Source organism: Dromaius novaehollandiae, chromosome 1, assembly GCF_036370855.1.
Source record: "Dromaius novaehollandiae isolate bDroNov1 chromosome 1, bDroNov1.hap1, whole genome shotgun sequence".
In the NCBI taxonomy this organism is placed as follows: Eukaryota; Metazoa; Chordata; class Aves; order Casuariiformes; family Dromaiidae; genus Dromaius; species Dromaius novaehollandiae.
This window is the reverse complement of record NC_088098.1, coordinates 78,776,034-78,848,122: the sequence shown is the minus strand read 5'-3', so window position 1 is coordinate 78,848,122 and position 72,089 is coordinate 78,776,034.

The following is a 72,089-nucleotide window of genomic DNA, read 5'->3' as shown; positions in this document are numbered from 1 at the left end:
AGTCTTGTCTGTTTCTCACAGTCACTTTGGGTTTGACTCCTCCTTCTTTAGGAATATACTTCTGTCTTATCTCTTCAAACTTCCTTTCCATTCCCCCTGTTTCTTCTACATCTATAGTCTCCTGCTGCATATTCAGAACACTCCTGGAGCTGTTTGACTCTTCTCTCACTTAGTTACAAAAAGTATCTTGTGTATTGGAGTTCCACCAGGATCTCCTAGGGTCCTGAGAAGGATATGAAATATAAAATCACCCAGCTCTGTCTCCATATTATTGTGGTAGTCCTCTAACCCCAATACACAAAATGAGAAGCTGCTTCATGCAAGTTCTATCACTGGAGGAACGATCAAACATTACTTTCTGAAGTAATAATAATTATAATAAAAATAGTAATAAAAGACTCCAATTCAGCTTGGTATTTCTATGTGCAAACACTCGTACTTCCCTTCAATAGATATATATTTGTATTAGATCATCTCAGAGAAGGCCATCTTATGAATAATATCCCTTGCCAGAGGACATGATTTAAGATTATCTGCCTTCAAAATTCTCCAGGAAACACAAATTTAAAAGATTCCCTAGTGGACACAAGTGGGAAGGTTGGTAGGAGGCAAAAACAGAGAAATGTTTCAAATAGACCAGATTCACCTTAGGAAAATTTACCTGGAAATGAAACATTTTTCATTTGAAAGGAGAGGGCTGTGCAAATGCAAAAGTAATGTTGGCCAAGTACTAAAGAATATCAAGCTGGATTCTGTGTGTTTGTGTGTGTGTGTTTGTGTGTGTATGTTTTTAATATAAACTGTATCTGTACTGTAATTGGGAGATAAGGAGTAATGTGGTATTACAGCATTGTCCAAGGGAGATGCTTGCCAGTTACAGAGCTGTCTTCCACTGTGGTTATTTTCATAACCTTGCCTTGGTGCTACTGACCTTTCAAGGATTCTTGAATACTGAGAAAATATTGCTCTCGGTGGAACAGAAAATGCTGTCATTACATTTTTGACTTCGTCAGACACAGGCGAGATGAGATTACTGTTATTTCTTTTACATCCATTTTTGTAAAAAGAACACATATTTAACTGTTCATTTCTTCCAATAGCACAAAATATCTTAACTGAAGTTCTGCCACTGTGAATGTTTGAGAGCAAGAGTGGTTTTGCTTGCTTGTTTTGGTTTATAGTCTCAGCTGTTTGAAGGAAGAGAAACAGCCAATAAGACAATGTTTAAATCACTGGGCCAGAATGAAAATCATGAAATGGAGGAAAACCCAGAATGAAGTATAGAGAACTGTGGTGCACTGTGTGGGTGATATAGGCAAAAAATTAGCTTAAGCTGTTAGCTCCAACAGGTAGCAGATAATTGGGTATGCATGTGTGGAGGTGAATGTCTGAAACTGAAATTTTGAACTCTCAAGCAAAAGCATGCTACTTAATAACTGCAAATGGTATGAGCAGTTTGTAAATTTTGATAACACCTGGACCAAACAAAAGTGGGAATTCCTGAATCTTCCAGTTAATAGAGACATAAGACAGAGCTACCAATTTAGGATGCTGATCACAACTTGTGCTTCTGCATATAGACATAGGTTGGGAAAACTGTGGGCTTGGGGTTCCAAGAAGAAGAGGTGGTGCGGAAAAGAAGGGTTTCCCCCTGAAAAAAGGGGTCTTGGAAAGGACGAAGGGGACCCAGAAAGAAGAAAGTGAAGATCCTGCCTAGAAGAAAGATCCTGGAAGTGAGCGAAGATCTTGGAGATCAGAGAGCTGCATGGACATGAACGCTGGAGGACATAGAGGGTTCTTGGCCAGTATGCCCAGGGAACTGGTAACTCTAAGCAGCTGCAACGCAGAAACTGACACAACGTTCTTCTGACCTTTCTGGGTCTCCTTGATGGGGAGGGAACTCGAGACCTAAGGAATGCAATGCTGGCTGGTGGGGGGAGGAAGTGAACAATAGAGTGTGTGAAATAATCAAGTAGGGTAAAAGCTCTAATCTTGGGTTCTTAAATAAACACCAGTATCCAAATTTACTACAAGTTGTCATTTACTCTGTCTCACCCATGAGAGTGGGTTAACTTGTCTGATCAGGGAGTTGAACAAGGCTAAACTGCTTCATGGGCTGCTATATGCAATTCTAGGCAGCATTTTTTGCAATAGGTTAGACAAGTGTGTTGTACTTAATAGAGCCCAACAGAGACAGAAGAATATGAGAAAACTGACCATATCTATGCTTCAGGGGCTGCCAACAACATGGTCTAGATTTGTCCAGTTTAGAGCTGAATGAAATCTGGCCATGCTAGCTCAGTTTCATCACTGAACTAAAATACCCAGGTGATATTTGGGGCTTGTTAGCAGTACGGACTAACACCTAAATGGCACCCAGATCCTTGATGACAAGTCCGTGTAGCATAGCACTATTCCATTAGATTTGAAGACACATCACCACTTCTTTGGGCATTTCTGCCTATGTTTTGTTTCACAGTTTGGATGTGACACCCATAACCTTTCTGATGATCCACGCTTGTTGTACCGATATTGGTCTGTAATTCGACTTTTCTTGATCTTTAAAATGTGGTTATGTCTCAAGGATGTCATTAAAACTGCAGAATGAATAGCTTTATCTCAAATAGATTTCTCCCTTTCTGTTAGCCTATCTGCTTGATGGGCTAACAACTCTGCTGCAGTTTTAAATACCTTTGTTTGGATGGTAAGTAGTCAAAATGCTATTCTACAGAACTAATCCTGGATACCATTTCCAGACATGTGAAGGATGAGATGATCAGGAGTAGTCAGTATGGATTTATGGAGGCATATCTAATTCCTATTATTCATTTTTTTTCTTAGTCTAAGGAATATATAGTTAGGTGGACCAATCCAGCCTAATCTGATCTATCCTATCCATGTTCTTCCACTGAATCTAACATTCAAACATGTGTGGGCCTGACTCATATTTCCTGTTTGGCCCTTTTCTCTGCTGTCAAAGGAACAAGTCCTTTTAATGTAAAAAAAAAAAAAAAAAGAAGAAGAAGAAGAAAAAGAAGGTCAGAGACCTGGAAGGTATACAGCAGAACTTACTGACCCTTCTCCAGAGAAGATGGAGAAGATGTGGGCTCTGCCAGACTGACAGGTATTCTAAGCTGCTTAGATATAATCTTGCCTGATTTCTTTTTTTTTTTTTTTTTTTTTTAATTGGTTATATGCTTGTTTCAGCTGCAACAGCAGTATGGATTATTACTACTGTATTTCTGGAGAACATAGGAATTTCATGAAATATTTGCTCTGGTGTAGTATATACACATCACCTACAGAATGGGGAGGGGACTATTTCAGCTTCACAGAATCACAGGGTGGTTGAGGTTGGAAGGTCTCTCTTGTACAGCAGAGCCCGGAACAGGATCCAGTACACCAGGTGTGGCCTCACTACTGCTGAATAGAGGGAAAGGATCACCTCCCTCAACCAGCTGGCAACACTCTTCCTAATACAGCTCTGCCACAAGGGCACATTGCTGACTCATGGTCAACTTGTTGTCCATCAGGACTCCCAGGTCCTTCTCTGCAGGGGTGCTTTCCAGCAGGTCAACCCCCAACCTCTCCTGGTGCATGGGGTTATTCCTTCCTAAGTGCAGGACCCTGCACTTGCCTTTGTTGAACTTCATGAGGTTCCTGTCCGCCTAACTCTCCAGCCTGTCGAGGTCCCTCTGAATGGCAGTGCAGCCCTTGGTGTATCAGCCACTCCTCCCGATTTTGTATCATCAGCAAACTTGCCCAGGGTGCACTCTGTCCCTTCATGAAGGGCATTGATGATTAAGTTGAACATGATTGGATCCAGTATTGACCCCTGGGGGACACCACTAGCTACAGGCCACCAACTAGACTCTGTGCCACTGATCACAACCCTCTGAGCTCTGCCTTTCAGCCAGTTCTCAACCCACCTCACTGTCTGCTCATCTAGCCTGTACTTCCTGAGCTTACCTATGAGGATGTTTTGGGAGATGGTGTCAAAAGGCTTACTGAAGTCAAAGGAGACAACATCCACTGCTGTCCCCTCATCTACTCAGCCAATCATTCCACCATAGAAGGTTATCATATTGGTTAAGCACAACTGTGCCTCCATAAATCCATACTGACTGCTCCTGCTCATCTCATCCTTCACATGTCTGGAAATGGTATCCAGGATTAGCTGCTCCATTACCTTCTCACTGATCGAGGTGAGGGTGACTGGCCTAAGGTTCTTTGGGTCCTCCTTCTCGCCCTTTTTTGAAGATTTCAGTGACATTTGCTTTCTTGACATCCCTTGCCAGATTAAGCTCCAGACGGGCTTTGGCCTTCCTAGCCCCATCCCTGCATGCTCAGACCATGTCTCAGTATTCCTCCTGGGTCACCTTCCCCTGTTTCCACCTCTTGCACACTTCCAGTGTTTGAGTTTTGCCAGTAGCTCCTTGTTTCTCTATGCAGTTCTCCTGCCACGTTTTCTCAACTTCATGCTCATTGTTATGGACCTTTCTTGAGCTTGGAGGAGGTGATCCTTAAATATCAACCAGCTTGGTAACAATTTAGGCATAATGAGAAAAGATCTCTCTCACAGTCTTAGAGCCTGAAGTATGTTACCACCTGAGATAGGTGTTGTTCAAAGGCACCTTATTCCTCTTTGTCACCTGGAGGTCCTGTCCTGTGGGTGACTCAGATGGGCCCAGCAGTGATGAAGAGCAGACTGCATACAGTAAGGGTTGATGGAACTGATATCACGGATTTCTGTGGGGACATGTAATTAGCTTGTCAGTAGCAAAGAACACTGTTTTCCCAGTGACATTCAAGAAGAGCCACAGTGAGAGGCAGTGGAACAACAAAGTTGGCTCTACCATGTCAGTCTAGAGAGAGCACAGACCAGAGCTAATACACTGCCTGGTACTCACATAGCTGTATGATTCAGCAGTCCCTGAAGAAATAAATCCAACAAGCCAACCACCCCTCCCCCATCCTTGTCTTCCTTAGGATCTAAATAGATCCCTGAGTAGGACATTGGGATTTGGGGTAGGGTGAAGAGTTACAAATCTCCATAAAATGGACAAGTGATACTTGTAGTATGAAACTGAACAGAGTTCTGCTGTGCTGCTTTGCTATGCTCATGTATCTATGTGTTTGTATTCAGATTTTCATGACTTCATGCTGCTGTGAATTTGAGTGCTTCTGAGTGGAGAAGAGCCAGTGTCAGTCCTAATTAAAACAGTGTGACTCTTGTTTCCTGCAGCCTGAAATGAAAGCGTGGCTCAAGGAAGGGGCTTGTTTCAGGTTGTTTTCGGAAGACATTTAGCTGGAGCTGACAAAGACTACAGGTGAAAGAGGCTATTAAGAACCTTTTCCATATGTTCACTGCATCTGCTGATGGTTTTCTTGTTGAACCTAAGAGCACCTCTTAGTTCTGTTTGGGTAGTTCTGGCCAAAATCAGTGCTGGTCTGTGGTGACAACTCTGCAGTTCTGCAATAATTCAGAACCCCCTTATTCAAAAATAAGTAGCATCTACCCCAAACATCAGGAATATTTCAGTGTCCTTGATATTCTCCTTTGCTTTTTCTTCTGCTTTGGCTAATTTTGTTCCTTTTTTTTTTTCTGATTCTTTTTTTGCAGCTGCCAGCAGAAATCTGTGCTGCCTTGAGTCTTGGAAGTCAGATGTTGGTGTTATGAATCCTGTTTTTGCTCTTAGAACTGGCAGGACACCCACAAGCAATCAGAGATGGTTCCAGTTCATTCTGTCCCTGGTTGTCATGTCTGTGTGCTAGAGGGAATAACTCTTCCTCTTGACTAGCTTTCGTGTTTGTATTTTTTCATGTTTTTAAATGATTTTTTTTTGTAGATTTAAACCACCTGATAATAATTAACAATGCAAATGGAGTGCAGTTACAGTCAGTCATCTCTTATGCACCTTTGGTTCTAAGGAGAGCTGACAGAAGTGCTAAAAAAATATAATTACAGTGGAATCTATTTATAGACAAAGTTTCTAGTCCTTCCCTTAAAGCTCACAAAAAGAGATGTATCCAGAGGATTTCCCATAGGAACCAGGAAGGAAGAAGTCACTTTCTTCTATGCCATGAACAAGTAATAAAGTGCTAGTGAAATGAAATTTTACAATTACAGTATCAGTTCGTATTTACTTGCTGTTTTCTCCAGCTGCTTGGGGAATATCTACTGGATTTGTGGAGGCAAATCACGGTAATATTTCTAGCCTTTTTCCCCAAAACCCACTATGGCCTGAGCTCCAGCGTCTGTATCATGGGCCTATTGCATTTAACAGAGGTACACGTTTCCTTACAATGACTTCCCCCGTTCCTAATTATCCTCCAGCACTGTGGCTTTGTCATGCTCCCAGTGTGTTAAGTGTAGTACACATGTGAGTAGGTAGATCACAGTTTTCCTATAAATAAACAATTAAAAAATCATAAGCATAATTAAAATTCATAAACAACTCATAAACATAATTAAAAATTCAACTCTTGTAATGATTGAAAGGCTTTTCCCTACTGGCCTCACTGGCTCAGACCCCAGGTGATGTAACATGGATGGACAAATGTATTACTAATGCCTTTCCAGTTCTCCCGAATCTTTGCTCAGCATGAAGCTGCGTTGAGAAGGAAGGGGACGTGGGAGGGGAAGAGGCAAAGTAGCAGCTTTGCTGTAGAGGAGCTTCACTTTCTGTACGGATGGTAGCCACAAGCTGTGACTTCAGGCAGGAGATTGCTGAGGTCTTGACTTGTTCCCTAGCACTATACAGCAGTTTTTGTTACCAGTCTCCTTTTGAGGTTACATCCAGTCTTTGACACTAAGTGTTTGAAAATTTAGAGTATCCCTGCCCAGTAGATATATTGGATTGCTTTTATTGTTATTAAAATCAGAATAATCAGTTCCAACAGGAACCTGACCAGATGTCCTCCTTTAATCAGAACAAATTTTTTTTTTTCCTGCAACATCCAGATGTCTTAATTCCTTCATAGCAGACTCATTAATCTCAGTTTTCTTCATGCTATAATTCATGAAAGCTGTTAAGGAACATTCACTAACAACTGTACCTCTGATCCTTATATAAGGAGTAAAATACAAATTGAAACTCTAGGAAATGTTTGTTAGTGCTCAGAACTTTTTTAATAAGCAGAGGAAATGGTATTTTATTTGCAAGAGGATGTTTCAGTCTTATCCCTAGTGTAAAATATTTTTAAGAGAGTTCGTTATGAAACTCTTTTTGGATTATCTTTGATTTAGCTTGCACATCATTTTCTTAGACTGTTGGAAGCATTTGGGATACAGGCTGACAGCATGCATACAGGGGAAAAAATACACATTTTTAAATCATGGAGGGCTGGAGGAGCAGGCAGGGAGCTGACTTCAGCTTGGCATTTTGAGAAGGGAAACTTTATTTGGGAATGATAGCTACTGTTGAAAATGGGACTGATCCACAGACATCAAGTAGCATGGAAACTAACTCCTTGTTTCTGCTAACAAGCCAAGCAACACAGTTAAGTTAGGTTGATGCTTGAAGTCTATCATTTTTTTCCAGTCATAAGACCCTGACTCAAAAGACATTGTGTAATTATAATGATATTAAGTATTTTATAAATATGGTTTATCTCTTTTCACTGGATATGAATTAGCTACATTGAATAAACTGTGCTTTATATTTTTGATAGGTTTTAATTGCACTGGAATATTTAACATATCAGAAATTCTCAGTGCACATAAGAGATTTGACTGATCAGGGAAGAATGGGATATATACATATGGACAACTAATAATGTGAGCACTTCCTGTCCCACAGCAATCTGCCACTCTGTTCAGATATTTATTGTCCACTATTATTATGGCAAATCTTAAGTCCTGTCTAATATTATTTAGTTGCTCTGGGGGCTCATGGTTGTTTTTTTCAAAAATTGTCCCAGGGTGTCTAATTTCCATTTGGCAAGATAGTCAGATGTCCCGATCCAATATCAGGAAGGTTTCATTACGATCCTAAGGACGAGATTAAGACCCTAAAACCGGTCAAATACCGTACAACCTTTTAACTTTATTTTCAATGGAGTGGGGAGAAAAGCTGGGGAAAGGTGAAGGGTAGAGGGAAAAAGGGTAAGGGGAAAAGATAGAGAAAGTTGGGAAAGGAGAAAAGAAACTAGCTACCGCCACTCCGAGTCTGATGACGTTCTGCTGCCTCCACTCTAGATCTTCAGTCCTTGCAAACAAACCCCTGCCCCCCGCAATCACCCCATCTGCAGTTTTTATAGGTTCTTGCCCCGCCTCTGGGAGGTGCTTCCTCACTTCCCATGCAGATTAGCTGTCATGCACAGTCCGACCTCTCGGAACCTTCCAGAAACGGACTGGGGGCATCTGGGGGTCTCCTGCTCATGCGCAGATGGCAAATGTGTACATGCCGTTCGTGCCAGATGCGCTGTTCGCCTAGAAGCCGCCTTCTGCCCTTTTCGCGCCTTTTCTCCCCTGTGCAGGTGCATGAGGTTGTTTACCTCGCAGACGGCTCCTGGGGGTGCCGGTGCGGCATTGCCCAACGCACGGCGGTGGCTCTGCAGCAGCGGCAGCAATGTCGAGACAAAACTGCATTTAGTACCGGTTCTCTACCCCATAGTAGACAGAATATGGATTACATTTAAAGTCTCAGGTGACTTCCCACAGTGGCACCTTATTTACACATATTTGCTTGATCGGTAAAGTATGTTGTTGTAACTGGGAAGATATATTCTTATAACATTCATCATCTATGTTGTTTGAACGCAAAAAATTCCTTAAACGGTAAATGGAAAGAAATCAAGCCCTAACTCATTAGGGCTGCTATTGACTGGTACTTCTGATCCAGTCCAAAACAACAAAAGTCCAAGGATATTCCTGGCAGTGATGACAATTTGAGAAAGACAGCAATTTTTTTGTCCATTATGGTTTACAGAGTATATTACAAGTGGCACAGATGTCCGTGATGGTCTGCTCACATGGCCCAGTCGCTTGGGCCGAGGACAGGATAAACGCAGGAGGCTCTGATGCTCAGTTGTAGAAGGGAAGGCCACAGAAAAGCGAACTGGAACCTTTTCCTTCACAGAAGGGAATGAGTCCAGAGAACCATTCTAAACAAAGTATTTAGTGTGTGTTGGGGAAAATGAGTTTGTGCTGGACAAAACTTAGAAAAAAAGACCTTTTATTGGCAAAGTACAATAAAGGGGAAGGAGGAGTGTTGTGCAGAGGAGCTAGCTAGTCAGTCATGGTCTATTTTAAGCAGCCAGCAATAGGTCCCTTCATATCCATAAATAAAGCTCTGTGGACCTCATCTAAAACTCATGGAAGTAAATTTTTTTTTTAATGACCTTGGAATTGGCATCAATAAATAGAAGATTTGTCTCCTTTCCCCCTTCTGCTGGAGAGCATAGGACGTTCTGAGTTTCACAGCTCTTGAGCAAAGCTGCTGAAAGATCATGTCTACTAATAATTACCCACAGCCCTCTCTTCATTCCCACGCTTGGGAGAGAGAGCACTGCCAGAGGTGAGGTGAACTAAGAAGGGATGAATCTGAGGAGTGGCAGCCTCTAGCATGCCTAAACATGAGGAAAAGGAAGAATTTCTCATAGAGAAGACAGAAATTGGGATATCTCTGTGGTCTTTGGTGGGGATGAGAGAAGGCGGGAAAGGAATGAAACTTTAGAGACCTGCTCTGACTTACTTTATAACATGTGCTATGAAATCTTGCTGAGAAGTGAGTCTAGAGCTTCTGGCTGAGCAATAAAACACCATAGAAAGCTATTTTCTTGATTTCAAGGTGGTGTGTGCTTGAACAACAGAAAGTACAAAGTGTCCAGCTGAATTAATGTGGTATACACGGTTCTTCTGTTTACCCCATGGAAGGGCCTGCCTCTCAGTATACTCATACAAGGCTGTCTGTTGTGCAAGTAGTAATCTCCTATAGTGTCATTCTTGCATTGTATTAAAAGTAACTGCAATGGCGTTAGTGCCTATACACTAGCAGACAGATGTGTGCACTGGTGGCATGCACTAGCTTGAGCAAAAAAAGGACACATGCTGTGTTGGCTTCTGAACATGATATTGGTAATCTTTCTGTTTGGGTAAGCACTGGTTTATCCATGTTCCAGCAGAGTTTGTCTATGGGGATGGCTAACCCCTTGAAAAGCTTCAGAGCCACACACAGTGGTCCTTGGTTTGCTTAAAGCTTCAGTCCAGTGGGTGACTTTTGGCCCTCTAGAAATACTGAGCAAGTATTCAAAGCAAGGATCCTGGTACCCCACCCTGTGGTCCACAGATATAAAACATCTCTAGGATTCAAAGCTAGGTCTGAATTGTTATTTCACCACACTGTTGTGTCTGTCTTTAAAATCACTGATGAACTGTTCCACTGACATCTCTTCACCTTTTAAATACTCCAGGTTCTTAGATTGGCTCTAGAGTTGTGGGGGTTTTTTTGTTTTTTTTTTTTTTAGATCTTGCTGTTTCTTCTTTTAGCTGCCTTCTCCAGAAGAGGGGAAAAAAAAAAAAAAAAGAAAGAAAAAAAGGAAAAAAAAGAAAGAAAGAAAGAAAAAGGGAAAGGTGATAAAGGTGATGGAGTCAAAGCAGCCAGAACTGGCATAGTATTATGATGACTTCCTTGTTTGAGGAAGAGGAGTTTCAGTGGTTGAAAAGACAATACATTATAACTTTATATGAGAAACAGGACAACAGCAGTCCATGAAGCAACAATTAGTAGGACTGGAGTAAATAATTCAGGCAGAGTAGATGATAATTATTGCCTTATTCCATATTAAAAAAATCCTTTTATTATTTTTTTTCTTTAGCCTGATCTTTGAAATCTTCTGGGTTTAGGGGAGTAAAGAGTGATGTACCTGAAGAAAAAATTTTTCTTCAACACAGGAGGCAACAGGAAGTGCTGAACACATGGTGAAAGCCCAGATTCCCACCCCATATCAGCTTTGGCTAAGTATTGAAGGTTGGATTTACAAGGAAAAGAGGGCAGGAAAGTGTTAGACTACCACTAGAATTTAATGGGACTTGACTGTTCAAAGACTTTTTGAAAATATTTTAATTAGAAGTCATCAGGAGACTCATGACTAGACATCATTAGTCTAGATGAAAGCTTGGGTGTTAGTGTTGTGTAGAAGATAACTCTTTCCAGTCTTTGGTAATAGCTTCATATGTTGAGTATTTATTTTTTACAACCAGAAGTAAAAGTCAAATAGATATTCCCAGAATCAACCAAGGATTGCTTTAGCTAGTGTTGAATTCAGCATTCATTCCTACTTTCTCACTTTTTTCAGTTTCCGAAGACTAACTTAGTCATCTTTCAGACTATAGGTGTCTATGATAGCTTTCAATCTAGAAAAGAGTATTTCAGCTTGCAGATTTCTCCTTGTTTGGGGGAGTAGGGGTGGAAGGTGACAGGACAGGACAAGTACAACGTGTACCTGGGACAACGAGGAGCTGGAAGAGGCCTGAAAAATGTTTCAACAGCAATGATCATTCTCTCACAACCTATTGTAGCTACCATTGTCCTTTTCACAGTTACATTCTAGGTTTTAGAATACATAGGTTATAGATATGTGACTGTATAAAATGGGTAGGGTTTGTTCTCTGGCTCTCATGCAAAATGGCATGGCACAGCATACATCCATACAACTAAATTTTCTCTTCCTTACAAAAAAGGTTGAAAAGATCCCAGCCTGTCCATGTGGACCCATCCCTGAGTGACATTGTCCACCAAACCATTCTCAGGCACTGCCTGAGAGTGCTACCTAGCACAGCCCAAAACCATATCAGAGAACATGTTAACAGTTTAAAATGTAGGGACAGCCTAAATCGGTATCTGAACCCATGCCCTGGCCCTGTTTTATCTACAAGCACAGACGTAGTCATACTCAATAGTGCCAGAAATGGCCACATTGCTGAAGTGTGTACTTCAACAAACCTATGTCAGTGTAAAGCAGTGGTAAACTGTGTTACTCCCTTTATCCTCATAAAGGAAGTACAGAGACCTGGCCATCATCTCCTGCCAGGTAACTGAAATTTCTGTTGTTAAAGGATTCTCTCAAAATGGCACTAAAAACTACTTCACATGTTAACCCGAAAGCATAGTTTTCTTTATTTGCTTTGAGAGGACCTGCCTGAAAGGGCTTTTAAGTACATGCTTAACTTTAGACACACAGCTTCCCATGAACTAGGCAAAAACCATCCTCTGAGATAAACACTTGCACTGCAATTCAGCAATCTGTTAAGTAAGTTTGCCAGGCTGAATGGTCCACGACAAAAAGGATGTTTCAGACAGCAATTTCCTTTGATATAAACAAATTGGAATTGTGATCTGTCTTATACCCTGATTCTGTCCATGTTCTAGAATAATCGTGTAAGTAGGGTTTTGCTCATGAATACCAAATACGTATTGTCTGGCAGCATCTCAGTCCCCAAGCATACAGGGAGAAGCAGAAGGTCGAGAGGGAAAAAGAGCAAAAGATCTCTGTTGTTTTGCCCCATAATGAAAGCAACATTTGAAGCCTTAGTTAGTTACTTTTCATGAAATGGAGTTGCTTTCATCAGCCAATTCATTTCAAGCATTTCTTGGAGACTGCAGGATAGGTATTTGATGTGCTTGTAATTACTGTTATTCAGGAGAAGCTGAATTTCTGATGTGGCTTTTTGATAGACTGATAGTTATTAAGGCAAGAAATTGATATTGCAAAGGGATGGAGAACCAGGGCTTCCGAAGCGTATTCTCACACTGTTAAGAAGGACTGTTGAGAGACAGCTTCATATAATGACTTTCCTTTTTTCTTTTTCACGTCCGACAGCTTCATATAATGGCTTTCCTTTTTTCTTTTTCACTTCTTTTATTAGATACAGTGCCTCCTGATTGGGAAGCCTTGTTTGCTGTTGAGCCATCTGGGTCTGCAGAAACTCTTTTTACCTCTAATTTAGATAATGTTTGAATCATCCTTCTTTTCAAGTGCAACACTGAAATTAGACCTGTACCTGCTGTTAAAGCCACACAAAGAAAACATGGAAGAGGGCTCAAAAGCAGTCAATGATTTGCTGTGTTGTTGATACTGCTCAGGTCCACCTTTCTGGATGAGGTAATTTACTAGAGCTGGCTTATGAAGGTGTGAGATATGAGACAATGGTCAGGAAACTAACCAAATGAATGGTCTTCTTCTTTGAGTACAATGATGAGAGAGATCAGAGGTCGTAGTAAAGTGTACTACAGACTGGAAAGCTGTAAGATTTAGCGCCAGTTTTCAGCATCACCTTGGGCATACAGCCTCTGGTTTTCAGATCAAGCTAAGGCAACACTTCACAAGGGTGTCATGATGACTGCAAAGCTCTTCATGTACTAGGTGCTATAGAAGGGCATGGTTTTATGATTAAAGGTGAGAATTATGGAATTTTAATGTAAAAGTAACTTATGATATGGACAAAGGACCAAAGACATTTGTAACATTTGGATGTTTTTTGTGATGTGGAGCTGAACCTTTTGAACTGCAGCCAGCATTACTGGTCATGCTTCTGGCATGCCTCCTAGCTGATTCTATGGAGATTTCCTTGCATTTTGTACAGAATGTCTCCTCTCAGATGGTGTTTCATATTCTCATGACTTCAGTCTGCTTTTTCTGAAATACCAGCATGCCTGCTGGTCACTCTTGTATGCTCTAGTGACTCAGTAATGCTGTTCTCTGGCTGGTATGGGATTTTCTTCTGTTTCTCAGGGATAAAGTGTCAGCTTAGCTGTCCCAAGTTTATGTGGCCTGAAAGTCTGTCTCCTCATAACTTGTCAAGTCACATCTGCCTTTTCTCCCCTCCTACCCCAGATCTTCTGTCTCTTTTTCGTGAGGTTGGTACCCTTCCAATCCCTTGAATAGTTCACATATGGGACTCACTTGAGTATGAAGGAAAAGAAAGGTAGTTGAAGGAAAGAAGGGAAAGGATAGATCCATTAAATTACATGCAATCCATAAACAAAAAGGAAATATTTACCATTGTATTTTGTCTGCATTTTGGGGGAGGAGTCCTGTTTATAAAGTCAGAGAATGACTTTTCAGTGTTTTAACAGTAAATGAAATATGTGCTTTAGAATATATGGTTACAAATAATGTACTGGTGCTTTGCAGCTGGAGAGACTACATCTTTGCAACAGTTTTTACTCTGGTCCAACTTCATAGTCCTCAGGAAGCTATAAGAGTGCAAGGCAACCTTGGTAGAGCCTCACTGTTCACACCAGGCAGAATGTGGCCCATAGCTTTGCAATATCCTTGCTTCTGTAGTCCTTCACTTTTCATGATCATTTCTGAACACTCCAGGTGAAGAGAAAAGGAAATAAGCAGAGTAGAGAATGTGAGAGAACCCAATTCTGCATTAATGAGAGTGCTCAAGTACCCTGTTAGAGAACCAGAGTTTTCTTTTGACAAGGGAGGACATATTAGCTAAACGCCTTATTAACAAGTATCAAGCATCCTTCCTAAACCTGTGTTTTCTTAGGCGCATATATTTCCTGACTGCCCTTGTCCTTTTCTACTCCTCTTATATGGTCAAGATTTCTGCTGCAGAACTTTCTACCTAATGCTGGAATGCTCTAGTTCATGAGTAAACTTTCTTCACTTAACAAATGCCTATGTTGTGCCCCTTTAACACTTTCCTGTACCACTCAGACTTTCTTGGATGGATAAGTTGAGGCAGCAAGGGGTATATGTGGCTTAAGATCCTGCAATGAGCCAGTAACATATGAAGATGTGAAGACTCCACAAGTCTAGTCTCCAGCTCTAAGCCAATGGGAAAATACACATATGTCTTATGCCATGAAAAGATCATAATGAAACACAAAATGTACTACCAAAAAAAAAAAAAAAAAAAGGATTTTAGGGCCATATATATCCCGTGACATTTGGAGTTTTCTCTTTCTGTACATAGAACTTAGATGTAAACTAAGGAAACTCACGGGCCTCAATTCTAAGTTCCAAATTTAGGAACAAGCGGTGTGCATGGTGTTTATTTTTATGTGAGCCTTTTTTTCTTTTTCTAGGCCATAGCACTAGCTGTTGGTCTTCTGCATTTGTACAGGCTGATACCAATGGACAATTAATATACAGGCAATCTTTATTCAATGCCTTCAGTGTCCATTACACAATTGTTAATCTTGCAAAGTAGTTTAATCCATAAGCATGGCAGATATAGTTTGTCTGATATGCCAGCTCTGAAAGTTAGATGCTTTTGCCTTCAGTGCTGTGCAGCTTTAAATTCAGCAGACAAACATTTGTGATAGTGGTCATTTTGTCTTCAGAAAGCCACAGCCTTTAACAATCAAGACAGGGGCTTTGTACTTTCCCCAGCTGTTTCATTTTTCTCACTTCCTTTAATTGTTTTAGCTGGAAAATACACTTTACAGTCTGGGCAGGGACTCAGCTCTAGCATTAGGATTAAACATTTTCTACTGATGCTTCTCTGACCTATTCTACCTGCATGTCTGAATGATGCTCTTATTTTTAATTAAAATAAATAATTTTATTTTAACCAAGGAATAAAAATAATGTGATACTTCCGATAAACCTTACTGGAACAGTGAAGTAAAGAAAACGGTCTTTGTTACAGATCCTGCACTTTACCTTGCTTTTTCACTTCAAAGTTTCCACTTTTCTTATGTCCCCTATGATCTCAGTCCTGCTGCAATATGCCAATACCCTCATCTCCCTCCCAGTATATTCTGCTCACAGGCTGTGGGCAAGAAACAATGTGGGTTGTAGCTGTTCGTGAGCTACCTGTGGAAAGACTGGAATGACACACTAAACAGGAGTGCTAACAGGAGTGCTGAACAGGAGCTGAAGCTGCTGTGTTCTCTTCATTTAATAGGGCATTATTTCAGATTTTTTTTTCTCTTTCTCCTACTAAACTATTGATGTTCCTGAAACTGGTTAGAACCTCATGTCTTTGTGACTTCTACTTCTCAGCAGAGATTTTTGGATAAAAATATGCAGCAAACTGAAGAGAAAGGGAGGGGATGGTACTGACCGTTATGCTACAACTATGTTAGCTTCACTGTCTTGGAAAACCATGCTTAAAGATTCTTACAGTTCCATACATATGATTTATCATACTGTTGTAATATCTCACCTGATCTGGATAGCAAGTAAATTTTAAAAAAAAAGACTGCCTCATTCCATACACACAGATAACTCCTCACAGAAATGCAAAAGTTTGAACTATCCTGCTAGTGTTACAAAGTCAGACCCTACAGTCATCTCAGTAAATTCTTGAGTTCCAGTTTTTTAAAGATCTTAGGTAATTTGTCATCCAAAGCCCTGTTTAAAAAATAATTAACTATTCAAAAGCCTTAATTTCAATAAAGTCCATGGGATTTAGGAGTCCTAGTCTATGAGAGAGCTCTATGATGCATCTGGATAGGTACGTGAGTATCTTTAAGAAACTGGGACCAAATCTCTCTTTGGAAGATGGTTCTTGAACCAAATGGCACTGTATCCTTCCCTTCATCAGGAACGTGCTTTCTGTAAGAGGCCAGAAAATGGAGGACAGAGTCTGAACACATTTGTATGAACTTCTATGATAATGGAAAATGATTCAGGCTCAGAGGCTACAGGTATTAGAATATGCAGTAACAAATGTGATATCCTGTGGCAAGTCAGCCTGTATCAATACTGGGCCCTGTGCTTGTATTGCTATGACATCACTATAGAACTATAATCCTTCTAGGGGTGAATTCAGCCTGCTTAATTTTAATAGTATCTCCACCCTTGTTTCCCAGTGTTATCCTGTTGGTTTATCTCTCATGAATTCCTTGACTTCTTTGTCTTCTTCCTTTGATAATGTTTTCTTTCGGCTTCCAAAATGGGTTGTGCATATTTGAGCTTGAGCATGTTTATGCCATCAGCCCACCTGGACACTCTGGGATGCAGCATCACCAAACCAGCTTTCCCAAACTCTCAGCCCCTGTTCTTCTGATTTCACTGTGTTCCTATCTCTGTTTGCCAGATGCTGCTTCATTCTGGGTCTGGCTTGAGGATATTCAATCAGTTCTACTTTCTGCAGCTTGTCCCCCAGCACAGCTGCTATTTGATCTCATTTCCCTCTTTTCCCTCCTCCTCCTTTCAGTTTTGATCTAGTTCCAGAGTTTCATTATCTAATTGATTTGTTCTGGTAGCCCTTTAATTTCTTCATCTTTTAATAGGTCTTATGAAGATTGTTTTCTCACTTTGGAGCTTAGTGATGGCTGCTTTTCACATTTAATATGTACAGACTGCCAATCACTTCTACCAGATTTCTTTCTCAGTCTCCAGCAGTCACCATTCAATTCATGGTTATTATCTGGCCTTTCCCACTAGTTGCTTGACTTAGAACCAAGAAAGTAAGAGTATGCAAATGTGCATGTGATGATCTGTCATTGACATCATAAGACAATTAACATCTTGCTTTGAAGATTTTCACTCTAGAAATGCTGGCTTTCTCTGCCTACTGCTGCCAATGGTTAATTTGGGAAGACTATTGTGAGAAGGACTAGAGAAGTTACATTTCCTGCAATTAAAAAAAAAAAAAAAAAAAAAAAAAGCATTCAGCCTCCTTTTTGCCAAATTTCAATATGCAGGAAATGAAAGAGCCATGCATCATCTTGGTCGTGACAGAATTGAAGTAGACTCTGAAAGCCTTATACTGAGAGGCATCAGGTTTCTGTACAGAGCTTGTGTCTCAATTTGCTATCTTATCCATTTACACTGTTTGTTCTCCAGGAAAAATCTGTCTCCAAAATTATATGTGCATTTTGTGCCTTAACAGGGGGCTCTTGATCTCATGTAAGGCTTCTAGATACTGCTGTAATATAAATGAATAATAAGAACACCTTAAATGAGTAAATGCTATTTGAATGAACAAGGATGCTGAATGAGACCTTGGAAAGGTTGCCTTCTTTAAGAACTTCATATTCCCCAATGCACCTGTGTTTATTTAGGTGGTTTAGGGTGTTCAGAAATATTTAAGTCCAGCAAGAACATACGATTGTTTTGACAGATAACATGAACAGCATACAGGCAGAAGGCAGAAAGGAGGACACACTGATCAAGATGATTATGTGATTTTTAATTCTTTCTATGAGGAATTATTATCCATACTTAAAGTTGATTGGAGAGCAGGATCCTTTTATTCTGGGGGCTTAGGGGAAATATGGAGATTTCCAAACTACTGTACTTGAACAAAAAAGCAAAAGGGGACTGGAGCATCTCTTGTATGAGGAGATACTGAGAGAGCTGGGCCTGCTTAGCCTGGAGAAGAGAAGACTGAGAGGTGCTCTTATCAATGTATACAAATATCTAAAGGGAGGGTGTCAAGAGGATGGGACCAGACTCTTCTCAGTGGTGCCCAGTGACAGGGCAAGAGGCAACGGGCACAAACCGAAACACAGGAAGTTCCATCTGAATATGAGGAAAAATTTCTTTACTGTGAGGGTGACAGAGCACTGGCACAGGTTGCCCAGAGAGGTTGTGGAGTCTCCTTCTCTGGAGATATTCAAAACCCAGCTGTATGCGATCCTGTGCAATGTGCTCTGGGTGACTCTGCTTGAGCAGGGGGTTGGACTAGATGATCTCCAGAGGTTCCCTTCCAACTTAACCATTCTGTGATCCTGTGACAAAAAGAAATAAAAGATCATGGCAATTACGCTTTTAAAACTGTATTGCTGGGCTTTATTTAATACTTACTTTTTCCTTCATTCCTAGATCAGCCTAGCTATTCAAAACTGTCATTTACCTATCAATAATTTTGATTTTGATGAAACCAAATTAAAAAGGTTTTGGTTAAGATGATTAAATGAGAAAACATTAGTCTATTGCTTCCTCCTCTTCAGCATGCTAGTTCTATTTCTGACAAACAGGTTTCCTGAATAAACACATTATTTTTTATGTAGCTGTGCTGAAGGACTCAAAGATTAAAAGGAATCAGGGCTCAAGTCCAGTCTTGCATGATGTCTTCCAGGTGTGAATGCTGCACACACTGTGGTAGCAGTACCATTTTTTTCTGTTACCAATAAAAGACTGTTAGGACATCAGTTGACAGCTGAAACTCTTCTCATCCAAAAAATATTCTTAAACCAGTTTATTTTATTCATTATGCATATTTTCATTAGTTTTGTGGGTAAATTAATTCCCTGATTGAAATTTTGAGCTGCTGTTCTGTAGTGAGGGAAGAGAGGGTCATACCATTTTGACCTCGATATTTAATCAGCATTTTATTTTACTTTTTTGAGCTCCAGATAGTATACAGTCTTTTTGGATAGAGAAAAATGTTGCTTTTGAGTAAGTGAGTTGGACTCTGTGTTGATATCTAAGAGTACAGTACTGCTGAAGAACATGGAATAAATATGGGTGATCAGCTAGATGTTTGACACAATATAGCCCTAACAAAAGCTGAGTGTCCTGGAATTGGCTTCATGAAAGTTCCTTTTATCAGTGGGACAGTTTTTCACAGGTTCTTTCAGTCAAATCATTTTGGTCTATCACCACTTGACTGCTAAACAGCTCATGTTGTTCCTTTCCTAGGGTCGAATGTAACTAGCAAGCCTGTCCTGATGCTGCTTTTTCAGTAAAGTCTTCATTGTTTGAAGGCCATAGCAGTGAAAAAGATGCACTTTTCTTACCTTTTTTTTTTAATCCTCCACATTGTTTGACTCTTGGCAGAAGAGCAAGATGACTTTCCAGTCACATTCAGGCATGGTTTTGCTGGTTGGTCTCTTTCCATTTGTCAAACTTGATCTGTTTTTAATGGAAGAGAATGACCTGCTCTTTTTATTGGCACTTCAGTGAACTCTGGGAGAATTCTCACTCAGGCAGTTTTATCTTCCTTCTGCCCTGGAAGAAAACTATCACAAGAAGATTAATTGCAATGCTTGTATAACTTCCTTGTGACTAAACTCAGATGTTCTTAGCTGCCTGACAGGAAAGAAATAGCACAGATATCGTGGACTTTTCTTATAAGGGAGCTCTGATATATATCAAAACAGAATTAGTAGCTTTTAACAGACTTTTACTGAAATCCATCTGGTTTCTGGTAACTTCCTGGGCTGCTCCAGAGCATGGGCTTCCTGGGCCAGTGAGTTTAAGGGAAACAGTATACTGCAAACTGCCCTTGGGGTGGGAAATTGGTGGGAGCTTTATCACAGTCTTCAGTGTGATTAGTCAAACCAACAGTGCAAATCACCTACACAAAGTGGATTTTGTTATGCTGTTATCTTTACAAGAAATCAAATAATGATCTAACCAAATGAGAAGGGTTGCAGAGAATAAGCTGGAAAACATAATGTGGGATTAAAAAATGCCATTGTAGCTGAGGTCAAATATATGTAATCCCATAGACAGACCACCCTCAAAGTATTCAAAGTATTTTAAATAGCAAAAATTCTGGATTGACATGATAGACATCCAATGTATGAGTTAATAAAGAACAATATGCAATAGTTAAATTAGTTATGCCTCAAGTAAGGGATGTTTCAATGACTATGAAAGAAAGTAAAAAGCAAGTAGTCTGAAGTAATGTGGGAAGGAAGACAACCTTGAGTAGTAATGAAACCTGTAATTCCTCTCTTGAAACACTTAACTAAAAGCTTTTTTTCTTTTCTTTTTTGCATTCCTCTGTCAAAGAGGTGTTCAAGAAGTGGCCAGATAAAAGTGATATCAAATTTAAATGGATATTTATGAATCTTACAGATAAATATACACCACTCCAACTGTGGGACTGTGAGTTTGTAACACTTGGATTCCATTCCTGATTTTACTGGCTAAACTTTGTTGAACTTTGTAATTTTTCTGAGCTTCACTTTATTCTTCTGTAAGAGATACTTAGAAGGGTTGTGGGAAAGAGTTGACTATGTGTGTGGTTTAGCCCGTTTTAATTATGAAATAAAATTTCCTCAGAAAAAAAATGATATTTTAACACTTGTTGCCATTCTGAATGTGGAGAAAAAATATCTTTGTGAAGCTCTATTGTAGAAAAAGAACGAAAAAAGCAGAAGTACCAGAATATTTGTTCTGATAATAGCCAAAAATACAGTCAAATGTAATGACAAATATCAATTTAATCAATGGATATTTAGATTTTGTTTTGAGTTTTGGCATGAATCTGAAATATATAAAATATGCAAATTAAGTACTTAAATATTATCTAAATAAAATGAGACTGTTAAAGCCCATTGTTCAAACTTTTTCCTTAACAAGGAATTAAGAAAATTGTCATTTTTCTGCAAAATGCCATGATAGCAACAAAATTGAACTTTTCAACAAATGCTTCAGCTTCTATTTTTACTAAGAAGATAACTGACCTCAAATTAATTATGTACATTCAAAAGACAAGCAATTTCATCAAGGGTGTTTAAATGAGTTACCATCAAATAAAAAGAAGTCTGTTTTGCTTATGACGAGCCAAGACACTGGTGAATTTGAAGTTTTTTTTTTTTTTTTAAATACAAAATGACTAACTGCATGAGATTAGCAAAATATGATGGAAAGGGCTGCTGGTTTGCTAAAGATGCTTGCAATTTCTTTTAACAAGTAAACTAAGGTTCCGACCAATTGTAGTGATTAAAAATATAGTGGATTTTTTTCCCTGAAAAACTGAGGTATTAAATGTCTTTGACATTCAGCTTTGGTAATTACTCCTTGCTTAAATTCCACCTTAAAATTTTAATTGGGTACACTGCTTCACTTCCTGTTCCATGGGATTACATCTAACTTTTTTCTCCTTCTGCATTAAAGGACCCCTTCCTCTTATGAAAGGACTTTTTTGAAACCAGGAGCACTGTGAAAGCTGAGTTGTAGGGCTGAATTCTCATCTTCTGACTGGATTTTTTTTTGATGAAGTGAGCTTTAATTGCACTCTATGTGCACTATGTGTGCACACTGCACTATATCATTAGAACTATCATTTCACCTCCTATCATTTGTACATTAAAATACTGTCTAGTTGATAAGTTCTGCCCATGAGATTCTTGTAGGATAAGGTATCATGTGAAGGGAGCAGGCAAAGAAGTGTTAGACTCTTGAATGACCTCTTTGCATTTGTTTACTATTCTACTCAAGATAAAACAGAAATTGCAATACAAAAGCTGAAACTTCAATTCTGATGCTTTTGACCTTCCCCACATGAAGGAAAAAGCTATGAAATAAATGTGGAACTCTTGGACAGCAGCTGTGGGATATTCTTTTCAAACAGTACTAGTGTCCTTCTTAACCCCATTGTGTCAAGAATAATCTCAGGAGTGAAACACAGTCTTACTTTATTTTCCAGTTAAAAGTTATGATTATTCATTCCATTAAGGAACAACAAAATAAAACTGTAATACGCTGAAATCCATGTTGGGTGTGTTTGCATCGGGTGATGGAAGGTAATGAATGGTAACATCTTGGTAAGGGCAGACTCATTTAGGGGATTCTTAGAAGTGACCTTGGTTTCTTTTTTGCTAATTGTGCTTAGGCTCTTTCATAAAATAACCTTGATTTATTCATGCTGACATAATTTTCACTTTAGTATGTAGGACTTTTGCAGAAACTTCGCTACCACTTTGCCCATCCCTGAAAACGCATGGCTAAATGGAGGATGGGGATAGTGGCACCCTTATTGTACTGGAAAGGGAGGCCTTCAGTTTTAAATATGTGAAGGAGATTTAGAGGCAGGCAAGGATCTGGTCTGGTAAGGTTCAGTAAAGTCTGACTGCACAAGACAACATTGAATGGCCACCATCTTCCTGTGTGACTGAAGTGGCATTCATAGAAAAGTTATGCTGAAAACCTCACAAATTGGTCAGATCTTACAAGCTGCTGCCCTTTTAGAAGAGGAAAGAAATATGTAAAACATCTTCCAGAAGCCATACGCCCATGTTAGGGGACAGTGAACTCCAGCACTCCATGTGGTGCACTTCTTGGTGGGCTGGGAGTCCATCTCTATCATTCCTCTACACATAGTCAACTGAGACAACAAACTGAAATTACACAGAGCTTATCATTTGCCTACTAGCTTCTCATTAGCAGCTATCGGAAGAGCAAATATATCTCAGTAGGAGCTGAACTACTCTAGTTTTAGGTTTTCCAAAGTCCCAAATAAAACATGGGCACGTAAGTTTTTCAAATGTGCAGAAACTGTTTCCCAAATTTAAAATACTATTTAGTATCAATAAACTTTCCTTATAGCAACTATTATAAGATTTAGGATGCTTTGTATTCTCAGTTGTCAGATGAACACAGTTCAGGTTACTAGAAGTCACAGTGAGCTGCAATGACATTCAGAAAACATCTAAGGATTTTTAATGCTAGAAAAGCTGGCAAGAGAGCATCTTCTAAAATATTCTTAGTAAATACCCCAATTATCTTTTTTTTTAAGTTCTGGCATTAGCAGTCAGGTTATTGTGGCATAATGAGCTACTGCTCATCAGCTGAAACTTAGCATCTCAGAGTATGTGTGTTAACTTTTTTTTGCTTGTCCTAGAATAGCTTAAATCAGCATGAAGAGAATTTGAGAGACAGCAATTTACTTTGTGAAACCACAGAACTGTAGGGACAGTTGTGGACTGAGCAGAAATGCTAAGCAAAGGAAACCTAGTTGTTTTGCAGTGGTCTAGTTATGTTACAATAGGACATTATCAATTTAAGGTACATCAGTCTGAAAGCATTTGGTCATGTTTACTTTTTTATATATATATATATATATTTCGTGAAACTTTTTTTTTATCACGGATTTAAATACTAAGTCAGCCAAACTGAACAGAATTAATTCCTTGTCATTTCTTTATGTTTAATAGATTGTTCTTGACTATTTCCTAACAAACTTTTTTTTAGCTTATATAGCAGCTTAACATGAAGACAGATTTGAGTATATGCAAATAAAAATGAAAAATGTCCTGAAAAACTTTCAAAGATTTTCAGTCTTTGTGCTGTACTGTGCCTGCACAAACTATGTAGTTCAGACTGATTTCGAAAATATTATTTATTGTTGGGATCGGCCAATAAAAATCAGTGGTTTAATGAATTCCTAAAAAATGTTACTTCTACTTGAGTTGAGAGGGTGCCACATTATGGATCATTTCTTGGAAATAATTGAGTTTCTTCAGGATGTACTATCTTCTCTGTGAAACTTGAACAACCTCGTCACCTCCACATTATGCCTTTGATGTTTAATATGCAGACAGGGTTTCCTCAAGTGAAACTGAAGCATATTTTGGCTCACGTGACCTCATTTTTGGTGACAAGAAGTAAACATTTTTTTTAGAGGCCACCTTGAGACCATTTCAGGCAGTTAGGATATAGAAATGTTTTGTTCTGCAAGCTGGCAAGATAGAAAACAGAGAAAGGCCATTTTCACAGTTAAGCTCTGGAGGGTAGAGGCTAGAAAGTAGGAGAGTATTGTTTGCTTGCTTAAAATATATTTTGCATGAATGCATTTTTGTCCAAATATCTATGAAGCCCAGGTGGTTGGAGGGATTAGGAAAGAAGAACTCCAGACATATCGTGCCAAACTTCAATGTTTTTTACATCTGATGTTCTTCAGACAGCAACTGTGCTTGGTATCAAAATAAGGAACTTGTTAGAAAATTGTATTAGTAGTCTTGGGTTTTTTTTCTTTTTCTTTTGTCATAAGATTAGTTTCTATGTTAGAAGGTATTAAGAGATATTTTTAAACAAGAGGGAATATTGAATGTATCCAGTGAAGATCTTCCTTCAAATTGTTTCCCTTCCAGATTCTAAATTCACATCTTTGCCAGTGGCAACTAGCACCTCTTTATCTGAAAAAACAAATGAACAAATATCTGTATTAGGAGATTACTGGAAAAGTAAAATCAAAATAAGATGTTAGAACCCCATGCATGTGAATAGGTAGCTGCATTTTTTACAATCCATTTCCACTTCCAGAAAAAAAAAAAAAAAAAAAAAAAGACAACACATACGGGGTTCTGTACAGATTAGGACTAGTCAAAAAAGTTCTATTAATACATTTTCCATGAAAAATTAGGCTTTTGAATGAGACAAATTTTGAGGATTTTTTCTCTCCTCAGTACTTGGCTACAAACTGAAAAATACCCATTTGCAAACTCAACTATTTCAGGCAAAAATGAATTAAATGATAATTTACAGTTTTATTCTGTGAGCTGGAAATCCAACTAATCTGTATAATCCACAGTGTACTTGCAATAGACTGTAGAAGTGCTGAATTTGTAATTATTTTTGCTGTATGAGATTATATTCCATTAATGAGGTTGAACAGTGAGAGAGAAAGCTGCTTGTTTACTGCACCACGGTTTCTGCATTTCTCGTCACGTTAAATTCTCTTAAAGGAATCTTTTCCTGAGAGCAGCTGAGGATACCCAGTTTGATAGAACTGTCTGGGGTGAAGCAGAAAGAGAGGGAGTCATCAAGCAGAGTATCCGCAGCAGAAGAGTGACTCAGGGACAGAAAAAGAGACAGGGGACCTGCATGCAGCAGGGTCTGAAGTAAGGTCTGAAGGCTTTGGGTGAGATGGGAAGAAACAAGTTTTCCTAGAGGCAAAAGATTTTCTTACTGAAGGAATTGCATCTTGTCCTAGCATTGCTGGAACATTCAAGCAATAAATTCCTTAGATGTACCACTTAAGTGTTGTGGTCTCTTTCTGGAGGTGCCTGTCTCTCTTCATTGAAATAAATTAGACCCTCAAGAATTTTTTTTCAGATTTGCTTAACTTCATGGTCATTATATACCAAAATAACTTAATGCAAATGGGACTATCCCTGCCATTGCCTATCAGCCTCTAACAGTACTTGCTACATTGGGTCAGATCAGACTGGTGGCTTCTTCATGCCTGCTCACATGCTCTTATTCCACTCTTTGCTTATAATCTGTCAGTGCTGCCTGAGTATTTACTTATTTCCAGTTCTGCTTCAGCATTAGCTACAGCTTTGGATGTGGATTAAGTCACAGAACTGATAAAGGTAGCACAGCTTTATCTAGCTCAAAAAGGTTCTTAGTTTATAACTTTCTTATCTGTATTTATGATAATAATAAATGAATCCAGTCACTGGTCTCAGTCCCTATTACAGATATATATGTGTTAAACAGACAAAGAACCTTCTCCTTACATATAAACCAGCGAACTTTATGGGCTCTTTGCCTTCTCTTCCCATTAGCTTCTCATGAGTGTGGAACATGTTCTCATAATTTATTCCACACTCCATTTATTCTGCAGAAATGGTCAGGACTTGTATTGGATTTCCCTGGAAGCTTTCAGAAAACTGCTTTCAGGTCAACAACTAACAAGACTCAACAATGCTGATGTCTGATGCTTGAGTAGGACCTCTCTGCAGATACTCGAGACCGTACTTGTGAGATGCAAAGGGTTTGACCTAAAGATAATTCCTAGCAGCTCTCAGCTTCTCTTGTTCTATTGGTCCTTCTCTAGAAGTCTAACACAATTTGGATTTCTGAAGAGAAAAGCATGTCTGACTATTTCTCTTTTTTAAAAAAGAAATCTTAATTTATGCAACCAGTTAAAAAAAAAAAAATCAGACAAATGTATCATAAAGATTAGATATACCAACCATGAATTTGAGCAAGTAACAGTCACATTTGCAATAATTACCAAATCAGTGGCTAAAGGGGGAACTAGAGGAGATCTGTCTGTTAGCCAAGACAACAGATTAATACAGTCAATAGTCAAGTAATGAAAGTAACACAGCATGCAGACAATATAATGTGTATAGATGAGTATAAAGAGACAATTTTCCATTCAGTGCTAAACTTTTTACAAGAAATTTAAAGCAAAGTGATTTATTGACTTCATTAAACATTTTTAGCATCACACATGAACTTGTTTACTCACAGGCACTTGAACCAAATTTAGACTTCTCCTGGATTCCTATATGGTGAATATAATATGATTGATCCAGCCCCTCTCAATTTACTTGCTTTTGGATACAAGAGCAGTTAGCAGCTTTCATTTCCTCTCCTAAAGTACAGCTTGGCCTTTGTTGTATCTTTTCACTGTCAGATACTTGGAAATTTGAAAAGAATGAATTGCTTGGATAATAAGTTCGGGAAATGGTGACAAATATCTTTTTCATATAAACTTCTATGGGTGATCTCAAATTCAAACACATACTTACAACTTCAAAACTGTCGGAGAATATGCTAATTGTTGATATCTCCATCTTGTAGGAAAACGGGAAAAAGAGACACTGAGTTCCTTAAAATATGAGGAAAGATTCATTCCCTGATTTGCACAGTTCTTGAAGGTATGTGGTATCAGACAGAAGTTCAGAGGGTCTGTTGATATGCCATAATCATGACTCACCTTATGGTGGTGGCATCATTTTGGGTGTTCAGTCTGGATGAGTCATAGCTTCATCTTCTCTTTCCACAGGATCAGGCTCAGAGAGCAGATATCACCCTTTCTTGATGTTGCAATTGCCTGAGAAAGAGCAACATGTACTGCCTTCAGCTTGACCTTTAACACTGTAGGTCTGACTTGCACTGCTCCACAGCACCTCTTCTCAGGGTTTCTCAGTGGATCAGGAGCTCCAGGCACCTCCAGCTCTCCTCTTCCCCAGGTTAGTCTGTTCTTCCTCACAGATGGCAAGCATGACCCTTGTTAGTTGGGAAAACCACTCTGAATCTGGCCATTCCTTTACACTATCCACTGTTACCACCATGAGCAATGCACACTCCAAAAATACACAGAGTGGGATAAAAGGAGGTGAGCTTACGGAAGCTGCCTCAGCCCCCACTTCTTGGTAATAACTAGAGGGTATGACTTGACACTGATGCTCAGTCATTTTCCCTCGCCCACACTCTTACATTAGAGGGTCTGGACACGTTTGTATGTGTGACTGATGGTCTGGTTAGTGGTTGCCGTCCCTCATCCATGCTCCTACATCTCCATACATTTTCATACACCCTCTTAATATGTCCTAAAATAGATGTAGATGCATTCTGGGAATGGCCACATCACTCTTTTCCTTCACCAGACAACCAGTTATAGAATTAATCATTTGTAGCTTTAGGTAGTACAGAGATATAGATTCACTTCTGTCAACTTCTAACCAGGAAACAAAATGATAATTTAGTTCCTACTAATATAAAGCCCACATATTTTTTTTTTTTTTTTAAATTGTATTAACACATAGTCTGACTCTTTCCTCACATTCTGTAGATCATGAGCGACATCAGAAAAATGAGTCTAATGGTAGGGTAAGATTTCAGCAACCATACCTCAGGTTTGAATGGGTTTTACATGAGAACCCCAGAAAATACTAAAGTTGTACTTAAAATATCAGTGTTCCTGATTTTTTCTGGTTAGTCTATATGAAAGAAGCCACGTCAGGGGAAAAAAGAAAAAAAAAAATCAACATTACAACCGTGAAATCACAGCATGTTTTGGAGCACTCATACAGTAAATAATCCTGGTATCTGAAATTATTTTTGTTTTGGAATTCTGCCTGAAAGACAGAAGGGAGAAGGTGGCTTTAGCTGAAGGAGAAACTGAGAAAGCTCTCTTCTGGATCCAGTCAGAACCTAACATACCACAGTTTTGGTCCCATTTAGAGAGCAAGTTATTTCTCATCACTAGCATTACTTTGTAAACAGCTAAATACAAAAAAGGTTTTGAGTACTCAGAGCTTTTTCAACATTCAGAACCAGCCATGCATCTGTTTACTTTGGTGAAAAATAATTTCTGCTAACTCTAGCAATGATGCCATGCTCCAAGTTCAGTGGTGCTGTGAGCATCCATCACAGGAAGAAAGGAGCTCTCTGTTCTGAAAATTCAAAACCTCAGACATCTCCAACTGCTTTTCGCTTTTTAAAAATCCCCTCTGCTTCAAAGCTTTTGAGGCTATGAAGTGCCATGTCAAGTCCCCACAATGAGTTAGTATTAGTTTTTCTTTTGAAATTATGGAACAGGTTTTTTTGTGACTTCTGGCATTGACTTACACAAGACTATCTTTTACATTATGTTGACATTTCCTGCCAAGGACCCAATAAAAGGATAATTTACCTGCTGACCTGCTCCAGAAGCCTGAACAGAAAGGAGACTAGGGTGCAGAGCAGTAGATACAGAGAGTGGAGGTGCTTAAGGAGGGGGCTCAGCATCGCTGCTTAAACTCACCAACAAGGCCCATGAAATCCTGATACATTGCAGACCACTGGAATTAGCCTCTGCCCTTTTGAAACTTAGCAGCAAGGCAAGCTGGACCCCATAGCTATTCAGATTTAACACTGAGGCAGGCAAGCAGCTTTAAGTGAGCCACAGGGGGCAGGCTCTACCTCCTTTTCCTACAGATTCAACTTTTTTTTTTTTTTTTTTTTTTTTTTTTTTTTTTTAATTGGCTCCTATTCAGAACTAATTTAGAAGCAGACCTGCAGCTGATCTGGGTGTGACTAATTGGAATCAACCTCTGATTCATTTCCTTCCTAAGGTTGGGATCTAGCGACAAGCTGTAAGTTCCATGAAAGGTAAAGGCTTGCTGTGTGCTGCTAAACTGGAGGGTAGGGCTGCCAACACAGCTTCTCCTTTCTCTGGTATGCCTGCCACCACCCCCGCTTAGTTTTTAATGGTGACTGAATGTATCTCAATGGAGGTCATTACTAATATGAAGTCTGGGAAAGTAGATGGTAAACAAAATTTGATCAGGAGGTACGAGATGAACGTGCACTTTACCAAATGCATTGTTAGAGTACACAGGAGGCGGTGGGAGAAAATAGATCATACCAAAATGCTCATAAAAATTATGTCTCCTTTTTTGGTCTACTTAGAGGATGTGTAAATATTCTGGTGAGTTTTTTGGTCTCACATTGTAGTCTAATCAGATCAAAATCTGTCTTGCAGCAATCTGTTTTTTCAGTTTCAAAGGTATGATATGTTATTGCTCTGGCTGTTGACCTGAACATGATAATGCAGCTCCTTTAGTAGCCCTGGCTGAAGACATTCTCAGCAATGGATGAGCATGAAGTGTTCTTACAGAATAAAATGGTACTTTTACTCTACTGCTTTATGACAGGACAAACAGATAGTGATTCCCAGGTGCTGATGGCCCACTTACAAAACTGGGACTATAGAAATCAGGGATTCTTCTGCTACAGAGAGCACAATGAATGGTGAGCCAAGGCAGTTGCCTTGTAGGGTCCCGCAGGGCACTGATTTGTCACCTCTTTCAATTCTGAGCTCAGCAAAAGGATCCCTTGAAGATGCTTGAGCTGTGGAATTTGGAGCATAGATGAACATGTGTGCTTTCTCTGTCCCATCCTTCACATGTGGAAGAAGCCTCCCCTAAGCATCTGCCAGGCCATGTAATAACCTTTGTCACATTTCTTTCCTCCGTTCCTCCATCCTTTTCTTCATTAATAATTACTTAGCTGGATTGAGCTGAGAGTACTGTTCTTCATCTGCTCCACTAATGTTTCTTGGTGCTCCCCCTTTCAGCTGTAGCCATCTTTCGTTTCTTGTCTTTTTAAGCTCCACCCAGCAGGACTAGGTATGTGTGCATAGACTGTAGCACAGTGGGGTTCTGGTGTATGTCATTTTGCACTTTTAACCAATCCTCAAAGGTGCTGAAATGCTGTAAGCATGTGAGGTATTCCACTGATTTCAATTACACTTGCTTCCTGGTTAAAGATTGCTTTTTATTGCCAAAGCAGTGCAAAAAAGCCTTAGAATAAATGAGATGCAAGTCATAGATTTACAGATACAATACTACAGTTAACAAAATTAATCTAAAAATACACTTTCAGTTCAACTGGCACAGGGTTATGTGCAGATGAAGCCCAACAATATGCTTTTAATGACACATGCGTTTTTTTTTCTGCAGTTTTACAGCACTTTGGACCTTGTCTGTGTCAGACTGATTTAAACTGAACTGGTGAAAAAAATCTCAAGAGCAATGTCATTAAATGAATGCTAATCTCAGGCTGTTTCAATCTAATGGCAATTTATTTCATTTTGTCTGAAGTTTGCCATTATTTATCCTAAGGAAGCACTTTCAAGTTGAAATAAGGCCTCTAAGGCTTGTAGCCTTTTCCTCCTCCTTTCCTTTTCCTCCTCCTTTCCTTTTCCTCCTCCTTTCCTTTTCCTCCTCCTTTCCTTTTCCTCCTCCTTTTCCTCCTCCAGCATGGTGTTCTAAGATGCTGCTGCGACTTCGGTTGAAGATTCCCCCACCACATGTAACAGCTAGAATGCATGTGCTCTCCTGAGATGCTGCAGGAAAAGCCTGTGTCTTTGCCTGTATTTTGCAGGACAAGTTACCCCGGTAGGCATTGCACCAAAGCATCCGATCAGTGTTCGCACTTTCTGTTCTGCAGACACTGTCGTGAAGGTGGTGACTTCCACAGAGCAGCATTAACAAATAGTGAAGGTCAATGACATCTTGACCCACTGCAGCTGCATCCTAATTAAATGCGAGTCTAAGCTTTTACTGAATCTGTTTATAAATTGATTTAGCCAGTATCTGCAGTTTCCTGGCTAGACAGTGCCTCACTGCAGTAAACCCAAACAAATTCACCAAAGGTGGGGGCAACAGTGTCCTGCTGGTGAACTTAGAGCTTTTGTTCAGATGCTGTGTGTTTGAATTACAGCCAGTAAAAGAAATATTTTAAGGAAAAAAAATACACAAAAAACTTCTCAGATATATTTAAGTAAGTAAACCTGGAAATTCTTTCTGAACAGTTTAAATGAAATAATGTTGATAGTAACAGTCATAATGTATTAATGTGTATACTCCACTAGTGAGATGTTTCAGTGATGCCGAGTTGTGGAGAAATGGTCACTTAAATTCACTTTGCATTTGAAAATCTACTTCCTAACTAACTGTACTTTTCCTCTACTCCAAAGAAGACTTTTAGTCTTCTAAAGAGACTTTTAGTATACTTACAAAGAAATAAACTTATGAATTATTTAATCCAATGATTATCCCAAGATGCAGAGGTATTAAAGTTACTCACTACTCACAGTGGCTACTTTTTGTTCTCCATGCATTCTTTTTTAATTCATAACACAGTATTTCATGTAGAGTCTGTAACATACTGACTATAACCCAAAGATTTCATGTACAATAAAATGCTAGGGACAAGTATGGGACAGAGCACTGAACCTTCAGGAGTTTTGGGAAGCAACCACCTACAGACTTCATCTAAAATTTTTCCAACCCCCAGATGAGTTGACAAATTCTATTCATATACCTGTCTTGAATTGTAGTAAACAGTTCCAATGGAAAAAACATTAGATCATGTTTAGCGTAACATTCTGATGTTACCAATGCTCATGTTGCATAGTGAATGTGGCAAGCTGATTACTGTATGCTCTGTTCTTCTTATGGCAGAAAGACAACCCTTGCCCTGATGTTTTCCCTAACCCAGTTGCTGTCCACACATTCAAACCTCTCATGTGAATGTGGTTATGCTGTATATGTGGAGTTTCTCACATATCCTGAGGGACAAGGCAGAAGCCAGGCAATACTATTGCTTCATCAGTGAGCTGGCTGCTTTGTGAAACACATTAAACCTCTCCTTTGCTGATAAACCACCCAACTCCTTTCAATCCTTCCCCTGACAGGTGGATGGTCTCCCCACAGCTCCCTGGGAATGAATCGATGAGATGCTCTGGTCTATGTAGCCCCATGGACCACGGGACATCAGCCCCCAGGTCCCAGGGATAACGTAACCGAGTGCAGCATGACTATGTGGACACAGTCAGTTATATTCACTTGGGTGTGACTTTAACCTGAGGTCATTCAAATCTGAGGCAAATTAAGATATGCACATGATTTTTTTCATCTGAATTAACTTCTCAGTGAAGACACATCTGAAGATTTAACCAAGTCGGAGATATACTTAAAGGATCTATTACTGTTGTTTAGCTGTACAGCTAAAAAACCTATTACTCCTAAGAGGAAAAATAATGGTCTTAATTTTTTTATGCATTTATTTGTCATTAATTTGCCAAATTTGCCAGTAGTGTCTTAGCTAGCTAATCCTGGAACAGGGCACAAGCTATTATTTTTATGCGAAGAGCTGTGTTTCTATTTCAGAAAGCAAGACTAGACTCTTAACACAGCCCTCCTGCATGAAAAATATAGTGCGAGATGGTGTCTCACACGTTACTTCTAAGATCCATGAGGGCCCAGAGCAGCTCCTCTTGGAGCTCAGAGCAGTCAAGGACAGAATGACCTTGGAGGTCATGGTACAATGTGAGAGTGAAAAGGAGCATGATCCTTACTCTGTCTGTCAGTGAAACACCTTTCTGCCACCCTTGCCTTCTGTGGAGGGGGTGGAAGTGAGTGGGGTAGAGCTGGGGTTGATTGCAGAGCCCCAGATGTCAGACAAAGCAAGGGAAGAATATTCCAGGTTTTCTACAGTTTACATGAGTTCACAAATGTGAGGACCTGTGGGGTCACAAGGCTGGCCTGTTGATTTAATACTACTCAGCTGTTCTGCTTCTATGTAACTGTACACCTTTCCTTGTGAAACTATTTATTATGCTATATTAATAGCAACGGTCTTCCAAAGGCACCTACCACAACCTGTCTCCCTACTAGGTTTCAGACTTTGTTGCAGGCTCCCAGGAAGAAAGTGTCTTATTTTACCCAAAGATTCCAAGTTTTGTGAGAGAGCAGACATTGCTTGTATAACCTTGCTGCCATTAAACATTGGATCACATTCATCCATAAAAGCCTGAGAGCCCATCATGCTCTATGTCATTAATCTACTGATTCCCTACCTGCAGTTGCTTCTTCTTATTACAGCCAGAAACTAGCATCTCTTATCATCAAATAAACCATGGGAGGTTGGAAAGTCCAAGCTAATCAGAAAATTTCAGACCTATTATACTGGCTATAGCAGGACAGTAAATCATGTGTGTTAGCTCCTTAATTCCCAGTGCAGCCTCTTTTTTTTCTTCTTTCTTTTTCTTTTCTTTTCTTTTCTTTTCTTTTCTTTTTTTTTACAGTTTATTTTGGGATTTATTTGAAGTGTGAAAGTGGGGTTTTTTTGGTTGGTTGGTTGGGGTTTTTTATGCCTGCATGCATGTGCTGCTTCCTTCATTGTAGGTACTCCTCAGGCTAAAACATGACAGTCAGAATGTTCCTTTTAGGTTTACTCCAAGTAAATTATTCTGTATTCCTTAAATGGGACAGCAATCTGTTTTAACTACATATCTGGTTAAGTAAAATATCTGATATAATTAAAGTTATGGATTAAGAGATTTTCCTTTTTGTATTGTTTAACCAGATGTTCCTTATTTATTTGAAGCTAGGACTTGACATCTCTAGCTAGGAGCATTTTCTAATTAAAAAAATGTTCTTTTGAGATCAAGCATGTATCTGTCGTCTTCAAAATAAAAACAAATACTGGTCTAACAGTAAGTTAATGTTTTCTAACAGTAAGTTAAAAGTCTAACAGTAAGAATGTTTTCCTATGAAAAACATTAAATTCCCAAGGAAGGAAAATGAATATTTCATAGTCTGTTTTTGAACTGAACATCTTACTCAGAATTATAGAATATACAGTAATATGGCAAACAATATAGTGAAGCTGTTTTCTCAGGATCTGGCAAGAAGGTTCAGGATAAAATTGTTAACAGCTTTATCTTGTTTAAATATGAAGTCTGTTTGAGAAAGTCCTTTTTTGACTTCTTGGGGACCCACTCCTCTTTGATTAGCAGGTTTTTAGTGGCAAGAGTCTTTTCCTCTCCTGACAGAAGGCAGGGTAGCTATACATATTTTCACCTGACAAAGAACTGACCTGTTTGGATTTCTTACATTTCAGTTCCAGTAAAACAGTTGCTGGAGTGAAGCACTATAAGATGTCAGAGCATTTTGGGTCTAATCTGAGCTCTGCCACAAACTACTTGTGTCACCTTGGATGAGTAATTTATCATTTCCAAAACTGGTCATCTAAAAGCAGGCACCTAAATCCAAGTGATTTCAATTATGCGACTTTGGAAATGTTAGAAATAAGGAGGTGAATTTGTCACTTGAAAGGATGTCTAACATACAGTATTAACGACTATATTTTTGTCTATTTTAATCATCATCATATTTGAAATAAACGAGACAGCTGAATGAGTTTGTTGGGTGATTCAGCTGTCTGAGTATAAATAATATTGCTCTCTTCAGATTTGTTTGGACCAAAACTATTTTTTATCATAATTTCACTAATAAATGTCAGAGGCACTTAATATTTCTTTAGTTAAAGCTCCTCTTACTGCAGCTGCCATACAGTTGATTGTTTGGAGCCCATCCAAAGTCCTTCTCATTGCAGCCCTTATCCACATTCAGTGAAGAGGCACCAGCTCATGTGTGCTCAGATGTTCCTCATTACCTGTCTTCCCACATTGATGGCACTCTTTGTAGAGTTAGCCTGACGTGTCCTTGATATTTGCCCTTTCCATGCAGTATCCCTGGTTTCAGCTTTGGTATATTAACCATCAAGGTTTACATCTAAGAACATACAGCTGCAGTATCTTTTTTCCTAAACATTTCCAGCTATCCCTTTGAAAATGGGATGTTGGTTCTTCTGGGCTGTTTGTGCAGCCTTCACGCTCTAATGGACTTTTATATGTGTGTGTACATATGTATGTGTATATATCTATATGTGCGTACACACATATACACCTGCATATGCACTGTGTTAGTGTGCAGAAGACTAGGCATACTTCTTAAATGCTGTTAAGTCTACAGCTGGGGATGGGCACACTGCTGCTGACTATTGCATACTTGTTTCAAGTACCCATGCTGGATGGTTGTTTTCACTTCTGAGACATGGTATGCCTCTTAGTAGCTAAATGCTCTCACCCTAGCCCATGTACATGCAATTACTTCAGGAAAATCCAGATGTGGATGGCTGCTACTAGCTCTTCTTTCTGTAGCTTTGTTGTGAAGCCTGTTGGAAGCCCATGATATTGCTGTTATATTGGGGGGCAGGGGGAAGTACTGAACCTAGTGTGTGCAAGTTTCTAGATGTCTCTTCTAATGGTGCTGATATTCAATGTGATCAAGTGGACAGCGGTGAAGTTAGCACTGTAATTGCTTGTGTTGGATCGACCGACTAATATTTACATAGAAACTATCCAAGGCATTAAAAATATCACTTGACAAATCTTGCTTTGCTGTAAATGGAGAGCTGTTCTTCAGATTGGTGACCTCAGGAAGAATTTTCAGCAACTGCTACATCAAAAGGTTTTTTTCTTTCCACTTACTGTTCTCAGAGGCATAAGGCTGTGGCACATCAATAGTAGCCTGTGTTTGTGTAATGTGATGCCATGAACCGTAAAACTTAAACTCAAGAAGTAACTTGCTTAAGTAACCAGGGAAACCAAAAGCAGCAAAGAAATGTAATGCACCTAATAAAAAATACAAATGGTGACTGGTGCCTCTAAGACAAACCCATCAGAGACTTTTAAGGGAAGGGTGAATCTTAGCCTCCTATTGCTTCTCAGCCCCTGTAAAAAATGATAGAAGACTTAATAATAGGGATCTTCTGTCAGTCTGAAAATTCATTTTTTATAACTCCTGTGGGGAGAGGGCATGGCTAATTCTGCTATCTCATGTTTGCTTCTTACTTACTCCTGTTAGCACAATAAAGGATTGACAAGTAAGACACGTGGGAAGCCAGATAGAGTAAGGGAGCAAAGTGGGTGGCCATAGCTCTAATGAGACACGTCCTCTTTGAAGATTATTTCTGTCAGATTAGCCCTGACTGAGTAACCACTTGTGTTTCCCAGTTAGGGCAGCTAGAGTGAGAGTGATTATTACAACTACTAGACTTTTTACAAAGGTTTTTGTTGTTGCTGTTTTCTTGATATCTCCAAGTATTACATTTTCCCAAAGGAAACAATACTGGTGATTTATAAATGTTTTTTGTTGTTGCTGTTAACCAGAAGTCTGGATTCATTGATTTAAATGGTCTTGATTTAAATAATCCCCCTCTCAGTACTATTATTAGAAAAATGGAGTGCAGCAGTATGCAGTGATGGACCATGTGTTTCTATGTTTCTTTTGTATAGGAACATGGTATGAATAGGGTATTGGCATATTGTATAGATTATGAGCGAGGATCTAGCATAGCTGGAAATACTAACTGTGCTATCCTAAGGTGTCTGGTTGGTATAAATGTATATTAAGTGTCAGACATGAAAATTGTACAGGCTTATACAAGCTTCCAGATATAAAAGATGGTGTAATGAAGTATATCACCTGTACCTAAACGCTTTGTCATCTAAAACTCATAGGACACAGTAGTTATGATGAGTCATCTTGTATGGAAATCATCTTGTACTGTTCATTTGCCTATCTTTTGTTTTATCTGAGCAAGGTTTTATAATAGCAATACAGAGGAAGTCAGTGAATACTGTCACTAGTAAAGTTCCAGAGAAAGGAACATGCATGTAGAACAGAAGATGACTTCTGTGGCTGTGACAGATGCTAATGATAATCATCAGATAGCAGTGCTGTTTATACCATCTGTACAATATTATTAAAAATGTCCATTAATTTTGCAAGTCCAGTGTGCCTTCTGATAGCCACAAAAATCTGTGGGATGCTTTTGAGAGTTTAGACCTTGATATAAAGAATAACTTTCAGTAGCAAAGGCTTCCAGAGGCTAAAGATGTATAAAATACCATGAGCAAATACAGAAGAGATGGAAATGGGGAGAAAGTGGCATTTTTGCACATTATTGCATGTGTCTTTGCTATGATCACCTGAACAAATAGAAAATTTATGCTTAGGCTCAATAGGATGCATTATGTACTCTTTTCTTTGTAGGGATATGGTTAAAACCCAGTATTTTTGCATCAGGTGGATAGTGTTTTCAAGGGAAACAACTCAGGGATGTCAGCCGGACTGTGTCTCACTATCTACTCCACAAACTCAGCCTGTATTGTAAAAAATGAGACAGGATTCTCTTCTTCATCTCATGTCTCATGCTTTATTGATTGTGTTAAGGTTTCTGTATCCTAAATTTCACTTTTTATAAGTGCTGTGCACTTATAGTGACTGTGATAGGAGTTGCACAGGAATAAGCAAGGAGATCTGAGAAAATAGTCCTACTCTTGCAGTATGAGAAGGCATAGAAACCAGCTAACATACTCCATTTTCTTGATGAAAGACACACCTCTGCAAAGGAGCAGCACAGGGCCTGTTGAATCTCATGTAAATCCTATTCTGAGACCTTAAGAGATTTCTGATCTTCATGTCTTCTATTGGAGCTGGAGAAGAAACAGGTTGGGGGAGAGGGCAGTTTGCCTGTATTGGATTTACAGGTTGATGGACTGTAAGAAAGTGCATGTTTATTTTGACACCATTGCTTTTTTAGGTACAAATTCATTGCAAAGGAGTCAATTTCCGTAAGTCCCATTTCAGGGCTGAATGGTACTTTTAATCAATTAAAGTAGTTTCCCTTTTACATATGATTGTCCTGTTGGACAGTCCTGTCTTTATATGGCTTATCTCTATTTTGGCTTCTTTTACCTTTGCAATACTTTACATTAGATGTTGTAAAAAATCTCTTCCCTATTTTTTTTTGCTGTAGATAGCTAATCAGGCAATTCACTGTTTGGGCTTCACCCTCCTGTAGAAAGACCCTTCGTTTTCAAAGCTGTAATGTATTCTGTATGAGGAATACACTTGCCTGTTCCAAGCAGTTCTTTAACAAAAGTATAAAAAATATATGTTGATAAGGAGTAGCCACAATTGTTTATCCACGTCACTTGATATCCTACTGTGTTGACTGAATACAAACGCGTTGTAGTAAGAAGAGATTTTCTTCTTCCATTTAGGGCTTCCATCAAATGCACTCCTTATGCTTCTCCAGTGGTTTTCCTGTGAATAAAGTGATCTAACATCTATTCCTCCACCTTCCCCCTCCTCCAATGATTTCCATATAGTCTTTGAAGTACTATGGAGACTTCACTGATGGCTATCACTAAAAAACTGATTCACCATCTGGAAATCTCCACTTCATTGGTTTTGTATGTCTCATTGTACCTGGCAACAAAAGTCAGCTGGGAACCTGGGTGAAGTTGTTTTCCATAAAAAATTAGATTTGCTTACATTTCTTTTGCTTAAAATGTAGTTTAAAATATAGATTAGACAGAATAAACTGGTAAGCCTCTCCTGACATGAGACAAGAATCCAGGAGAAGCTTTTGTGAATATATGGGGTAAATGGCAGTTAATAAATATGTGTAGAATAGATAACTTTTCTAACAAAGTTCTCATTGTTAAGGGTTCCTCTTCAGACCATGGCCCTGTTTCAACAATCGTCTATTGCACTGATACTTCTCAAGCTAACCCAGGTAAAGCTATACAGAGCTAGAATCCATATTTCATTTGTCTTTAATCTAAATTAGGCCATATTCAGGGCTGTTTAGTCTGTTCTGTCTTTTATCTGGCTGGTCATCTTTGTTAATGGATTATTTCATTTTCTGTTTTAACATAATGATTTTGAGTAGGAATAGAGCACGAGTGTTTCTAGGATAGCCTTCAGAGTTGCATGGCCAGCTGCTCATCTCTGTCAGGTGTGAACTGGGACCCACTTGATAAAATAAGTCTGTTAATATACTCTAAATTTCAGAAAGGTGGATTAAAACTTTTCAAGTTGCAGTTTTATACTGGTTGAGTTAGTGCTAGCGAAAGGAACTCCTGCTATAACTGGCCATTTTTTCATTTCGATGATACTTAATTTTAAGATTGAAGAATTACCACTTTCTCCATAGGAAAAGAAGCACAGCAATGTTTTCAGTGCTGTGTGATGGGCCAGTCATCTTGGTCATGTAAGGCTGATTTCCTTGTGATATTTTGGCAAATCAGCTCCAGGAATGAAACTGACCTTAAAAAATACCAGTATGTTTTAAGCCACGCTATTTCCACTCTATGAAATTAGTCATGAATACAATAAGAAGTGTATATCTATATGCCTAAGCCTCTATGTGTGTTTGTATATTTACATACATATATCAGTTATAAAGTGATATGAAGAGTGTGTTACTGCAGAATTCTTCAGTGAAAAAAAAAGAAAACTGCTCAGACATTCTTTGTCCTGTATTCGCCCACTCAATAAAGTGGAAACTCCTTTGATTTCCTGCCCCAGACCTTCTGTCTGACCTCTTCAGGACTTGCACTTTGTCTTCAGTTATTCTGAATACAGCTATCTCATTTCTGTGCTTCTAAAATAAACACTACACTGGGTTTTCCAAACACAGAAAGGATTCTCTCTCGTATGTTGTAAAAATGCCAAGACAAAGGCAAAGATAGTGTACTTCATATAATTAATTTTCTATGGGTTTCACTTAGATCCTTTTTCTTCCCATTTCCAATAAGCTAATACTGGTTTTATAACCCAGGAAGTGGATATGTCAGGTAGTGGTGTTTTTTCAGGTCATAACCTCTTCCAGCTGTGTTGGGGAACTCATTTCTCAGGCAGCAGAGAGTGAATCACGGAGGTGTCAGGGATGGTACCTGAGCTAATCTCTGAAGGGCCAGAGCTAGTCTGTGACATTAAGTCAATTCCAGGACTGTGGAGCTTATTGCAAAGAAAATCTTTACTGTGAACTTCTTGCTTCATTACAAACACATTGACTTTTTATGCCTCAGATTTTGTTTCCTATTAGAAATGGTGACGGAGTTAATAGATAAACTTTCTATCTCTTCTCTGTAGTCTTCCTTAATATTTTCTTAGATGCATCTATTTCTTTTTGTAATTCAGTGTCTCTTCTGTAAAATGGTGATAATAATTACGCTTGCTTGCTTGCTTGCTTTAGTGGAGTCCTTAAACAAACTTAGGGTCAAAGATCTTTGTCATAGATGCGTTAGAGACCATGAAAAACGTGATTCCTTCTTCACAGGTAGCACAGTGTAGGCCTATTTCCTTTCTCTATATATTTGCCAGTTTTGTCTTCAAACACTGCCTTTTTGTATTTGTACAGTGCATGGCTTGCTGGCTTCCAGCTCTTGGCTGGGAATTTAACTTTGTGGTAGATGTGAACAATTGGTATAGCTCTGTTTAGGTTGGTAGAGATTGCTTGTTATAAGGCTCCACAGTAAATGGAAAATACTTGAATAAAGATCGCTTCATAATCCCAAAGATTCACTCTTACTTTTCAGTTCACTTTTCTACTTGCCTTTTGCTTTTATAACCCCCTCTTTTTTTTTCTCTTTCATTCTTTCTTTCAGCTTTCCACATCACTTAAAGGGCATTTTCCTGCATCTTCAGTTAATAAGAAGATCTGCAGATATCAGTGGCTCTGCACTTGGTGAGGGTCAGTACCACATCTGGCCTTGTATTTCAAGTTTTTTTTTCTATTTGGCTCTCTTATATTAATTCTTCTTTGTACCGTTCTGATTTATATTGTATAATAAAATGAGTAAAACAGTAAAAAGGAGTGATTTTGCTTGTGCTGTGTAATTTTCTGAAGAGAGATTTTGTTCTCCATCTGTTCAAATAACTATGCAAATACTCAGTCTTCTCAAAAAATGTACTGAAATAAAAGATTTCTGTGACCCAAGAAATACCTGTGAAAGAAACTGAGCAGGGGTTTCAGAGTAAGGGTACACTTTAAAGGTATGCTTATGGACATGATGCTTAGGGTTATTTTAAACTGACACATTAGAACAAAGAAGATTTAGTCCACCTGAAATCAAATAGTAAATACTTTGCTGAACTGGAGCCCATAAAAAAGAAAGAGGGAAAAAGTAGGTGAGTTTGGAATCACTAGGGAATATTCCATATGAAAAAATCAGTACTGCGAAGTGAGATTTGACTTAATTCTATCAAACATCTTCAAATCAAAGCACTGGATTTTTCCCAAGTGAGTCAAAACTGCTTTGAAAAGCTCTTTTATGGATTTTTTGAGCAGGACTTTATTTTTATTAGGTGTTTTGGGAAAGACATTGTTTTTGCCTTGATGCTGCTACAGCTCAGGACTTGCTGCTCATAATGAACAGAAAAAGAAGGAGGCGGCTCTGGGCCTTTCTCTTTTGAGAGCCTAGATGAATGAACTTTTTGTGTGTACATGTACAGTAGGTGAAGTGATTTCTTTATGAATACCAGTCCAAAAACCAAATCACAATTATTGCTACACTAATGCACTATCTAGGAAAGTGGGTGCAAGCGCATGTTTTCCTCATATGCTCAGCAAACCATAGCCATACCAAGGCATAAGGATGCTAATACAGCATCCAGCAGACCATTCATACATGCTAGATACCCAGATGGCTGTAGTTACCTGTTCCTTCCTGTCACAAGGATGTGCCACATCCTTGAGAAAAGTAAAGAATCCTTGTAATGAGTAAACCTTACAAGAGGCTGCATGCTGGGACAGGGGCTGACAGCACCTGCAGTGCCCAGAAGGAAGTTAACTGTTCTCAGATGATAAAAGCACCCAGGTCCCAGAGGGGCTTGCAAACTAGTACTTTCTCTTGGAGTCAAATGCTTGAATCACCCTTCATGGAGATGGAAAGCTTTCCCCTTCTTTCCTTTTTAAAAGAGAAGGAAGGTTGGGGTAGAGTTTTACATTGGAGAGCCTGTGTGCATAATGTTAGAACTGTGTATGTGTGTGTATGTATATGTATCCTGGCAGCCGGATACCGATTGCTTAGCAGCCGCACCTATGGCAGCCAATCTGAAAGGAGCCATGGGCCAGTCTCTGTCTGTTGGGTAATTCTTAATACCACTTAATCCAAACTGCAGTTAGCAAAGTGCTTTCAGGTTAGTCCAGAGGAATAAGAGCTTGTTGTCACATCCATCTGCTTTTATGCTAAATCACTCCACTCCTTTCCTTGGATGTCCTACGGTTCTTGTCCAGGCAATTCTTAGTTGAGGGTATGAGGAAATAATGGGATTTTAAGATTTGGGCCACTGAGTGCTTTTGGTAGTGAATTTAGCTGTGTGAACCCATCAGAATGCATTAGGACAATGAGATGGCGCTCTAAACCAATACAGAAATGTCACCGTTGTGCTACTGGCAGATGGAAGAGGACAACCAAGGAAGGATTAGAGTGGACTGTCCTTGACAACTTTCTAAATCAGGCCCGAGCAGAGGTGTAGTGACTACAGACAGTGGAATTTGCCCTCCCACACATGTTGCAGATTAAGGTAATGAATGCACCCACTGGCAGCATGTTACTAGTTTGACTAAGCAGCAAGGGACGGGGCTGGAGTGTCTGAGCTGCCCAGGGGAACAACTCAGAGGAGCCTGTCTGTGCTGACAGGAAAGGTGATGCTTGCACCCAGAATGAAACCTGGAATCAGAAACCCTGTATTACTTCACTGCTTCCGGGGGATTGCATTTGATCCTTGCACACTGTCATGTGTGATATCCCGTAAGCAAAAATGTCATGTACAGCTAGCGTAGGGAAGCCTATGGGAAGGGGAGGAGGGATACCAGAGGTATTTTGTAAGTTAAATGTGGTGGTTCCAGCCAGGATCTGATCGCTGATCATCAGAGAGAGTCTAAGCACAGAAAACAGTGCCTTGTATTGGGAACTTTGTAGAAGTCCAACTAAGAGGTAGAAAGTAATACTACTTTCTAGTAGTCTGTTAACAAGTAGACTGTAGAAGGGTGAAACAGTTGTTTTCATAAACATATTATTTTTAAAAAAAGGAAAAAAAGCAGTATCTTTTTTCTTTAGTTAAGTCTGATGAAAGTTCAGACAAGACAGAGCTGCTGAGTCTCAGACTGGAGCAAAGTCAAGCAATCTGAGCAAGTCCCTGCTGAAGCCCTGTGGGGGCATGTCAAGCTGTTGGCAACCCCCCCGCCCCCCACCCCGAGCTGGCTGCAGAGAATGGTGTAAACTTGTTTGCAAACACTTGTGAAAAAGAAACTCCATTCATGTGGGGCTTAGGTCACAGTCACACTAAGACCTTTTTTTCCAATTTGCACCACCCTGCCACTGAAACTAGATTGTCATTTGTATCTATTTTTAAGTTCTTTCATGTTGCCAAATTGAGCATTCATGAAAAGGAGGATCAGATCTGGATCAGCTTTCATAGCCGTCCAGTGACTTTGCCTGTCTGCCTTTTGCGGCAAAGACAGAGCTATCAAATTCATAATTTCCACAGGTTTCACCACAATGGTCTTTGATAATGTAAACAGGCCTTTTGTGGGGCTTCTCCTCCAGGTGTTAAAGCATAAATAAAAGAGATTAATAGCCATAGGTACATTCACACATAGAAAAGCTCTTTCTTGTATATATTGGAAAGTTAATGGTTTATTTTGAGTTCATGCCTTGTCCTTTGTGATAAGTCAAAGATTTGTATTCCATTAGATTATCAACTGCACTAATGTAACAGTGAACTGTAAAATACCAGGGTGTTGTGCTGTTGTTTTGAGGATATCATGTGGAAACTTCTCCTGGTGTTATTTAACAATGGGAAGCAATTGCCATGTTGGAAAATACAAATAGCTAGATGTTCAGAAAGAGGGGGTCAGGCAAGATCCCTCATTATTAAGTAGAATGCAACGGAGTGAGATTGCTTTTAAGGCAGTGATTCTTGAATTATGTTTTTGCAAAGTGATTCAGCATCAGCAACTGAGTTAAAGAGTGTTCTTTCCCACCCTTTTTCCACTTTTCTTGGTTAGTCCATTTTTTAGGTGGTAAGATGCATTTTTAAATCTCTTCAGATGTAGACAGGAATTATACCGAATCTCTCACTTTCTAGATGAAGGTTCTACATGACTTCAAAGGTGACATTTGAGGAAGTAGTGGATATGTGGTTGGACTATATAAAACTCAAGCCCAGTTCTTACCTTCAAGCTCATTTTGCTTCTATACCATTCAGTCTGTAGTGCACCAGGCTCATCCACCTGTCAGATAATTTTCTAGCTCTCATGGCAATATTTTGGTCAGCTGGCATGTGATTTTATACACAGCCAACAAGTAAATGCCATTCCTACCAAAAAGCAGGAAGAAGCTCTCCGTGACTGTTAGCTTTCCAGACTACTTTAGACTATTAACCCTGAGATCTTCTGACAAAACTTCCCTCTTTGTGATACATGTTTATTTTTATGTTCTTTCTTGGCAAACGTGGCAACACATAACCCTCAAAGAACAGGCTGTGGAGTATGTTTTTCATAGTAGCAGTTCCCTCAGCAGGTCTCTTCCACAGTAATAATGATGAACAATTAGCTTTTTGTTATCAGAAACCATACAAGGCAGTGGAGAGAGAGTCTTGGAAGCAGATAAGCTTTGCTCTTTAAGTTCTGCCTTGAGTGAGAAAAGCGAGTGCTGAGAGATTGTCAGTAGATGCAGAGACAGCTAGACTGAGGAAAACAACAAATTTTGGAAGCACAGTGGAAGTTTGGGTCATTGTAAGATTGGGCAAAGTATGTGTTGCAGAGGCAGTGAAGTGTGTTCACGTAAGAGTAAGAGAACAGAATCACAGAATCACATAGAATCACACAGAATGGTTGAGGTTGGAAGGGACCTCTGGACATCATCTAGTCCAACCCCCGTCCTCAAGCAGAGTCACCTAGAGCATGTTGCACAGGATCACATACAGGTGGGTTTTGAATATCTCCAGAGAAGGAGACTCCACAACCTCTCTGGGCAGCCTATGCCTGAGTGTTATGTCACCTTCACAGTAAAGAAATTTTTCCTCATATTCAGATGGAACTTCCTGTGTTTCAGTTTGTGCCCGTTGCCTCTTGCCCTGTCACTGGGCACCACTGAGAAGAGTCTGGTCCCATCCTCTTGACACCCTCCCTTTAGATATTTGTATACATTGATAAGAGCACCTCTCAGTCTTCTCTTCTCCAGGCTAAGCAGGCCCAGCTCTCTCAGCCTTTCCTCATACAGGAGATGCTCCTGTCCCCTATTCGTCTTCATTCCAATAGTGCCATGTCTCTCTTGTACTGGGGAGCCCAGAATTGGACACAGTACTGCAGATGTGGCCTCACCAGGGCTGAGTAGAGGGGGAGGATCACCTCCCTCGACCAGCTGGCAACACTCTTCCTAATGCAGCCCAGGAGACCATTGGCCTTCTTGGCCACAAGGGCACATTGCTGACTCATGGTCAACTTGTTGTCCATCAGGACTCCCAGGTTCTTCTCTGCAGGGCTGCTTTCCAGCAGGTCAACCCCCAACCTCTCCTGGTGCATGGGGTTATTCCTCCCCAGGTGCAGGACCCTGCACTTGCCTTTGTTGAACTTCATGAGGTTCCTGTCCGCCTAACTCTCCAGCCTGTCGAGGTCCCTCTGAATGGCAGCACGGCCCTCTGGTGTATCAGCCACTCCTCCTGATTTTGTATCATCAGTAAGCTTGCCCAGGGTGCACTCTGTCCCCTCCTCCAGGTCATTGATGAAGTTGAACAAGACTGGACCCAGTATTGACCCCTGGGGGACACTGTTAGCTACAGGCCACCAACTAGACTCTGTGCCACTGATCACAACCCTCCGAGCTCTGCCTTTCAGCCAGTTCTCAACTCACCTCACTGTCTGCTCACCTAGCCTGTACTTCCTGAGCTTACCCATGAGTATGTTATGGGAGACAGTGTTGAAAGCCTTGCTGAAGTCAAGGTAGACAACATCCACTGCTCTCCCCTCATCTACTCAGGCAGTCATTCCATCATACAAGGCTGTCAGATTGGTTAAGCATGATTTCCCCTTGGTGAATCCATGCTGACTACTCCTGATCACCTTCTTTTCCTCCACATGCTTAGAGATGACATCCAGGATGAGCTGCTCCATCACCTTTCCAGGGATGGAGGTGAGGCTGACTGGCCTGTAGTTTCCTGGGTCCTCCTTCTTGCCCTTTTTGAAGACTGGAGTGACACTGGCTTTCTTCCAGTCCTCGGGCACCTCTCGTGTTCTCCATGAGCTTTCAAAGATGATGGAGAGTGGCCTAGCAATAACATCCGCCAGCTTCCTCAGCACTCGTGGGTGCATCCCATCGGGGCCCATGGATTTGTGGGTGTCAAATTTGCCTAAATGATCTCTAGCCCAATCCTTCTCCACCAATGGCAAGTCTTCCTTTCTCCAGACTTTCTGCCTGGTCTCCAGGGTCTGGGATTCCTGAGGGCTGGCCTTAGCAGTAAAGACTGAGGCAAAGAAGGCATTCAGTAACTCCGCCTTCTCTGTATCTTTCGTCACCAGGGCACTCACCCCATTCAGCAGCAGGCCCATGTTTTCCCTAGTCTTCCTTTTGCTACTGATGTATTTGAAGAAGCCCTTCTTGTTGTCCTTGACATCCCTTGCCAGATTTAATTGCAAATGGGCCTTGGCCTTCCTCGTGGCATCCTTGCATACTCTGACAATGTTCCTATATTCCTCCCAAGTGGCCTGTCCCTTTTTCCACATTCTGTATACTTCCTTCTTCTGTTTGAGTTTTGCCAGGAGCTCCGTGCTCATCCATGCAGGCCTCCTGCCCCCTTTGCTTGCCTTCTTACTCATAGGGATGCACCGATCTTGAGCTTGGAGGAAGTGATGCTTGAATAGTAACCACCTTTCTTGGACCCCTCTTCCTTCTAGGGCCCTAACCTATGGGATTCCTCCAATCAGGTCCCTGAAGAGGCCAAAATCTGCTCTCCTGAAGTCCAGGGTTGCGATCCTACTTATCACCCTGCTTCCTCCACGCAGGATCCTCAACTCCACCATCTCATGGTCACTGCAGCCAAGGCTGCCCCAGCCTTCATATCTCCAACCAGTCCTTCTTTGTTTGTTAGTACAAGGTCCAGCAGCACACCTCTCTCTGTTGGCTCCTCCATCACCTGTGTCAAAAAGTTATTAGCAATGCTCTGCAAGAACCTCCTGGACTGTTTGTGCCTAGCTGTGTTGTCTTTCCAGCAGGTATCAGGGTGGTTAAAGTCCCCCATGAGAACCAGGGCCTGTGATTGTGAGGCTACTTGCAGCTGTCTGTAGAAGGCCTCATTGACTCCCTCTTCTTGATCAGGTGGCCTGTAGTAAACACCCACAACAGTGTCACCCATGTTAGCCTGCCCTTTAATCCTTACCTATAAGCTCTCAACTTGCTCTTCATCTACACCCAGGCAGAGCTCAATACATTCCAGTTGCTCTCTCACATAAAGAGCAACTCCACCACCTCGCCTTCCTGGCCTGCCTTTCCTAAGAAGCACGTAGCTATCCATGACAGCATTCCAGTCATGAGAGCTATCCCACCATGTCTCTGTAATTGCAGTGAGATCATGGCCCTGCGACTGCACACAGATCTCTAATTCTTCCTGTTTATTCCCCATGCTACGTGTGTTGGTGTACAGGCATTTCAGAGAAGTAATCAAGCATGTAGGCTTCCCGGGGGGGGGGGGGGGGGGGGGGTTGCAAGATCCTCCATAGTCATGTCTTGTGCGTACTTCCTTGGCTGCATGCACCCACTGGAGGCATCCTGACTTGAACCGCATTTTGCTGACCACATTGTCTCTATAACTCTCCCCTTCCCCCATCTTTCCTAGTTTAAAGCCCATCTTACCTGGCTGGCTAACCTGTTGGCAAAGAAATGCATGCCCTGCTTAGTGAGGTGGATCCCATCTCTCCCCATCAGTTGTCGATCTTGTTTCTATTAGGCTGGCTTCCAAATCTGACTTCCTGTAAATGCAGAGTGCTGCCTCAATGTCTAAAGGACAAGGCTTGAGCTCTGGACCTTGAATTTTAAACAAGTGTATGTCATGCTTGTGTGTACAAAGGGATGTTAAAGTATCTTTTGGAACTGAATTGCCCCTGCAAATATCCATTACTGCTGCCAAAAGAGCTTTTCCTTTCATCTTGAAACAAGGAGCCTTGTTTAAGCCTTGTGTGTGTTGGGGAGGCGAGGGAACAGGTGTAGGGGCTTTCCTTTTAGACAAGGATTCTGGGACTTGTCTGGAAGAGGAACTTTGCTACAAGCCAATCCATGTACCAAACTGCAAAAGAGGGAAAAGGATTTCCAGTGATCAGCTTCTCCCCTATTCCTACTGGATAGCTTTTTGCTGAGGTCTTTCGTCATCATGCTGGTTGTGTGGAGTCCTGTTCTGAGGTTCCATTTTGCAGCTCAGATATTTAACAATACTTCTGGCATTTAATGGCTTGAGAATTGGGAGGGTAGTGAAGGAAAGGAAGAATGCAGAGAACACTTCGAAGGACAACTGTAACGCTTGACTCCCTTAGTTTGAATCATCCTATGCCTACTGAAGTTACAAATTATTGCAGGATCAGGACTTGAACTTGTTCTTGCCCTGGTGTCACTACATTGATTTCAGTATACCTCTCTATTTTAGTTAGGTGTAAGCGAGTATGGGATTAGGCCTGCTGAATAAGATATCTGTGATCGTCTGTTTCCAAGGTCAAGACCATATTATTTTTATTATAGATAACTCTTGGCATAGGTATTGTTTATAAGCCATATCTACAGCCTGGTATGAATTGAAGGCATTCATCATCTTGGGACATGAATGTAAAGTGACCACAAAATAGCTGGACATAAATACGTGGCATGTGTTATGAAAAGAAGGTGGGGAGGAAGCGCTTTCAGAAACATTTCCCTTTTCTTTAACTATACTCTTTTGAAGAGGTTGTCCTATCATTCAGTCAAAAGACCAGTGAGTCAGTCTGTTGACTTGGGGAGTAAAGAAAGACAGTTTTTTGAGTTCTTCAAGGCCTTAAGGTTTCCTTTTCCTTTTCTTTCTAAAAAGAAAGCTGAATAAAACCTTAGCTCCAAGTGACACATTAATTAACAACATGAACATGTTTTGTGAAGCTGGGTATGTCCCAGTACCTTACAGGGATGGTGCTTGTAACCCAGTTTGAAGTGAGCAGTGCCTTTCTCTTTAAAGTTAATTTTGCCAAAAAGAGTAGAATTTACTGGGAATTTCTACAAAGCATAGAATAGGAATATATACTGGCCTTGTGCAAGTGCATTAAGTTTATGAACCACAGATTCGAAAAGGAAAACAGGATATAAGACAGGACTACAGTTTGATTAATTCTTGGAGTTTGACATTGAGAGGTCCCTAATGTACAGCTTTTTGCCTTAGGTGACTTAAAAGAAGAAACTACAGGAAAAATACTGGTCTTGCTGAAGTCGGTAGAAGAAATGCCATTAATTTCAGAGAGGGCAAATAATAATGCTAATCTTCTCCATGAATCTTGATTGAACTGATAAATTGCTTCATCTTCCCCTTCTATGCTGATTTACTAACTACTTCTACCATGTTTGAATAGTTCACAAAATCATAGAATAGTTGGGGATGGAAGGGACTTCTGGAAATCATTTGGTCCAACCCTTCTGCACAAGCATGGTTTCCTAGACTGTCCATGTCCAATCAGGTTTTGATTATCTCCAAGGTTGGAGAGTCCACAACCTCTCTGGGCAACCTGTGCCAGGGTTCATCTACCCTCATAATAAAAAAGTGTTTTCTTGTGTTCAAGTGGAACTTCCTGTGTTTCAGTTTGTGTCCGTTGCCTCTTGCCCTGTCACTGGGCACCACTGAAAAGAGTCTGGCCCTGTCCTCTTTATACCCTCCCTTCTGATATCTATACACATTGATAAGGTCCCTCCTTGAGCCTTCTCTTTTCCAGGCTAAACAGTGCCAGCTGTCTCAGCCTTTCCTCATATGAGAGATGCTCCAGGTCCTTCATCATCTGTAAGGGTGAGGCGGGGGCACCGCCTGGACTCCCAGCAGGGACGGATACACCAACACAAGGCATATGATGGTCGATATGGAGCATTTATTACCTCTGTGTCTGAACAGGGGTTCCCCGGCGTTTTCCCAGTCAAGGCAATAATGGAGTGGGGGATCCCTGGCACCGCTGAGCACCGGTCCAGGGTGAGGAACACCGAGGGGGGGCACTAGATGAAGTTTTTATGTACTATACACATGCTCAGTAGGCATGTTGAGTTCATTGTTATTCTCGATTCAAAGCCCAGGTGCAGCGCCACCCTGGCACAGGCTCAACTACGTGACTATGGGTCAACATGCCCTGTTGATGCTCCTTTTCCCACAGAACGGTCTAGCTAGCTTCCATCGTCTATCTCTTCGACATTCTTCCACACTTTCCCATACATCATCTTTGCAGCCTTTCACTGGAGTCACTTCAGTACATACATGCCTTATACTGGGGAGCCCAGAGATGGACACAGTATTCCATGTGCTGCCTCACCAGGGCTGAGTAGGGGGGGAGGATCACCTCCCTCAACCTGCGACAATGCTCTTCCTAATGCAGCCCTGGAGACCACTGGCCTTCTTGGCCACAAAGGCACATTGCTGGCTCATGGTCAACTTGTTGTCCACCAGGACCCCCAGGTCCTTCCCTGCAGAGCTGCTTTCCAGCAGATCAGCCCCCACCAGCCCGTCCTGGTGCATAAGGTTATTCCTCCCTAGGTGCAGGACTTGGTACTAGCCTTTGCTGAACTTCACAGGGTTCCTCTCTTCGTATTTCTCCAGCCTGTCGAGGCCCCTCTGAATGGCAGCACAATGTATCAGCCACTCCTCACAGCTTTGTATTATCTGCAGACTTGCTGAGTCCCATCCTTCAGGTCATTCTTGAAGAGGTTAAACGAAATTAGATTCAGTATCAAACCCTGAGGGGCACCAGTAGTGACTGGCCTCCAGCTGGAGTTTGTACCACTGATTGCAACCTTCTGAGCCCAGCAGTTCAGCCACTTTTCAGTCCACTTCACTGTCTGCTCATCTAGCCCACACTTCATCAGCTTGTCTATGAGGATGCTATGAGTCAAAAGCCTTACTAAAGCTAAGATAAACAACAACCACTCTTCTTTCCTCACCCACAAAGTCAACCATATCATCATAGAAGGCTATCAGATTGGTTAAGTGCAATTTTGCCTTCGTAAATCCATGCTGACTTCTCCCAGTCACCTTCTTGTCCTTCACATGTCTGGAAATGGTATCCAGGATGAGCTGCTCCATCACCTTCCCAGAGATCAAAGTGAGGCTGACTGGCCTGTAGTTCCCTGGGTCCTCCTTCTTGCCCTTTTTTGAAGATTGCAGCGATATTTGCTTTCTTCTAGTCCTCTGGAACCTCTCCCAATAGACATTACCTTTTCAAGATGCTTGAGATGTGGCCTCACAATGCCATTGGCTAGCTCCTTCGGCACTCGTGGGTGCATCCCTTCAGGGCCCATGGACCTGTTTACATCCAGCTTGCTTAAGTGATCCCTAACCCGGTCCTCCTCCACCAAGGGAAAGTCTTCCTTTCTCCAGACTTTCTCCCTGGTCTCTGGAGCCTGGGATTTCTGAAGGCCAGGTTTACCAGTAAAGACCAGCAAAGAAGGCATTGAGTACCTCTGCCTTTTCCGTGTCCTTTGTCACCACGGACCCTGGCCCATTCAACAGTGGGCCCACATTTTCCTTAGCCTTCCTTCTCCTGCTCACATACTTGTAGAGGAGCTTTATTTGCCTTTCCAGTTTCAACTCCAGGAGGGCTTTAAGTCTCCTAACCTATCCCTATATGATTGGGCAGTGTCTCTATATTCCTCCTGGGTCACCTGCCCCTGCTTCCACCTCTTGCACACTTCCTTTTTATGTCTGAGTTTTGCCAGGAGCTCCTTGTTCATCCATGCATTCTTGGTTTCCTGCTTGCTGAGATAGACCATTTTTGAGCTTGGAGGAGGTGATCCTTGAATATCAACCAGCTCTTTTGGACTCCCTTCCCTCTAGGGCCCTAATCCATGGGATTCTTCTAATCAGGTCCACGAAGAGATCAAAGTCTGCTCTTCTGAAGTCCAGGGTTGTGATCTTGCTTTTTGCCCTGTTCCTTCCTTGCAGGATCCTGAACTCCACCATCTCAGCGTCACTGTAGCCAAGGCTGCCCCCAGCCTTCACATCACCAACCAGTCCTTCCTTGTTTGTAAGTATGAGATTCAGCAGAGCAACCTCTTCTCATTGGGTCCTTGATCACCAGTGCTAGGAAGTTGCCATCTGTGCACTTCAGAAACCTCTTGGATTGCTTGTGCCCTGCTGTGTTGTCCTTCCAGCAGATATCAGGATAGTTTGAGTACCCCATGAGGACAATGGCCTGAGAACATGAAGCTTCTTTCAATTGTCTGTAGAAGGCTTATGTACTTCTTCTTCCTATCCAGGAGATCTATAGCAGACACCCACTACAGCGTCACCCATGCTGGTCTGCCTGTTAATCCTGAGCAATCCCAACTGGCCCCTCACCTCTCCCCAGACAGAGCTCCATGCATTGCAACTACTCTCTCACATAAAGGGCAACTCTTCCTCCTTGCCATCCTGGCCTGTCCTTCCTAAAGAGATTGTACACATCCATCACAGCATTCCAGTCGCGTGAGCTATCTCACCACATCTCCATGTTCCCAATGACATCATAGCTCTGTAACAGCACATAGATTTTTAATTCCTTCTGTTTGTTTCCCATGCTGCGTGCATTGGTGTATAGGCACTTCAGAGAGGCACCTCTGTGTGCTGACTTCCTAGAAAGGGCATGAGAACTTTCCCCATAATTCAGTCCTATAGGCACTTCCTTATTTGTATGCATATGCTTGGGTCGATTCCACTTCAGCTCTGTTTTGTTGATTAAGAGGTCCCTTCTGTTTATGTTACCCCTCTGTTTATGTCACCCCAGACCCTTTGGTTGCCAACACTGTTGACCACATCCTTACTTGATCATTGGTCATTCTCTCCCTCCCCCATCATTCCTATTTTAAAGCCTTCATATCAGGTTGGCCAGCCTGTTTTCAAAGTGCTTTTGCTCTGTTTTATTCTATACATTCCGGCTCTACCAAGCAGTTTTTGGTCCTTGAAGAGAGTCCCATGGTCATAGAAAGTAATACCCTATTGTTGACAACAGCTGTGCAACCAGTTGTTGACCCCAATGCAGGATTCATTTAATCGTCCTCAGGTCCTTTCCCTCACTGGCAGGATCAAGAACACCACCTAGGCCCTCATGTCCTTGACCACTGCCCCTAGAGACATGTAGTCATGTTTAATAATTTCCAGATCTTCCCTGGCAGTATTGTTGGTGCCCACTTGGAAGAGCAGCAGGAAGTCCAAGGGATAGACAAGTCTTAGCAGCCCCTCCAACACATTCCAAATATGAGGCCCCCAGCAAGCAGCAAACCTCCCTAGAGGGCAGGGCAGGTCACCATTTGGGAGCCTCCAACCCCCGTACCTGGGAGTTTCCCACAACATACACTCGCTGCTTCTTCCTGGTGCTCCTATGTGGCTGAGGCTCAGCTCACGTGGATGCTCCATTTGCAAGTGTTCCCAGCTCCTCATCAGCTACAAGGGGAATGAACCCATTCTGAAATTGCGAGTCTTCAGCTAGAGCAGGAGCCTTCCTCCTGATGCCAGAAGTTGCCAGCTTCTAGTGTTCACCATTGTGGGAGTTTCCACTTTCTGACCCCATAGGCACTGATGCTGCCTCACCCTCTGCTACAGTTGGAGGTTTGGGCTCCTCAAGCCATAAAGTTTCAGAGAAGATCCAGTAGAACTCTTCCTCATCCTCTCTGATGCTGTGCAGTCTGCTGTCCTCCCCCCACAGCTCCGTGACTTGGTGGCACAGCTCCTCAACCACTGCACTGCTGGCAAAAAGACCACCAGCCTCATCAGCTCCAAGCACTCCCTGAAGCCTGAGACTTGCAGAGCTATATCTTCCATATGACACTCCATCTGGATCAAAGCCTGTGATGTTGCAGGGACAGTTGCTCCAATAGCTGTTGGGGGCCATGCCCTGTCGTGTGTCACCACCACAGCTGAGAATGTGTATGCTGGTTTGAGCAGTGTTGCCACACCCTTGTTTGTGCTGTGCTGCACAAAGTGCCTTGTCTATTGGTTGCCTCTGTTAGCTGCACTCAAATCACTTAAGTTGCAGATGATTATGAAGACAGCTGCTGTATTTTATCCAAAGGTTCTTTCCTATAAAACACAGAAACAATTTTTGATGGAAGGATCAGAACCATGAACTCACCAATTTCCTCTTTAGCAGTAGCTCAATGTCATATTCCTGTTCTTTCTGTCCCAAGAAAGACCTTGAGGGCTAGAAAAGACTGTCTGGGGTTTATCTCTCCTGAGTTCTTTGATGTCTTCTGTGTTTTGGCACTACGAAAGAGAAGGCTGCATGATTTGAATTCAAAGGAAATGAGAGCTAGGGTTAGGGAAACACTGTTTCCAGTGGAGTGGAAGGCCTCTAGCAAGTGGACGCTGAGCTGGAATAGAAGATGAGACTATAGGCTGGTAGAAGGAGAAGAAAAGGACTGGGAGGTAAGGTGGGGAAGTGATGAAGATTGGTACTGGTAGTTTGTGGAGAAAATACAAGTAACTTAGCAAAAAAGGTAGGGTTTAGGAGCTGTGATAGGCAAAAGAAAAGAATAGAAACTATTGACTGTGGCAATGGAGACAGAACAGGTATTTGATCCTGGCTGGGTAGAAAGGTGTGGATTAGGAAGTAAGAGAGCAAAGTATGTTAGGTGAGCATTGGGCAGCTGTCTAAGGAGAGCTAGGGTCTAGCACGAGAAATGGGGTAGGCATGATAAGGAGGAGACTGGAGGCAAATGAGGAAGTTGGAAATAGCTGGAAAAGAAGAAAAGGTCCTAAAGGCAAGAGGTGGACAAGCTTGGTTGCAAGAGGAATTGAACACACACCCTGCTGGAACTGGAGGCAAACCTAGGAGCCCTGCCAGCACATAGTTCTGAAGCCTACTAACAAAATGTAATAGTCCACACTAAAAATGCCAAGCTATTGCAGCTGTCATCTCCTCCATTAGCTCCAGCTCTGAGATTAAACTGAGGTGACTGACAGGAGTGTCAGTAAAATGCCATAGCATAAATTTTCTTTTCTATTCACTTTGTGATTTTACATACACACATGCACCCTGCTCCTCTGTTTCAAATGCTTGACTCAGGATGGACTCCTACTGGATGTAGTTAATACAACGGGTGGATCTGGGGAGCTTTACTGCAGTAGTGTCTTCCAGGGCACAGCCTTAAATCATGTCTGGCACTGAGGCGAGGGGCATAGTGGTTGGATTTGCATCCTGACTTTTGATTTGCAGGAATTCTGAGTGCTTGTGGTAACAACTAAAATCTCAGAAATTAGGTATTAGATACAGAGCATGCTAATTTTGGTAAGAAATCTGAATAACTGGGGCCTTCAAATTGGGCTGTCACAGTGAGTGATCCTTTTTATTTTAACATCTCTGTTTCTTCTTCTCATTGGTAAAGGATGTTTCTGGGGGAAAAAAGCTGATCATGTTCATGAAGCTTTCAGAAACGGTGTTGTCAGGCAAGCAAAAAGCGCAAGACATGCAGTCAGCTGTGTGAGTAGGCCTCCTGCACACATGAATTTTGCTCCCTGACCCTCACTGTGGCGCTGGGGGTGTGGGCTGATGACTTAGACCTGCTAGTTCTGAGCCCCACCAGGAAATCCCGTGAGGAAATTAGTCTTTCTGTCTTCCAAGCAGGATCCGAATAAACAGGGCCTGAGGCCACACACTGAATGAGGAAATATGAAAGGGAATGGCTGTAAATGAGCATAGAACCCTCCCCCCCCAAGCACCTCAAGAGGGTGAAGTCCTGTAAAAGGCAAAGAAGAAGAAAAGGACTAGGATAATTCAGTTCCACTCTTTTATCACATGTCATACACACAAAGGAGCTGGATTACAGTTCTTCAGTTTTGACATTTTCTGTCTTATGAATGTTTGCGCTTACCACCTTAATGGTGTTCTTTTAATACATTTCTAAGGGAAAGAATTCATGTACACACCCACCCACATAGCACGTGTGTGCTTACTTAACATCCACATCAGATACATGCTTCAATTCAATAACACTTCAAGAAACTAGTTTTTAGTTAAACTCAATTACTCTTATAGCTGGTATGCTTCATTTAGGGAAAAGTATGTTTTTTTATTTCTGAGTTTTATAAAAGGTCTAGGAAAAATGGGCTAAATGAAGACTGTTAGTTTAAATAGAGCAGCATGTAGTCCATGTGAATAACCAATCTGCACTCAGATTGCTTCCAGTGTGTTACAAAAATTCCCCCCTGAATTTGCTTCTCTAGTATCTAAACTGCATCTAGCCCCCAGCTGCTTTAAGTGTTAGGAGACGTATAACTTGCTGGTATGCACATACATGTGTTCACAAATATGTGCTGCATTCAGGCTAGAGCTTTCCATCATCCTGTGTACCCCATATGGGATAGGTAAGGTGAAGCAGGATCTGAAATCATTGTTTCTTTCCACCGAGTCCAGGCAGAAAATTGAAATTTGCTTAGGGTTTTTGAGAAACGTCTAATGCTTGTCATAGTGTGTGGTAACTAGAACATTAGAAAGTTTTCAAAGCAGGTAATAGGTGTAGCCTGTTTTTCAACTATTGAAGTATCTTCTCTCCTGCTGAAAAATAAAGGAATACTTCCCTGGAGTATCATACTACCGGAAATGGCATGAGCTCTGATTCTGCCTTCTGTGCTGCTATTGCTTTTAGTGATAAATGTAAGGAGAATGGACACACTATTACATTTACTTTACGCCAAACTCCTACAGGGAATTTGCTGTCCTGAGTGAAGGTGCTGTTAATAGGCTATGTAAAGGGCAGATGCTGTAAGTCAGCTATTCTTTTGCTTTTGAAATGACAGAAGCCAAAATTTCTTTGAATGCTGAGGAGATTCAGGGCAGCGTGTGAGCTGTTATTAAGTTCATTTCAAGGTACCAGTGCTTGATAATAAAGCATTAGACCAGAGCTGCCTTGCAGATGATTATGTTTCCGTGATATGTTGTAGAAGCATTTATAATTGACCAAGTCAGTCCAGATCTGCTGTACTATTAATGGTTTTACAATTCTGTGCCCAGTGGCTGGTTAACTTCCAGAGTTTAAGTGAAGTTTGCCTTGTGTTTAAGTGAAGTTTTCTGAGTTTAAGCAAAGTTTAAGTCTCCTTTGCCCTGTCACGTGGTGCTATGGCTGCCAAATTATCCATGAACCGAGCAGAATATTGCTTGGGGGCTTTTGGACACTATATAGTGGCATGGCAGTCATATGATTCTCACATAGGATGCAGCACACTATTCTTTCTGCCCAAACAAGCCTGGCTAATCAGCAAAGAAAGACGATGACAGAATCTTAACCCCCTTTCCCTGCCTGTTTCTCTCTATCTTTTCATAGGTCTGAACAGAAATGGGAACTTCTCACTGTGGGCTTTAACTGAATTCTGCATACTGGCATAAAGCATATCAGAAGCTATTCTTTTTCCCAGTTCTTTTTCACATCTGCAGCTGGTCAGATCTATGCTATTTTCCTAACAAAGTGATTCACAGACCAGCTGAAAGGGGGACCTGAGGGAGTCTGACTGCAAAGGAAACAAGAACTTGCCCTTCATTTTTAAACAGTAAGCATATGTGCTTTCTCATACATGTGCATAGGTCACATTTTCATTTGTTAAGACCTGATGTATCCTGAAAAGTTTTTCTGGCAGAGCTATGTGAAGATGCTAGAATGAAGAACATCATACACACACATATGCAAATAACCACACAAACATCCAGATGCATCCTGTTAGATCATTGCCTATTGTTTCCTTTAATATGTCCTTAATAAAGGCCATTTTTTTCCTTTTGTCTCTATAGATGCTCCCTGGTATGGCTTTGTAGAGCACATTTATGCCATGAAATGGAGCACAGTCCCATGAGCTGGTGGAACCCTGAGCTGGTAAATCCTCAGCAGTCTGTGCAGTTGTGCTGAATTAGTTGCTTAACTCTGGCAGCAATCTTGGCATGTTCACATAGCACTAATTATGATCTGCTGAACCATATAGATGGGATTATTAGCTGGGACCCAGCCTTTTGCAAACGTGGCTTTTCTGCAGTCATCAAATCACAGTGTCATGCAGGTAGGATAGGACATCTGGAGTTCGCTTAGTCCAGCACCTGGCTACAAGCTTGTCTGATCAGAGTCGGTTGTTCAGGGCCTTTTCCAGTAGAGCTCTGAGTAACTTCAAGGATGGAGATGCCACAGTCTCACTGGGCATCTGTTCCAGTGTTTGGCCAGCCTCACAGTGACTTTTTTCCTTATATTGAACCAGAATTTCCCATATTCTAATTTGTACCTCTTTCCTCCCATTCTTCCACTGTGCACTTCTGAGAAGCAGCTGACTGTGCTTTCTCTGTATCCTCGCATCACATAGTTGTAGACAGAAGAAAGAGGTTGCTGGGCAAAACATTATCAACTCAGGGAATTTTACTTAATTTATTGCCACTTCACATAAACTTTAAATTATTGTTTCTAGTATAAGACATAAACAATTAAACACCTAGGGAAACACCTCTACTCCCTCTTCTCCAGTCTCAGCTTTAGCCCATCACCTCTCCTCCCCACTTGCTAGTCTCAGCCTTCCTTCTTTTCACCTCACGTTACACTCAGTCCATCCCAGCTCCTTTGGTAAGGCAATGGGCAGTGCAGGAATTTGGGGTCTGTATATTGGTTACTTTATGGCACTCCTTGCCTTTTATTCTTTTTCCTCAACTGATCCTTGATTCTCACTGCTCTCCTGCTCCAGAGTGGGTCCTCTACGAAACTGACATGCCTTCTGGAGCATTCCTTCTCTGGCATGGGTCCTCCATAGGCTGCAGTGCCTTCAGGAGTGTCCTGGCTCTGGCATGGGTTCTCCATGTGCCACAGTCCCTCAGAGCATACCTCCTCCAGCATAGAGCACCTTCTTCCAAGAGCTCATCTCCATCTATGTCCCCAAAAATGCCCCCTTGCATGGTTTTCCTCTGTTTCTCCTCATATTTTTCCTAATGCATCCCTTCAGGTGTCTCCTCCCTTTCTCCTTTCACCTGTCTCCTGCCCCTAGCAGCTGCTGCTTTTTCTTAAAAACATTTTAGCAGAGGTGCCATGTGCTCCTTTAGTTGTTTGTAATTTTGGAGTATGGTGTGTTGTTTCCATTTGTTTTGGAGCTGGCTGGAACTGTCTGTGACTGGTGCAGGGCAGTTCATGACCTGCTTCTATACAGGCCACCCCTGCCTCCCCTTGCTACTCAGACCCTGCTGTTTAATGCCCAAAACATCAGATCTCCCCTGAGCCGTCTCTTCTTAAAACTGAACAAATCTAGTTCTCTCAGTCTCTTCTCATGTGTCATGTTCTCCAGGCTCCTGACCATTTTGGTAGCCCTCCCCTAGATTTGGTCCGGTATGTTGAAGTCTTTCTTGTACTGGGAAGTCCCAAACTGGACACAGCACTCCAGAAGAGGGTTCACGAGTGCTGAATAGAGCAGAAAATCACTTCTTTCACCCTTTTGTGAATACGGCCCAGAACATGTTCAGCCTGCTTTGTTGCAAGGGCACACTGCTGATGCTTGTTCAGCTTGTTGTCTATCAGGTCTTGTCTTTTTCTTCAGAGCTGCTACCCAGATAGTCATTGCCAGCCTGTACAGACTGATACGATTATTCCCTAGATACAAGACTTTGCACCTACCTTTCTGAATTTCAGGAGTTTACTGTCAAGCCACTTTTCCCAGCTTCTCTAGGTCTCTCTGAATAGCAGCCCTACTCTTCACTGTATCATCTGCTCCCCTGAGTTTGGTATCATCTGCATCTTGCTAAGAGTGTACTCTGTCGCATTGTCTAGGTTGTTAATAAAGATATTAAACAGCATTGGGCTTAATATTAATTCACGAGGGACGTCACTGATTACTGGCCCTCAGATGGATTTTGTGTTGATGTTCACCCCTATTTGAGCCTGACAGTCCACCAAGTTTTCCACACACCTTTTCTACGGACTGAGTAGTCCTTATCTGGCTATTAGGATACTATGCTAAGAGACCATGTCAAAGACCTCACTAAAATCAAAGTATACAACATCCACTATCCTCCCCTTATCTGCATAGCCAGTCATGTCATTGTAGAGAGCAATCAGGTTGTCCAGGCATGATTACCCTTTCTAAATCCAAACTGGCTGCTCCCAAACACCTTCTTGTCCTTCTTGTGTCTGGAAATGGCTTCTAGGAGAACTTGCTGCTTAACCTTCCCTGATTAGGCTAACCCTCTTGTATTTCCTTGTGTTCTCCCTCTGGCCCTTCTTGAAGATGGATGTGATGTCACTGTCTTCCCAGTCATGAGGAGCCTTTCCCAATTGCCATGAGCTTTTGAAGATGATACAAAGCAGCCTCACAGTGACAGTGGTCAGCTCCCTCAGCATCTTCATATGCATATCAGCTGGTCCCATGGGCTTAAGTATGTCCGACTGGCTTATGTGCTCCCTAACTCTATCTTCCTGTTCTGTGGGTAAACATCCCCCAAGATTATATAAGTAAGCTCAGGGATCTGGGAGGCCTGAGGGTAGATCTTACCCATGAAAAGTCAAAAATAAAGCACTGAATACATAAGCTTCTTCTATCTTTTTCATCTCTAGGTTGAACATCCTGTTGAACAGTGGGCCAGCTCTTTCTTTAGCCTTCCTTTTGCTGACGATGTATTTAGAAGAGCCCTTTTCGTTGCCTTTTACATCCTTCACTTGTTCCAGCTCCAGCTGAGCTTTGGCTCTCTTACCTCTATCCTTGCATGCTCAGGCAGTGCCTCTGTATTCTTCCTGAGTCGTCCATCCCTGCTTCTGTCTTCTTGGCACCTGCTTTCTGCATTTGAGTCAGATAGGTGCTGCTTGTTCAGTCATGCTGACCTTCTGCCGTGTTTGCTTGAATTTCTGCAGTCTGAATGTACCATGCATACCATGTATACCATGTGCTTTGAGGCAGTTGTCCTTGAAGATTAACCAGCTGTCCTTGGTTGCTTTGCCTCAGGGCAGTCTCCCAGGGGATTCTGACAAGAAAATGCCTGAGCAAGCCAAAAGCTGCTCTGCTGTATTGCAATTCTACTATTTGTCTTATTTGTTTCTCACGGGATTTTGAACTCCACCATTTCATGATCACTGCAGCCAAGGCTTCCCTTGACCTTCACAATCCTGACCAGTTTTTCTTTGTTTGTGAGTAATAGGGCCAGCAGAGCATCTTTCTTAGTCATCTCATCAATTGCTTGCATCATGAAATTGTCTTCAGCACCCTCCAGAAGTCTTCCGAATGGCTTGTGTCCAGCTCTTTTGTACTTCCAACAGATATTTGGGTGGTTCAAGTCCCCAGTGAGTACCAGGGCCTGTGATTGCAAGGTTTCTTTTAGTTATCTGAAGAGAGTTTTCTTCTATTTGCTCTTCTTGATCAGGTGGTTCATAGCAGATGCCTGGCACAACATTACCTGTGTTCATCTGTCCTCTGATCCTTCCCTACAAGCTCTTGACTGGTTTATCACCAGTTCCAAGGCAAAGCTCTGTGCAGATCTGGTCTGGCTTAGATTATTTCTGCTCTGGTATCCTCCACATTTCCAGTTGTGGAACAAGAGTAGCTCAAGTCACCTCAAGTCCGTCTCCATTTAGCAGTATAAATCATCCTTTGTGGCTCCTGCAAATGGAAATGTTTCAGTCCAGCTGTTGAAAGCAAAATTGAAACTCCAGGTTGGAATTAAAAAAAAAGAAAAGTATATTTGTAAGCATTTATATTCTTCTGAGGATCTTGACATGTTGGAGAGGGATAGTAAGGGAAAGTAAAAACAAAAAAAAGAGGAATGTATTCTGTATTTGGCTGTGAATGAAGCATATGATCACCATCTTTTCATTTGCTGGCCAGGTCTATAGCTTTAGGTCAGCATAGGAAAGCTCGCTTTCTGTGGCCACAAGTTATCTTCCACTTATCAAAAGTCTGAGTCTCACAGTGATGTGAGGTCTTCACTGTGGAAGAAATTAGCTTAGCAGTTAGTGACAGCCAGAGCTGAGCATATGTCTGAGAACTAGGCAAGGGGCTCTAAACTGGATTTTATGCTCGGTGGGTCAGCAAAGGGAGCAGTGAAAGAGGATAACACATTCCCTGTAACCTGTGCTTCTGGAGAGGGTAAAGATTGGTGCTGTACTCAAGAGCAGGTGTAGCTTCTTTTAGGGAGGAGGTTTAGTTTCTGGCTGCTGGAACTGCAGTAAAACCTAGTCATAAGGTTGTAGTTGCAAAAGTCAAGCCCCTGTCCTGTAGAGTGAGGCACAGCTGCAAGCTAAGCATGGATGGTAATGAGTGTTCTTCCCACAAGGGCAGAAGAGTGATCTAACAGTGCGAAGACAGATGCTCTGATGAAGATTGTATGGGAGAAACCAAAAAGCATCTGAAAAGATTTTATCCTTCCTGACTATCACTTCGGTCCTTTCAGGCTTCAAACTCATCTTATTGTGATTCATCCAGGCTGAATCCCCTTTCAATATTTAGCATGTGGAGAGATGGAAATAGTAATGATATCTCTTAGAAAGAGATAATTTTACTGACTCTCTCTGCTGAGGGCATGGCTGCCTATGTTCTCCAACTAGGTTATCCAGCTAACTCTACCAATGACCTATAATGAGAACAAGGTGCCAGATTACATTTCGGTAGCCCCATCTTCTGTGTTTGTTAGTCTCTTAAAACCTTTGCTCAAGCATGTTCTCAAACCTAATCATACCCCTTGGGTTCACCCTGTCAGCCTGTTCACTTGCCTAATTTCTTCTTTTGTCATGATCACAGTGCCCCAACATCAATCCTTCTGCCCAGTGCCATATACACTAGGTCCAATTTTAGATGATTTGGTAAAATCCAAATGTGCTACTCTAAGGGGAATCAGAACATCTCTTAATGGAAAATAGGTGTTTCAGATGAAATGTAAAATAATTAATTATGTGTGTGTTTGGGAGAGGGAGAGAGGAGAGATTTCTGACAAATTAGTCTTTTTTACTGAGACTTTTAGATAGGCAAACACCTGCACATGATATTGTATATGGAATTACTGATGCAGTCTTAACTGGGGCAGTATCTATCAAAATCATTTTAAAATGAGTGAATGAGCTCATGGGGGTGACTGGATTAACTTGTAATACAGGGAACTGACACGACTAAATAATGCATGTGCCAGGTGATTCTTGTTGGGTAGTCTTTCTTGCATCCTTTCCCCAGTAGAGAGCAGCATCTCACCAAATGTTCCTTCTACATCTTCCTCCTTACTTACCAAAGCTGTAAAATTGATTCTTGGTTAATGTCATAATTGAGTTAATTCATCCCAGCTTGAGTTACAATGAAAGTCTTGGAGATATGTGATATGGTATTACTTAAAGGTAGTTTTAAAAGTTCCTAAGGAAGCATAATGAGAAGTCCAGCATTTCCTAGCACTGACATACTATTTGCTGGATAGCAGGATGAACACATACACCAGGTAGTATTCCTTGTTTGGTAGGTTTTGGCTCCTTTCTATAAGCATAATTTGCAGCATACATGTGTTAGATTACAACTTGTGCTCTGATCCTCACATCATAGAGTCATTGGTTCTACTTTAGCTCACATCTACTGGGATCGTGCTTGCACATGACTGGCTGATATTTGCATCTCTGTCTTATTTCATCCATGCCCTCTTTTTATAAATGCCAAGTCAGAAAGAAGAAACAATATCATATGACTGCTGAGACCAGAATGAATCAAAGCATAAATTCTGATTGTCTTGAGGATATGCAGCAAACCTTTACAAAAAGAAAAAGAAAAAGTCTCTCCTTAATGTTTCTGAAAGTTGCTTGTAAGGGGCCTTTGAAAATCTTGGACCTGTGTGTGTATATTTTTGATAAGTTTGCTTCTTTGTGGAGTACAGTGACACTTTTTAGGGGAGGCTAGGTGTGTTGGAATGAGATTCTTTTCCAATTTTTCCCCTTTCTATTTTAGCTTAAAACCTCAGGAATGCCATGTGAAATTTTCTTTCTGGGGGCCTTTAGAGGCACACATTCTGCAGTCTCATGCTTCCACTAGTGGGAATAAGTTCTGCTAAAGTCTGAAAAAAGACTTCCTTCTCTCAAATACTAATTAATCGTTGAAATTAAATGGATAATAACAAAGGCAAAAAGCCCAACTGCTAAAATCCGTTTTTCCCTCAGTACTTACCTTTTATTCTCTATCCCCTTGTGTTGTCATCAATTCACTAAGCACGTTAGAGTCTCTGGAACAGAAGTCTCCTATTTATTTTGATGAGGTCTTATATGCCTGTATCCTGTGTAGATTCAGGGAGTACCACTACTGTAAGTCTGCTGCTCTCAGTTTTATTCAGGCCTGAAGCTGACAGGCAAGAGAGAGGCATGAGCAGGTTGTCAGAGTAGTCACATGTAAAAGTTAGCACATCAAAGCTAGGGGAAGTAAAGCTAGCTTAGCAAAGGCAAGAGATAGTTAACTCTTCCATGGATCATTGGGAGAAGTAGCAGCAGGCAAACAAGGTCCTGTTCTGTGTTTGAGGTCATATATTACCTCTCCCTCAGATAAGAACACAAGGGTGAAAGGTTTGCAAAATATTGGTGAATCTGCCTTTTCTGATAGTAACATCAGATGGATGGAAGAAGACTGTGAATTGTCAGACTGTAGCTGTATGCATGTGTGTGTGTAATGGGAAGAAATGAGGGTTCCCCAAGAAGCCAAGGACCTAAGTCAGGGCTGAGTTATCAACACAAGGAGATTGGCAGTGGTATGTGAATGTACGTTGTTCTGTTAGTCGGTGAGCTGACAGACTGGGAACGACAGTGTTATATTAAGCTGCTACACAGAGGTTTGTAGTGATGTTATGGAGAACAGCCATGAAGTGGGAGCAGTAATAAAAAGAGCCCCTGCAATTGGTTTATGCCATCTATTTATGTAAATGTTCACTCTCTCAGCTGGGGTATGAGGTGAACTAACTGCCTAGGCCATATTCTGAGTATCTTCAGCCTTGATCGTGGATCCCCTTAGGATTTTTGCTCTGCCGAGCCATTGCCATTATTTTCATATTGTTAAAGCCTTTAAGTCTTCTGCATGCTGGAACATTTCCCTGTAATCTGGGTCTCTAACAAATTGCTGTCATCACAGATGTATCACAAACAGCTCTTGCCCCAGGACACTGCATGCTTCTGAAGAACTGCTTTCCTAACATCATTCCAGGGACATGCAGGAATCTTCTCTTTTTGTCTCACAATGCCTCATCTTTATCCGTTTGTCTTTTAAAATGAATAAATTATACACAGCTATCTTTGTGTGTTATTAAATCTCTCTTGCATTGTATTTTATCCTAAAAGGTGAAAGATTATCTTATTCACATAAGGAAAAAATGGTTATTTTAACAGAAAAAACATAACCACAATCTTTATACAGCTGTGACTGGGGCACATATCTGATTTTATAATAGTGTTAAACTCTGCAAAGACTTCCAAAACAATTTTTCAGAGTTTGATAGTATTGCTTTTAAAAATCCAGGTCTTGGTCTGTTATTATTGCCTTTATTCTGATAAGAGGAACGAGTATGATATCCATCAAATGATTGATACACTCTCACAGCTGTGTCCTCTCCAACAATACCCTGTGATCCTAGTAGCAATGGTAAGTGATAGCAAAAGTTTGTTTCTGATCTGAAAAGTGATCGCTAAGGAATAGCTCCCCTTAGGTCAGCCTGTCTACACCCTGTACGCAATTAGACTGAGACCTGCTTTCTTTAGTAACAAAAGTAAATCTTTACCCACTTTTTGCACAGCTAAAAGAGAGTGGACTCTCCTTCTATACATATACTTGTGTTTCCCTTCCCCCTTTTGCAACACAATAAGCAATTACTGTATCAAACTCACAGTACTGCTCTTCTGAAAAGTCTGCCTGAGTACCAGTGTTATACAGATGTCTCTGAGGGCCAATTTTAAAGGCAGTAGTTTCCAGAAGAAATTGTACTTTGAACAGTTCATTTTCTCTGTTCTAATTCAATGGGCTGGAATTCATTTAAGCTAGGTTTACTTTTGAGCAAGATTCTCATAAATATACTTGTGGGCAGAAATACTTGAAAAAAGGAAATCTTAAAGGCTATATATAGAAAACAGATTTAGGTTGAGATTCAGCTGTCTAAACATCAGTATATAGTGTCATCTGAGCTATTCTTTGATAACCTGTTTGTTTGGGGCTGGTGCTGCACCTTTTGAAACAGAGAAATAAAAATATTTGTAGTTTTCAAACAGCTGTCAAAATTGCTTTCACCCATTCATCTACTGTAGCATCTAAATAAATCTGCAGAGTTGGAATTTTGGTAGCTAATTGTCTACAAATTTTCAAATGGACAGAAAGTATTTGCAAAACTTGTCTGGGATGCTGGAAATTAAGTAAGGTTATTGGATGGTTATTTTTCCTCATGGAAAAGCCCTATTTTTGCACAACTGAGATTGTATATGGGAAAATTAGAATTTTACTGGAATGTTACAATTTTATCTCTGGACAATCAAAAAAATGGTAGCTTCCCAGTAGCCTACCTTGCAGATTTTGGTCGATTTCACTCATTTTATCCAAAAGAAAAGCAAAGAGCCCTTCAAGACTGCCTATAGAAGAGCTGAAAATAAGTTTGAAGGTAGAAAAGAAAACTGAGACTCAGGAATGCAAAGTAGATGCTGGAATCCAAAAGTGTGCTTTTGTTTTTTGCTTTGCTCTGTTTTCATTTTTTTGGGGGGTTGCTGTTTTCTTCCTGCAATGAGAAGGCAGAAATGATGATGCTTTCAAGTTGGGCAGCAGGCAAGCCATCAAGCTCCCAAAATGGAATATTTTAGAATTCCTACCTCATGAACAACGCCTGGGCTTTTCCGTTTTGTTTTGTTTTGTTTTGTTTATTGCGAATCAATATGAACTTGTTTTCCAGTCTCAACATTTTCCATTGGATGTTGATTCTGTTTCTCTGAGCCAAATCTATTATTAAGTTTTTGGGGGTACTAATTTACAATGGCAAATAAATAAGAAAAATAGGTTCACAGCTAGAAAATGGATGTAAATTCTGTGAGTTATGAGCTCAGCTGCAGCTTGGGATGACCTCTTTAAGATGTGGATACAGATCTCAAGAATCTTGTCATGTCTTATGGACATTTCCCCACTTTTGGAAAGCAGCCTAAGTTACCCACGCTGCTTTCTATGTGCACTGTTAGCCGTGAAACAGGATGAAGCCTTGTATCTGGGGAGTTCTCTTTCTAAAAAATGCAATTTACAAACACCAGATGAGATCCATGGCACTGCTACATTTACTTTACATTAGGAAAAGGTCTGGAAACGCTCTTCATCAGGCTGCAGAAAGCCTTCTACAGACGGTGCAAATGACAAGGGTGTTTCTCATAAGCACCATTGCCCCTCTGAGATGCAGCATCACCCAGCTCCCATTGAAGATTGGCTAACGTGTAGCCTCTGTTCTGGCAAAATAAAATACAGTCCAGCATCCCTTGAAACGTCATCAAAGCCCTTGTTCATCTGAGTCATGGGGTCTGAGGAGAATCAAATTAGTTTTGCTCTGGTCCACTTCTGAGAGTGTCAGCATGTGGTCCATGACTCCTGCTCTTTCTCCTCCCATATCTGCCAGGTGTGAGAGCTCAGGATCATGAAGGACCTATGCCTGGAGGTCTATGTGCCCATGTTTTATAATTATGATCTATTTTCAGCTAAAATATTATATGTCCTGGACTAAAGGGAGGAGTAGAGGACCCTATTACTAATGTTTTATTCTCCTACTTACTGTAACCATTTTGGATTTTAGCCAGCACATATAAAGAATATGCCTGTGCTTTAATAATTCTGCATTGGCATTTTAGCACTCTGGATATTAGCCAGTGCGTGTAAAGTATGTGGCATTAATTCAATTTCAGCTGTTTTGCTAGACATTTATTTTTGATATATGGGTCCATGATGGAGATGATGTCTATTTAAAATAAGAATTTAATTCACTATTGGAAACAAACTTCATTTGGCTAAGTTCTGTTGGTGGCACAATTATCAGCATTGCTTTTAATTTTCATTTTATTCTGGTAATGCCAGGTAAAAGACACCTTAGAGAAATGGATGGCAATGGAAAGAAATGTTTCCAGTGGGGCTGTAACCTTGATATTTTACATTTTATGCCCATGTGGGTATCCAGAATGTGATCAAAATGACTTACTGTGATTTACCTCATTCTCATCCTGCACTTTAACATTATAGTATTAGACATGAATTCTACTCATGCAGACAAAGAGACTTGTTTCCATAAGTTCAAGGTGCCGTTACTCACTGACTAGAAGCAGAAACATTCATGGAGATACCCCAGCAAGGTAGCTAAGTAGTATTCTAAATTATCTTCTAAAACCTCTTATTTTCTGGACAACTTTGAGGGGTAAATCAGAAACTATTGCACCAGCTTTAGAACTTGTATTTTATCAGACATCAGTTGCAACTTTTACTCTTGTTCATTTCTCAGTCTAAAGAAGTTCCGGACTGATAATAAAGTGAAACTATAATGCTAAAATTGAAATTAGCAATAGGAATAACTCTCAGGCCTGAATTAAAATTGTTCCATGCACATATGAGCAACAAAGAGACTTTATAAATTGCATCTTTCTTTGTATTGTCAAAGATAGGCCTACCACTGCTGCTACTGTATTTCTGATAACTTGAGCAGAGTCTACATCAGGCTCATTCCTCAGAAGGTGCTGGAGATTGGCCTACAAAGAGATCAGGGAAGTGACAAAAGAGAGGTTGTAGAACACCATCCTAGTGTATTATGGTCATCCTACATGCTGTGGAGGCATCACATCTGCTGAAATTGTTTATTTGCCCCCCCATATGGAGCAGTGCCTTTCTATGCAGTCACTGGTAAGCATGGTGTGTCAGAGGCCAGAAGTCCATCAAACAGAAACCTGTAGGAAATGGGTGTTCCTTTCTGGTCAGATTCAGCCAACTGAACTTTTAAAAATGAGGTATTGTGGGGAAGCTTTCCTTAAAGCAGTGAAGATATAAGCAACAAAAACTCTAATGGAGACTAGTAATAGCAAAGATAAGAAATGGACATGGGCCCTGGCTGCAAAATGCAGATCCTAGTCAGAGCCTGAGAAGCTCACTCCAGGGTTCAAGGATGTTTTACCTGAGAGTGTGCATGTGCTTGTGTGTATGGGGGCAGGGGGGAATGGAGGAGACAGGGGGGAGGGGTATCATTTCAGCCTAGTATTGTAGCAGGAGCATCTTAATGAATTTAGAGAGTCTCATTTTGTTTCCTCTTCTCTTAAGAAATAACACCTATATTTTCATCTTTTTTACTAATTGCAATACCACAAAAATTATGTGTGTATGTGAATCAGCTTCTGCTTTTCATAAAACTTTACTGACACTATCCTGTAATGATGCAAAACTGTGTGTTAGAGACTGGGCTTCAGCTAAATTCTGTGTAGCAAAAGGTCTGTGGGAGCTGCTTCAGATTTAGCCCCCAAGCTCAAACGTAAGTTACACAAACTCCATGGAAAACAGAGGGAAACAAAGTCACATACATATTTTTAACAGGAAAGAAGAACCTGTTCTTGCAATGTTAATTCATCTGCATTTCAGATATGCTTATTCTTTTTCCTGATCCTATCCTCAAACATCAGCCTCATCAGTTTTCCTGTATTTTATTTATTCTTCTATGATTCCCCAAATGGGTGAGATTTCACTGAACCTTTCCAGACAACTACATAATGAAACAGAGCAAACATAGTGAAAAGTTGACACACCCTGACTATTTGGATTGTAAGCTTTTTGAATCATGAACTTTCTCTCCCTCTGTCTTTCCAACACAGACTGGCAAATATGTGCTGTTGTAATAGCAATGCTTACAAATTCAGTTTCACTGAATGTAGTGTATCTTTAATGACATTCATTTTATTTATTTTTGATCAATGCTAAGAATCTAATTGCTTGTGATATTCAAATGCACAGTGTTATAGAAAATTGTCAGATTTCCACATGTTCCCAAAATCACATCAGCTTTTACAGATCTAGAAATACTTTGTGGCTACTTGGCTATTTCTAAGGTTATTTTACTTATCATCAACATTGTATTTTAGGGTCTATTTCTACCTAATATATACGGAGAAACAAAAATTTAATTTTTCAATGTAATTAAAAGCACTCTAGCAGGTAGATGATTGAAAGGGTGACCAGGAAAACAGAGACCCTCATTTTGACTGAGTTCTGAAGGACAGAAAGTAGAACAGGCTGCAAGTCACTAGTAGGGGAAAGGAAATATGTTTTTATACAGACAGAAAGTCTAGACATTAATTCACCGATTCAAATGTAAGCTAGATTTTATTTAATGTTTCCCAGCTTTAGCAAAAAAGGTAGTTCAGAAAAGGAAACAAACCAGAGGTAAATGCACATATATTCTCTTGCACTGCAAAGGGTCCAAAGAATGAGATGTTGATATGCACTTTTAAAGAGCTGCCAAGTTTATCCCTAGAAGGTATGAAATGTTTCCTATATATGCTGGAAGAGGGCTGTGATTTTTAACCAACATTTGCCAGCCATGTTAGAGTGAAGGTAATAGAACTGTGTATGGAATTGCGTAACAGTTATCATATGTGCATGTGCTAACTTTTACACCCATTTGTGCAGATACAGATTTTACTATTCCTATCACTAGTTTTAGTTTAATACAATCTACTTTTCCACTCTGTGGATCTGCTCCTTTGGCTTGAAATGCTCTCTTGGCAGCTTTCTCCACATGTTTCAGGAGGAAGACGTTTTAAGCATGTGTGGCTATGATAGTGAACCTCATACCTTGAGGAGAGTAAAATTGCAAAACAACAGTTTGCGCCAACCAAAATTTGAGGCAGGAGCTCCATGGCTAGCAGACATCCATTAGGGTGATAGCCATTATTCACATAGTTAATGTGAGATTTTGCCTGATATCCTACTGAAAAAGTGCAAAAATTTGAGAATTATAGTAAATATTTAGTGACTTGCATAATTAATACCTTCTACTCTATGTTGTTTGTAAACATATTTGCCACCTCTGTGTCCTGAAGGGGCTCTTTGAAGTCAACAGTGGTATTCAAATTCATTGCTTATAGGCATGAGTGTTGACTGAAAATTATGGGCCATTTTCTTTGCTGTGACCAGTATATGGAAAAGCTATAATTCAAGTATTTGGTGGATTCTTTCCTCAATGTCAGTCCTGCTGCAGATGAGGTGCAGTCTGAGAGGGAGAGGTAGGAATGCCATAATCCCCAAGCAATGTCCCATTCCCCAAATCCCAAAATAGAGCTGGCTTGGGTTGAAGACATTTTTCCCTGCCGTTTTGGGAACACACTGGGCAAGAAATAAATT